The sequence below is a fragment of the Mastigoproctus giganteus genome, chromosome 10 (genome assembly GCF_048544385.1).
Source record: "Mastigoproctus giganteus isolate SK-2022 chromosome 10, ASM4854438v1, whole genome shotgun sequence".
Taxonomy (NCBI): Eukaryota; Metazoa; Arthropoda; class Arachnida; order Uropygi; family Thelyphonidae; genus Mastigoproctus; species Mastigoproctus giganteus.
Genome location: NC_143584.1, coordinates 224,574,899 through 224,646,987, shown reverse-complemented (window position 1 = coordinate 224,646,987; position 72,089 = coordinate 224,574,899). Strand labels below are relative to the sequence as shown.

The 72,089-nt window shown below is 40.2% G+C and overlaps 1 protein-coding gene across 1 annotated transcript; it reads right to left on the bottom strand.

Moving 5' to 3' along the window:
* Positions 1 to 21,090: 21,090 nt before the first annotated feature.
* On the bottom strand, positions 21,091 to 54,560 carry LOC150079987 (BTB/POZ domain-containing protein 6-A-like). The gene is made up of 3 exons (XM_090383305.1): positions 54,448 to 54,560; positions 42,632 to 42,858; positions 21,091 to 22,201 (listed from the first exon to the last, which is right to left on the bottom strand). The coding sequence occupies exons 2-3, from the start codon at positions 42,850 to 42,852 to the stop codon at positions 21,091 to 21,093; spliced, it is 1,332 nt and encodes a 443-aa protein (XP_090239431.1). The 5' UTR covers positions 42,853 to 42,858; positions 54,448 to 54,560.
* Between the last annotated feature and the right edge of the window lie 17,529 nt (positions 54,561 to 72,089).

Sequence of the window (72,089 nt, the reverse complement as noted above, 5' to 3'; positions counted from 1 at the left end):
CTGGGGAGCCGTTAAGCACAGGCTCCAATGTTGTTGGGCTGCCCTTTAGAGAATAAGTTATTTGTGCCGATTTTAGGGGGTTGATTTGGAGGTTGAAGGTATTGAGGTAGTCAGCCATGTCCTGCAGCTTGCTAGTGATTCGCTGAGTGATTTCGGCTGCGGAGTTGGATGGCGATATTCTAGTAAGGAGCTTGACATCGTCAGCATATGTGATCCAATTGCACTTATTGGTCACAAATGGCACCATGATTGCTGAGAAGAGAATGCCAGACAGGACCCCCCCCCCCTTGAGGTACACCGGCAGTTATGTGACGCGTGAAGGTCTTTGTTCCGATCTTTAGAACAAGGGTCCTCTTCGATAGGAGAGATTCTAGGAACCAGAGAACATCGCCGCGAAATTTGAAGTAGTTTTCTAATCTTTGTTTATTATTATTCTTTTTGATATTTATGTTAATTTGGGAAATTTAACCAGATTACTTGCATTGTTTACTTTGAAACCTCAAAGTATCATCTGTGTTTACCTCAATCTGTTGAGGTTAATCTTATGCGCTGTATTTAATTTTTGTACAGTTGTATAAGATTCTTTCTTTTTTAAAATACGGTACTCTGCAGAAATAGGCAGAGTCTTCTGGCCATTTCTGCAAAGTCCTGCATTTTAAAAGTAAAACGAGGCGGAGATGAAGTACCGTTCCACGTGCCGCCCTACACAAATACATTCAAAACAATCTCGAGTCATGAGGGTGGATAGATGGGCTTATTACCCCCTTAACCATGCGTATAAAGCGTATGTGAATAATGGTCCTAGGTCTATCTAAAAAGAAACTTAAAAACCTGGTCGTCATGGCTCCCTTTACGATGGCACCCGGATACGATAGTGTGTGGAGTTCTAACTTTTGGAATTTTTGAAGAGTATGACGTCACAAACATACTTCCTGAAGTTACTACTGCAGTAAACATGATTGCAACAATAGAAACATTTCTCATATGACTATGACAATACAAGTGATTATCATATGACTGCAACAATGCAAATATTAGTCTATCTGGGTGGGGGAATGATTCCCAGTTTCAGTCTGAATAATACTAGGATGTTATTTACAGAATCAGCCTAACGCAGGATTGGGGTTACATCTGATTTGATAATAGTTTCCAAGACATCTGCTCTTGGCAGCTTGTTGGTTACCATTCTGTAGACAACTACCCAAGGGTACTGTTTCGAGTGGTTCCCACCAAGTGGTGGGAACCACTCGAAACCACTTTTGCCCATCTCTGCTCCCACCTCTGTCCAAACCAAATGGTTCTGTTGTCACTTCAGCCAAGGATAAAGCTGACTTGCTAGCATCAAATTTTTCTTCCAACTCATGTATTAATGATCTTCGTAAAACATCTGCCACCATTCCCAACACCCTCCATTCAATGCCTCCTGTGGTCTTCCGTCAAAAGGATATCAGAAGGATTTTGATGAATCTTGATGCTAAGAAAGCTCCAGGTCCCGATGGTATTTCTCCACTTGTTCTCAAAACCTGTGCTCCTGAACTTACTCCTATTCTTTGCCGCCTTTTTTCACTTTCTTATTACAAAGGTGTTTTTCCTTCTGCTTGGAAATTTGCTCATATCCAGCCAGTTCCTAAAAAGGGTGACAAATCCCTCCCATCCAATTATCGTCCCATTGCAATTACTTCTACTCTTTCTAAAGTAATGGAGAAATCAATTAACCGCCAACTCTTAAACTACCTAGAAACCTTCCGTCTGATCAACGATCGCCAGTATGGATTCCGTCAGTGTCGATCCACTGGTGATATTCTGGCTTACGTTACCCATTTATGGACTAATTCAATGGAAAGTTTGGTGAAACTCAAGTAGTTGCTCTTGACATCTCAAAGGCTTTTGATTGTGTTTGGCATAAAGGTCTTCTAAACAAGCTTCCCATCTTATGGTTTGCCAACTGTTTTTAGTAATTGGTTATCCAGTTTTCTCTCTGATCGCTCACTGAGGGTGATGGTAGATGGCTCTCTATCTTCTAACTTCTCCACTAATGCCGGTGTCCCCCAAGGTTCAGTTCTTTCCCCCACTCTTTTCCTCTTGTATATTAATGACCTTTTCATTGACTGGAAATCCTATCCATAGTTTTGCCGATGATAGCACATTGCATTCCACTTTCCATTTTGAGAAACCTTGTCCAGCTCAATCAGCTTCAAGTTCTCGAAAATCTGCTGTCAGTTCCTTAAATGCCGATCTTCAGGTAATTCTCCAGTGGGGCAAAGAAAACTTAGTTGATTTTAACCCTTCTAAAACTCAGTCTTGTCTTATATCTCGCAAAAAGGATTCTTCTGCTGCTCCTATGCTTATCTTTAGTGACACTCCGATTTCTAGGCAAAATGATATCTCTCTTTTGGGGATTACCGTGATTTCTAATCTCTCTTGTCACAAGCACATTACAAATATTGCTTCCTCTGCATCAAAAAAACTTGGTTTTCTCTTTCGCTCTCGGCGTTACTTTTCTTCCAAACAGCTGTTCACTGTGTACAAATCGCAAATCAGCCCTGCCATGGAATATTGTTCCCAAGTCTGTGGTGGTGCCCCCAAAACCTCTCTCAGGCTTCTTGATTCCATTCAGAAGAGGGCAGTTAGGTTAATTAATGATTCATGTCTAACAGAGTCTCTCCACTCGCTTTCTCATAGACGCACTGTTTCTGCTGCATGCCTCTTCTACAGATACTTCCATGGGCACTGTTCTTCTGAATTGGCTTCTATAATTCCCGCTCTCTCTTTCAAAACAGTCCGATCACGTGCCGCCACCAGCCAACATCCATTTACTGTCCAACTTCAAACCCACAGAACCAACTTTTCATCTTCCTCATTTATTCATTCAACTGCCGTTTTCTGGACGGCAGTTGAATGAATAAATTACGACTATCCATTCGTAAATGGACTTTGCCGCACGGCTCGCAGTATAAAAAGCCAAACAGCTTCGTACCATACAGCAGTACTAATTAGCATCTGGTCATGCAAGTCCCAGTGATAAAGTAGAAGTTTTGGGAGGTAGAAAAGATATCACGCAATTTCAAAAGGTCATCATTGTGGGAGCTGCACCAGTTATATAAATCTTCACCAGTAATAGTGCCGTTGAATCAGTAACGTCCGATAATTCCGCGAGACATGATCATGGATACGCGATGTGTCTTATTGTGGGGGGGGGGTGAATTAATGAAATTAATTAATAAGGAATTAATGAAAAAATTATATATTTTGTATTTGTTTCCTTTATTATTTTGTTTTTATTGTTAGTTTGTTCCCTTTTAATGTTGTTGTCCACCTTATTTTAATTTCCCCACTTACACATCTGACTTTCAAGGGAACTTCTCAATTATTTATAATTCCTTTCGGACAGGCTGAGTGTTCAAGAATGACAAGCAACACACACATTAATATATAACATAACATTTTTATTTACACTTATATACACAATATAAAAATTATCAACTCTCAAGCACATATTATTATTACTCAAATTTGCCTATGTATTATCAGTTATATATGGCAATTAAATACATTGGTTTTACTCTAAACAAGGTTATCCACTTCAGTACAACTCAATCAATATCATTACATAAATTTATTTTAGTTTCTTCTTTCTCCACACATGAACAATAATTACTTAAGAGGATTAGGTACACCCTTTCTCCTATTTAAATCAAATTCTTACCTTATAAATTGATTTAGGAATTTCACTCTTAACTTCCGTTTTAATTAGTGCCCCATTTTGTCTTGGGGAATATAATTTCACAACTTTCTTTTATCAAGACAGATAGTACATTTGACACCAATTTCTGGAGTAATGCTGGTCCCAAGTGTTAGCTACATTCATAAGACTAATTCTTTCTCTGTATTTCTCTACCCTTACCTTCCAAAATATATGATACCTTTAAGTTAAACAACAACTAATAACAAATATCAATTTTCTTTCCATTACCTTCCTACTCATGTGTCTAATTATACATTACTCAAAACCCAAAACTATCATCTGACTTATCTCTATATTTATGTATATATTTATATCTTTGTATATCCTTCCCTTAACATCTTTCTAAATTTCTACTAATCTGATATTAGAGTTCCAACAGTCTTTTATTTGTGAGGGAGAATACTATATAACTAGTCACTTACTTAATTTTACTAATCGGATTTCTCCGTTTTGGGTCCTTCAGCTCCTTGTCTGGGAATGGCATCATCGATTACCAACTGCATTCATCTCAGAACTTCAAGTTTCTCGATGGGCTGTAGTCTACGTCTGGATAGGGCATGATTGTGTCTTTTAGGAATTTATGGGCTCGTCTTCGATACTGCTTCTTAACCTTCAGTTCCGCTATTCTGGCGGACTGGGAATTTCAACTTTATCTTCTCAGCTCACTTATCTGCGCCTTGCCTTTATCACTGCCTTCAGATGATGGACTAGGGTTGTTTCTTTCCTTGGCCTTTATCACTGCCTTCAGATGATGGACTAGGGTTATTTCTCTCCGTACACAACACTTATTTGCATGCTGGCCACTTTCACTACCTTCCGATTACGGACTAGGCTTATTTTCTCCTTACCAAGGCTCCTACTTTCAGCTTCACAAGGCTGCTTCTTTCGGTTTACCAAGGTTCCTCCTTACACTTATTTGCACACTGGCACTGGCTATTTTCATGCCTTCCGATGACGGACTACTCGACTGTTCTCTTCTATTATGAAACTCCACTAACTTTTCCTTAACTTACTGACTGCACTAAACTTATCTAACCCTTCACTACTCCATCTTACCTTGTCAGATCTTTCCTAACTGGCTGACAGGACAGGACAGGACTTATCTAACCCCACACAACTTATTACTCAATTTTTCCACTAACACTGTCAAAAAACTCACGTCTGTCTTTCGTAACTCATCTCCACAAACCGCCAACAAAAGCCCAACTCTGTGTTCTTTTTAACCCATTTTCACAAAACACTAACAAAAACTCCCTCAGTAACTTGTAACTCTTTCTTTCCCTAACACCGTCAAAAACTCAACTCTATGTTTTTACTAACCCATTTCCACAAACACCAACGAAATCTCAACTGTGTGTGTCTTTCTCTCCCCGTTCACTCACTTTTGTCATCTCAATTCAGCAATGCCCTTTTTCTGAGTTTACCCAATCTTCTCATTTTGTCAAACTTTCATCATTTCTTATTCGTCCTTTAAAATTTCTCAAGCTGTATATTCAGAGCTCATTTTAATAAATTTCCAAATTTTTCCCAGGCAATCCGCTGCTTTGAAGTTCGCCGTCACCTTCGCCACCCCTCGTTAAACTTAGCAGATTATCTTTACATTGCTCTAACAACCTTGCCATCGCCGACAGTCAGACGCCAATACTACCAGACCGATACTAGGTGTTACCGGACAAAGGGATGTCCCACAATGTTCAGTCTACAGCCCTTTTGTTCCTCAGAGCCATAGATATTCGCACCTGCTCGCCATTAGTCCCTGCCACCATTCCCGTTGTTATTGTTTGTTCTTTGCCACGGTGGGAACTGAAATGTACCCCTAATTGCTAATTGCTAATAGCTTACCGCTCCCTTCTCTAATTCAACCTTGTCTAATTTTTAATTCCTTGTGAGTGACCTAGAATAATATTAGTGACTGATAATGTTTACTGTCTTATTTTGCTATTTCTTAAGCTTTATTTTAAATAAATCTCACTTTTTTTTTCTAAAATAATAACATGTAAGATTTTACATCTTACATTATGTTGGACGATCCCTAGACGTCAATTCAACTCTGCAGTCACAGACCCGCTACGGACAGCAATTTCATATCGTGAGTGCTGATGTCAGCTGCCGGTCAGGCTCATGGTATAGCCGTACGGAAGACAGAGGTGGCACACCCACAACGTCCAGATACTTTCAGAATATATAGCTGCCTCACCCTCTAAAGTGCTAAACCAACCAAATAACCTCCGAACTTTTAGTAGTGCCATGTGGGAGAGTGACACTGATGTTACTCTTTCCGCCAATTCAATAGCTTCTAAAATCACAGACTGGTGTGCCCAGCAAGCCTGGACCACATCAGATCATAGAGCCATCACGTTCATACTAAACATGCCATTACAAACACCCCATCACTTCTTGTTGGATATCAAAAGATATACACTTAAAGAGGCAAACTAGCAGATTTTCGCAGAACAGGCAGCAACTGAGCTGCAAAACCAGGAAAATGAGTGGTCTACATCAGGCAACTGTAGCCCGGACGAGCAAGCACTGACTACGACAAACATTTTAACAAAAACAGCAAAAAATGCTGGAGGCACTTGATAGGAATCACTGGAAACAGTAACCCTTGGAGAGTTGTCTACAGAATGGTAACCAACAAGCTGCCAAGAGGAGATGTCTCGGAAACTATTGGCAAATCAGATGTAACACCAATCCTGCGTTGGGCTGATTTTGTAAATCACATCCTAGTATTATTCAGACAGAAACTGGGAATCATTCCCCCACCCAGATGGACTAATATTTGTATTGTTGCAGTCATATGATAATCATTTGTATTGTCATAGTCATATGAGAAATGTTTCTATTGTTGCAATCATGTTTACTGCAGTAGTAACTTCAGGAAGTATGACTGTGACGTCATACTCTTCCAAAATTTAGAACTCCACAAACTATCGTATCCGAGTGCCATCGTAAGGGGAGCCATGACGACCAGGTTTTTACGTTTCGTTTTAGATAGACCTAGGAACATTATACACATACGCTTTATATGCATGGTTAATGGGGTAATTAGCCCATCTGTCCACCCTCCTGGCTCGAGATTGTTTTGAATGTATTTGTGTAGGGCGGCACGTGGAACGGTACTTCATCTCTGCCTCGTTTCACTTTTAAAATGCAGGACTTTGCAGAAAAGGCCAGAAGACTCTGCCTATTTCTGCAGAGTCCCGTATTTTAAAAGAGAAAGAATCTTATACAACTGTACAAAAATTAAATACTGCTCATAACATTAAATTCAACAGATTGAGGTAAACACAGATGATACTTTGAGGTTTCCAAGTAAACAATGCAAGTAATCTCGTTAAATTTCCCAAATTAACATAAATATCAAAAAAAATAATAATAAACAAATATTAAATAAAAGGTCAAGGAAGGTAATTCAGGAAAAAAGCGTCGCGCGCGCTCAAAATACACTACTAGTAGTGCGAGTGTGGAAAGCGCTCTCTGTGGAAGCCGAGGATCACGTCACTTCGGTGATAGATCCAATTTATTATTATTACTAGCCACATAATGCAAGCAAGCCTGAGACGTATCCTGCACCAGCTAAAAAGAATTTCCGAGTTACCCTGAGAGAGAGAGAGAGAGAGAGTAGAATAATGATATCCACCTCAGGACCCTGGGTGTGCCAAGTCCGTACTTACCATATGTGAGCCCCTCAGGATACTTGGTAGGAAGTCGGAAAAACTGAGAGCCCATTGTTAAAATATTCACAACTCACCACTGGCCGTATGCAGGACTCAAGGTGCGGTTTGACCATTGCAATTCATTGTACAAAGGGAGAATGACCTCCTTATTCCTGCTAGCAAAGTGACTGAATATCATTGACAAGACCCCGTGAGCTGGTCTGAAAGCTTCATATCTGACTGCACAATTACCACCAGTTCTTTTTCATTTTGCACTACTCTGAGGGTAGTACCGCAGAGTTGGTACGTTATTCTCTGGTTACTTTTACCAATATGCAGTATTTTTGGATTTGTCTATCTTAAACCCCATTTGCCACCTCTCAGCACATCTGCCCAACTGTTCTAGATCCTGTTTCAGTAGCGTACTGTCAACAACCAACCCTGGTTGTTGACAGTACGCTAGTACATTAACAACCGTACATTAACATTAACAACAGTACATTACGTTAATGACAGTACATTAACAACCCTGCCAATCTTCGTAGTATCTCCTACAAACTTGGATATTAAGCCTAATACTAATTCGTCAATGTCATTGATAAATATATAAAACAACAATTGGCCAAACACCAACCCTGGGGGACTCCACTTAAATCCGCAAAGAGCAGCGTCCGTTGATTCCTTTATCCATCGCAATAACTTGCCTTTAATGCCATACTGCTCCAATTTGTACAGAATCTTCCGTGAGCAACTGGATGAAAAGCTTTCGTGAAATTCAAGTACCGAGTGGTTATAAAATAAGTTTCCCTATTCAGGCGACCCTAGTGCCGAAACAGTTAGAGTTAACGCCGTGAAAATCGGTGAGCAAGTCACTTAGGGTATGAGGAGGCGATTTGTAGAACAAAAATGTTAGTTCGAATTTCTACCACCAAGGGAGAATTTGGCACTGTAAACATGAGCTGGAATATTTAACTTACGATTAGATTTTAATACCAGAACTTAGAAATCCACAGATATTCGTCTGCGTGCTATCCTTCCCTTGAGATGAGATTCTCAAAACGGAGGACTGTCTGCGACACAGTTTCGAGAAGTATCTCATTTGGGGATGTTGGATACATTCTGTTTAATGCTCGCTTTCAAATCGACAAGTGTCTGCATGCCGCCACGGTAAACTCTGTCCTTCAGTTATCCTCATAGCCAGAAAGCGCAGGCATTCAGATCTGCTGATCGAGCTGGCCAGAACTGCGGAAAGTCTCTGGAAATTATGAAATCACTTCCGAATGTTCAACGGAGCATTTCCTTCACTTGTCAACAAACGTGGAGAGGGGCACCATCTTGCATGAACACTATGGTCTCCAAGCATTACCTTTCTTGCAGAGCAGGAATGTGATCTCTTAAAAGGGCGCAGTACTGTGCACTAGGTACCGTACACCTCCCAGCAGGGGGTGGAATGAGGTTTACGCTCTCCAAAGAAAAAGTTTCCAATTATAAACTTTGCTGTAAATCCGCACCATATTGTAACCTTGTAACGTGTAGACTTTGTAGTGGTCTTCCTTGCACAGCAGATGGACGAGATTATACTGCAGTTTTGTGCATTTACAGCCCTATGAAGAGTGAAATTTGCCTCATCAGACCACAAGATCATTCGAACCCATGTATCGGCAAGTTCCATACGAGGCAGAAATCGTAGAGTAAAGTCTATTCGTTGTTGCTGATCACGAGACTAGTTCTTGCACTATGTGAATGTTGTACGCCAACCAGCGTCAAATTATTCGAAGCACTTTACATGCAGTACACCAAGGAAGGTTCAAACCTCTTGAGACATACCTCTGGCAGGCACTACTGGCTGCTAGTGTTTCGCATTGGGACCATTGCAACCGCCATTTCATCCAGCACCTCTGTTCCGATATGTGGTCGTCCAGTCCCCTGCCTCGAATTACACCTAACTCCCCAGTCGGTTGCTTCAAATTTCTTTATTAGTTTTCGAAGTCCCACTGACAAGGTCAAAGGTCCTTTACGCAAGCCTTTAAGTTTCCGTTATTCACGTAGTTCTAATTAGCGTTACTCTTATTGTGGTGGAAGAGTTTTGCTAAAAGAGCACGTTCCTTTTTTGTAAGGGCCATAATAGTTATTGAAGTTGGCCTTTCTGCTTTTATCTAACAGGATGTCATTTGCGTAAGCCGCGTGTCTCGAAGTAAATGACAACTTTTACATATGTGCAGCGCCGTTTTCCCCTGGTGGTGAAAATTCGAACTTTTTTTCTTCTACAAATTGCTTCCCTATACCCTAAATGACATACCCACCGATTTTCACAGCGCTATTTCTAACCGTTTTAAAATCAGGATCTCCTGAATAGGGAAACTCATTTTATAACCATCGGGTATATCATATAAAAAAATATATATTTGGCATCCAGTTTCGTTGTGACCACAGTAGTGTCCAATCAAACACTGTCAGATAAGAATTCCCCTTAAAAAACCCATGTCCAGCCTGAACTATAACTGCAGATTTCTCTAGATTATCCTGCAATGATTCTTCAATCAGTGACACCATTATATTAACCGTAACCTAAGATAAACTAAGAAGTCTATAATAACTGTAATTGTTGTGATGGTTCCTTTGATTCTCCTTTGTGAATTGGGGTCACATTTTCACATCGCCTGTCCGTGGGAACTTTCCCTGAATCCAAATATGCTCTCACAATTACGACTAAGGCTTTTCAAACTTCCTTAGCTGCCTCCTTTAATATAACTGGGTAGATCTCATTTATCCCAGGTACCTTTCTTGTGTTCCTCCTCCACTTTGCTCTCAGTTATTTCAAAATTATTTATCTTCCTGTTAGAGTTTTATAAACTTCTGGCCTCCACTTACCCACAGAATTTTTTTAAGTATTTGCTGTTTTTCCATGCATCCTTTTCCAATGATCGCAATCTGCCTTTGACTGCCTAATCTTCTTTGTGACTTGATTACACACTAGCTTATATCTGCCATAGGCTTCTCTGTCGCCTCATAATTTATACGCACCCCATGCATATTTCTTCCCTGCCGCGAATTTCATCAGTTCATCTCACATCTATTTAGGCCCGAACCTTGAACAGCATTTCTTAGTTGCTATCAAAAGCTTACTAGCCGTCAAAATTAATTCCTTGAAGGCTTCTTTAGGACTTTACTTAGAGCTTCACTAATCGAAACATTCACTTAGAATTTGCTGTGGTAACATCATCAGTTGGTCCCACCGTATAGAATTTAAATTCTCTCTGAGGCCACCTCACCTTTACGAAAGCAAAAGCCCTTCCCTTTAGCCTTGATGGTAGTTACCTCTTTGAGTAAATCCCACTTCAGCACACTGTGATCACTGCCTCCTAGTGGTTCTTTTATCTGCACATTCTTAATGCATGAATAATCACTGCCGATAATCTGATCTACGGCATCCTCTCCTAACCAAAGTTCATCGACCTAAAAGATTCGCTTGGTGCAAAGAGCATGCAAGTTGGACGTTAGAAGACTCGAAGAAGGTGTGCAGGTTGGATGAATCACATTATTTACTCCACATGGCGGATGGTCGTGTACGGATTTGGCGTCAACAACATGAGGCTCTTCATCCATCATGCATGCTATCAAAAGTGCAGGCCAGTGGAGGCGGTTCTATGGCGTGGAGCATGTTTCACTGGGAGGAACTTGGACCCGTGGTGCATGTGGAACAACGTATCAATGGTCTCCGCTATCGTAAACTGCTTGCTGACTGTGTACACCCCGCTACGTTACACTTTTTCCAGAATGGCGATAGTAACTTACAAGATGACACTGCTCCGAGCCATCGGGCACTTGTTGTACAGGAATGGTTTGAAGAACACAGTTCTGACTTCCAGCATATCGACTGTCCTCCGAACTCCGCCGATATCAATCCCATAGAGCACTTGTGGGACACTATGGAAAGGCATATCAGGCGTCTGGATACACCAATCACCTCCATACCTGCATTGTTGACTGCATTACACACAGCTTGGTTAGCCATACCTCCCGAACGCTTCCGACATCTTGTTGAATCAATGTCCCGTCCGATAGCTGCTGTACTGAGGGCAAAAGGAGGACTTACGAAGTATTAGATAGGTGGTCATAATTCAGTGATCACTCAGTATATCTGTCGTAGGCTGCTGTGTCGCATGATATTTTATATACATCCTATACATTTTTCTTCTCTGTCACGAGCCTCATTACTTCATCCTACATCCAGTTGAGCTTGAACCGTGAACGGTATTTCTTAGTTGGTATGAAAAGCCTAGAAGCCTTCAAGATTAATTCCCTGAAGGTTCCCATTTTGAATTCACCGTTGGTAACATCATCAGTTGATCCCACTGTACAGATTTTAAAAACTGTCTCAGGCCACCTTTACGAAAAGAAAAACCTTTCCCTTTACCCCTGATGGTAAAGTAATTCCAACTTCAGCACACTGTGATCACTGCCACCTAGTGGTTCCTTTGTCTGCACATTCTTAATGCATGAATATTCACTGCTGATAATCTGATCAAGGGTATTAGTCCTTCTGGTTGCCCTTCAATCATGTTGCTGTAGGAAATAATCATCCAATAAATCCACAAAATTCATGTTAGCGTGCGACTGACCACAAGTTCCAGTCAATATCTGGAAAGTTAAAATCCCCCATTATAACACCTTCTGATTTAGTGGCCCACTCTATTTCTCTGCACAATTGCTCATCATATTCGTTAGGCCTAGAACACACTCCTGCTCTCACTTTCCGTTTCCTAGTGTTTATGTTACACCAAACTGACTCGACACTGCATTGTCCAGCTATGTCGACTGCCTTCACTTCCTTGGATTTTGTGTTTCTTAACTAATAGCATAACCCATTCTCCCCTCCTACCCTGTCTATCCGTTCTGTACACGTTGTACTCCCCAAAATTCTTCTCTGCTTATGTCTTTCTGACACCACGTCTCTCATGTCCAAACAATATCTGCGTTTGATATTTTGACCAACACCTCAAATTCATCACTTTTATTTATTATACTTCTAGCATTAATGTACATGCAAGACTATATGCACTTGTTCTTACTTATTACCCTAACACAGCCCGTGTATTTGCTTTTTCCGCAATGTCTCCCAGCGGTCTCTGGAATCCCCTGCATCTTGTTTTCCAGGCTGCTGCTCATTCCAATAGAAGCCGTGCAAGAATCGCTTTCGCCCCTGCCAGTGGCTACCGTTAATCTTTAATCTGTGAATCCACCCAAATTATCAGTTTTCCGACCCACCTAACACTGCCTCGATAGCATCAGCAAATATTCTTGCACTCTTTCTATTTAAGTGTATCCCAACCCTGTAGAAGCAGTCTCACCTGTTAAAAAGTACAGACCAGGCTGAAAAAATTTCTACTCCTTAAGCCTTGCACAATCTCTCCAGGGATGAATTGATCGACAAGACGTTCATCACAAACATTCTCCTATCGTGTCTGGGCAGAATTGCAGATACTTTCAAATTTAACCCTATTGTGCCCTTAAAAGTTATCTGCTCTGCAGCGTCATCAACCTTTGTCCCTGTTCCTGTTCCTCCTATCCCTTTTGCGTAATTTATTCCCTGTTTCCCTGACAATGTAATCACCGACAATAAAGCTCCGCACCTATCAGTACCGGTCGGTAAACTTCAAGATCAGAACATCATGTTGATGATAACGTGTCACAGTCCTGCTCAACTGGCATGAGTTTCATTACTGATCACACTTTGTCCATAAATTCTCTTGATATGTCTAGTGTAAATGCTGAGGAAGTTGCTCTACAAGACTATCTGAAGTTGAAAAGTTTGCTGAAAATGAAAATCTACTGGACCAAGGTGAAATGATTCAATGTGAAAAAGATGAAGTAAATAAAGCAAAATGTCTAGGGTTGTGGCGAGATTTTTTAGCTAATGATGTGGCTTATTGGATTGCTTGCGGACCCAGTTAACACCACAATTAACAAGACAATGGGTCACATGACAAATCTTGGCGAACTTTAAAAGTTGCAAACAAACAAGATACTGTTCACAAAAACATTTCTTCGGTGTGAAGACCAATGGAGAGCAATACAACAGAGATTGGTTATTGTATTTACCATGAACAGGTCAGTTTACTGCTTTGTTTGTACACTTTTTGCTCCTAAATGTTCCTCGTCTTCTGTTTAAATAGAAGGCTTCAGTGACCAGCGAAATGCTAGTGTAGTTGCTCCTCATGAAAGAACTTGCAAGTAGAGTTGGTAAAAAAAAAATAAAGAGTTCAATTACTTGGAACAGATATTGAGCGTGTAATAGCTGTTATTCTTACATTAGCAGAACGTTGCCTTGCTTTACGAGGAACAGATAAATTTTGGTTTGCTGCAGAATGGGAATTTTTTAGTGCGGCTTGTGCTCGTAAGTCAATTTGATCCATTTTTAGCAGAGCACATTTCGAAATCTGGAAAAGGAAATCTTTCTTATCTGTCCAAAACCACCTGTGAGGAGCTTATTGTGCTAATGGCTCAGAAGGTCCACGCGTTCATTGTTGAATCTTCTGGATATTTTACCATGTCAGTTGATTCAACACCAGATCTATCGTATATAGATCAATTAAGGGTTGTACTTCGATACTCAGAAGATGGGCAGCCTATTGAAAGCTATTTTAACCTTTTGGGAACCGAGAAACGATACCGGTGAGGAAATGCAAATCACGTATTGCAGTACTTACGTACAGTTTGCAAACCAAATTTTGATCGGATTAGACCGATCAGCCTCCCGAGAGAAAGCCCTGGTCCTCCTGCAATACCCCAGCGTATATGAACCTGTGACAGATCCGCCCATTAATGTCTTAGGGCCTCTGGAGTCATGCGTCAATAAACTTGTGTATGCATGGTTTAAAGCAAAGAAAATTTCTGCTCCGACTGGGCGGCTTCTTCGTACCACGAGCTGCCAACTACCACAGTTTTATGGGTTACCAAAAATCCATAAGCCATGTGTTCCTCTCTGGCCCATAGTGTCCTGCTGTAATGCACCTACATATGAACTATCCAAATATATTGCACGACTGCGTGCTGTTAGTGACAGTGTGCGTGGTATTTTAGGAAATACCACGCGCACTGTCACTAACAGCGGCGAATTCATTCGACTTGTAAGATGTAAAATCTTACATGTTTAATATTTTAGAAAAAAAAAGTAAGATTTATTTAAAATAAAGATTAGGAAATGGCAATATGGGGCAGCGGAACAGTACTGGTCACAAATACTAATTAGATAATGGGTCACAGGCAAAGGGATTAAATGTAGACAAGGTAACAAGTAAAGGTTAGCGTGGGAGACTACGGGCCGAACGTAGCAAATGGCTACTGGCGAGGAGGTGCGAACAATTTAGGCTAGGACAGAACAATACGAGAAGGACACGATGGGTCGGACATTCCTTTTGATCGACGACCCCCGGAGTCCAGCCAGGTGGTAAATAGGGGTCAAATGCTCAAGTGAGATTTTAAAATTGGCCTCCAGCTGTCGGCGATCGCAGGTTTAGAAGATGGTGTAAAACAAATTCGTTAAAAGCATAAACAAAGTAGCGGCGCGCTTGAAAGGAACAGACAATCTGGGAAGCTTATAATTTATTAAAATAAGAGGTTGATTTGTACATAGTAAAATTAGCTTGAGAAAAGTCGAAGGACGAATAGGGCAGAAAGAAAGTTGATAAAAATGAGAAGATTGGTTATAGGAGAAAAAAGGGGACAGACCTGACATACTAGGGCGGTACGTGTTTGAGATGACAAAAAAGGAGTGAACAGGGGGAAAGAAGAGACAGAGAACCCCGAGTTGAGTTATGTGGGTGGTTATGAAGATGGGTTAGCGGTATAGTAAATTGAGTTTCTAGTTAATGTTGGAGAAAACGTGAGTTAAAGCCAGGACACAGTAGAGTTATGCGAGTGTTATGGAAATGAGTCGGGATGAGCAAGGTCGAGATTCTTGTCCGTGTTTGATAGTCTGGTGAGATAGTTTGGACACAACACACTGAGCTGAGTTTTGTGGCGTTTTTAAGGAAATTGAAATAGTCAGCGGACACAGCAGTTAAGATTTTCGTCGGCGTAAGCAAAAGTAAGTTAGTAACAGTTAATAGTTGAGGGTTTCGACGTTGTAGAAAATATGTGTTAGCAACAGATGAGTTTTTTTGGGGTGTTAGAGTAAGAAGATTATGCCTGTCCGTCATTGGAAGGCAAGAGCAGTAGCTGTTTTTACGAGTCTAACCGTCATGGGTAGTGACCGTATGCTAACAAGCGCTGTCAAATAATTCTTATTTTAATAAGAAGTTTGTGAAAGGTGGAGTAAGGAAGGGTAGCGCCCTGTGAAGTTTTCTTCTTGAAAAGATTTTTATTAGGTGGAGTGAAAGTGGCCCCTGTGAGCTCTCTTCTTGCAGACAAGATAGCCGTATAAGGCGGAAAAAGGCCTCAGGATGAAGATAGCAGTCCCCATATCGACGGAATATGATAGTATGCAACGTGCGAGCCCAGTTCAAGTGGAACAGTGAGTCCAGCTAAATACCAGAACTATGATCCTCACAAGAAAATCCTCTAGGAGTTCTAGAATGAATGCCCTGATATACGATGATGACATTTCCAACTAAGAGTGGGAGGATCCAAAACAGCGAATGCCCGCCTAAGAAGAAATTAAGTAAGTGACTAACATAGTATTCTCGTTACCTTAAAGGACTTTAGGACCCTAGTAACAGATTAGGGGAGATTTGAGATACTGAGAGATATACACATGTAAAAAAAATATATACGTAATGTAGAGAGAGATAAGTTAGGTAATAATAATAGAAATTTGACAGGTATAACTTTGTAATTAGTGAAAGGAGCTAAACAAGAAGAAAAGGGTGTTAATGATAGTAGAGGCTTTCATTAATAATAAAACATATGTTATAAGCAAAGGAGAGAAAAGGAATATTGTCATAAGTTGTTTCCTGGAAAATGTAGGTATGATTAGCATTTTGGAAGGGGAGGGTAAAGTCCTAAACCATTGTATAAGGTAAGAATTATGGAGCATGTAAGGAAATTTATGGATCATGTGCAAGGAAGAAACTATAACAGTTGCTGTACTAATATTGTTTGTGTTGTAAAGGAAGGGATAACGTTAATAGAGTATAACCAATGTACGTGATTGTATCTATAACTAATACTAAGTAGACAAAGTTGAATATTAATAGTACATGCCTCAGTTTGTTCATTTTTTATGTTGTATATATATGTAAATAAACTATGTTATATTATATATTTGTGTGTGTAGTTTGTCATCCTGGAACACCCAGCTTTTCCGAAGGGGATTATAATTAATCGAGAAGTTCCCTTGAATTTGGAATTCTTCTGTGAAGCAAGGTCAGATACGTAAGTGGGGGAATCAAGAATAAAGTGAAAAACACATAATAGGGGAAAAAACATACAAATAATAAAAATAAAGTATATAAAATAAATAAAAATATATATAAATAATCATTATTGATTTCCACCCCCCACAGACTTATTAAAGAGCTCTCAATTTCTGACAAAGCTGTTATGGCATCATTTAATGTAGTGTCGCTATTTACATCAATCCCTGTCCAACAGGCCGTACACTGCACCAAGAGGCTCCTTGAGAATGCTTCTAACCTTCCAAACAGAACATCACTGTTCTACTGACTACATCTGTACCACTCTCAACCTGTGCCTGTCAAGCAGCATTTTTGCCTTTAACGATTCCGTATACCAGCAGGTACATTGGAAGAACAGATATTCCTGAACCCACCAGTACCTATTACAACATGGTCAGATATGTTGATGACATCTTCACCGTCATCCCTCGTGGCTCTGAAACAACATTGCTAGAATATCTCAATTCCCTGTCTGTGTTCATCCAATTCACTCTAGAGTTAGAAGTAGACGGATCTCTCCCATTCCTGGACGTCCTAGTAAAACGCGTGGGCCCACATCTGGAACCCTCAGTATAACGTAAGCCTATGTGGTGCGGACAGTTCACCAACTACAGATCCGGCCATGCCCCCAGTCATCTCAACAGCACTGCACACACTATTCTCCAGAGCTTGGAGCCATTCCAGCACAGATGAAGCTAGGCACAACGGATCAATTGTGCCTACCCAACACACATATTAGACAAGTGCTTATTACAAGCACAGGAGCTCGCAGTCCACCCGAGACCACCATCAACTCAGGACAATGTACCTACCGCCTACATTCCCTACTATCCAGGCATGTCGGGCTGGATCTCAAAACTCCTCCGAGAATACCGCATAAAATGGCGTGCAGTTGCTTGGTAGAACCTTACGTTCTATAGTTTCCAGTGTAAAGACCTCTGTCACCCCTCTCTTAGGCAGTAGTGTAATATACCGCATAGCCTGCAAAGACTGTGACAGCTGCTACATAGGAGAGACTTCGAGATGTCTTCACGACCGCCTTGCAGAACACGACAAAACGATTCGCCTTGCTGAGACCGAGTAGCAAGGCGAATCGCGGAGCACTTCTGGTCCACCCACCACGACCTCAATCCCAAGCGGGACTATGAAATACTTGACCATTCCCGACACTTTTGCCACTGCCTCTGGTTAGAGTCACTCAATATATTGGGCAATTCGAGAGCCCTGAACTGCTGCAAAGGCACGAGACTACACCCCATCTTACAGACAACCGTTTTATGTCTAAACAAGCGTTGGAGAAAAACTGCGGACGTCCGTGCAGCAACAACGAACACCAGTTTAATGATTGAATGACCTTCCTCGTGCCCTCGCACGCACAAATGTGTCCGTTAGAAAAATTTTATCTCTAAAGTTTCCATTTTGTGTTGAAGAAGAGACACGATTTGCCACGAAGAGACACGAAAGCTGCAGTATCTCTTTGTCATTAAAGACATTCACTATCTATTTATATTAACGATATTATTTTACTGGATAAACACTTAATCATCATTTATATGAAATTTCTCAAAATGTAGGGGTCAGTCGTACGACATGTCTGGTCGTTATAAGAGGATGCAGCAAAAGATTTCAGAAGAAAATAAGTTTGACATATATGTGCCCTGGGCAGCCCATTCTCTAAATCTGGTAGGCCGAGGGACTGCTCATTGCTGTCAAGTGGCAGTTATGTTTTTTTCTTTACAGTGCATTTGCTCTTTTTATTTTCAGCCTCAACTAGCCGGTGGAAAATTCTTAAAGCTTGTCTTGGAAATGAACCAGTCTACGCGGTAGCACAGTGGTATCGTCACCGTCCTCCCCACCGGGTGCAAAGGGCCCGGGTTCGAATCCGTCGATGACGCGAGGAACTTTAATGGGCTTTTTTCACTCCGTGACTGAGTTAGTCAGTCTCAGGCGCAGATAGCGAGGATATTCCCCAAAAACTGGTGTTTTGGTTCCAGCAAAACAAACAATGGACCAGAGAACACACGGAATTAACGGACATAAAACACACAGCACGGCAGATGAATTTAGTTAATCGGGTGGCCTAAAAATAAGTTTTTCTTTTGTTTTTTGGAAGTGAACCTGTGTTAAAATCCCCCTCTTAATAAAAGATGGGAGGCATATGCAATGGCAACAGCGGCAATTTTAAAGTGTTTATTTAAAGTGCTTTAGAGTGTTTAGCTGAAGACCAGTCACAAAAGGGAGACACTAAAAGAGAAGCAGACAACATTGCAAATAAGATGCGAGAGGTAGAATTGGTTTTCGTGTTGATCATGTGGGATGAGATTTTGCAAACTTTCATAAAGCAAGTCAGATTCGATGGTCAGCCGTCGACCGTGCGGCCACGCATTTTCATGCTCCGTGTTTAGTGCTAAAAATATAGTGTTAATAACTGTGTACCAAGACGAATCCAATACCACAAGATTCCGTTTAGTATTTACCACCCATTGATGGAGTGTCGTAGAACTCTCCATGACAGGTAAATTTTTATTGTCATTTTTTCTTCTCATATATTGCAATCATAACTACGGTATTTCGAAGTTGGCCCAACTGTGTAAGTAGAAACCTCACCAGGTGAAGGTTGCCACGCAATAGGCCTCATTAATTCCCTTGATCATTAAGTGCGTTAAATTCCCTAATGGCCTCCTCCCTAGCGCCAGCAGCCTGAAGTCTGTAATTAAATCTGCTGAAAGTCACCGTAGCAAACCGTCTTGAAAGTAACTCCTCTGAGCTTAACTAAAAAGTCAGTTGAAAGCAGCATATTCAAAGTTCACTACAGTAAAATTTGTCGGAGTTCAAATATTCTAAGCGCTACCCAGAAAAATGCCATGTGCGCCGGAAAACCACGTGTAGCCAATGTCAAAAGCTTGCGCCTCTCACTGTGCAGTGTGTCAGCTGCGCACTTAGCCTAGGGGCTTGCTGCGTAAATAAACTCTCAAAATTGTCAGCTTCTAAGAGAATATCGTACCTGTGCCAAGCGTGCAAAACACCTGTATATACGAGGGTACCACCAAATAGAAGGGCGAAAGGAAAGGAAACGCAACCTAACAACTCCACTAACATAGATAAAGCGAAGCCTCTTTCGGTAACCAATGCTGGCAACAGTCTTCTCAGTCCTGCAGTCTTATACAGCTCACCGAACTCCGTAGCTGTCAATGAAATTGAATCCGCATGTGAGGTGCCACCAGTGTCGAAGATTCTATGTATGGCGATGTACTATTAGCTCGTAAAACAGACGACTTGATGCCGGCGAAAACACCCGGACATAAATGAGAATGACAAAATAGCCGGCGAACACAGCCAACCTGCCGTGCCTACACTAATATCTGGAATGAATTTTGATATCGGGATAGAGCCTCCCGTGAATGGGAATTACGATGCTAATGTCAAAGGCAATGTTACCGCCTCCATTAAGCCAGTTACGTTCCGAGCGCAACTCTACAGAAATCAATTCAGACGGCGGCATACTAGTGATAGTATTGTGTATGTCAGCCAACATTATAATGAAACCCTGACTGATACTGCTTCTAACAGTAGAAATACTACTGTAAGTGTAAATTTAAATGAATACAACCAAATAAATAACAGCGTGTGAGTCTAGTGAAACATCAAACTCGGCTGCGGAACCTTGCCTAGGAACCAAAGAAAGAGCTGAGTACCAACAAGAAGCAGATAATACTACATTCCTCCGACTACACGACCACAAACTAGAACTCATCACGAACGAAAATATCGTCTCTCGTATTTTTGTAACATTAATGGTTACAAATTTCGGAGCTGAGCGTTCATGTTCTCAACTGAAGCACAATAAATATTTCGAGGGAACGGCTACGCACGAGCCAGATTGAACACCGTGTCTCTGCTAAATTTTGTTACAGAAGCAGATTTGTTACGCCCAATTAGTTTTTAGGACTTGATCAAAGACTTGGCAATTAAAAAATCTAGAAGACAACGTTTTAAAAAGTAAATAAACATTAACCTATAGGTAAACCTTTGCGTATATCTTGTACTGCGATTTAGTGTTTTCGTTAAATAAATAAAATTAAAATAACCAAAAGTTTTTATTTAATATAGTTGTGGGGTCTTGCCTGGAAGAAAACTGAAAAAGGGTTATAAATTTTCAAACTCTTATTGAATCTTAACGTCTTGTGGGTTAAACAAAGAAGAAGAAGTCGAAGTCGGGGTAGTACAGTTATTCGACTGTGCTTACAGCATTACTTGGCCTTAATCCGACACTGGATTGACCTGAATTCTATTTCTGATTATCAATGTCATAATAAATGTTAACAAGGACAGCTTCCACTTTCCATTTGTTTTCTAATTCCACACTGAATTTGCAACCACACACTTCGTACTCCTTCTTCATAGCAGCAGCAGCCGGGTTCACATATGTCTCCACCTTTAATCCGACATAATTTTGTAATTTCCCTTCCTCGCATGCAGTCGTACTTCCTTTAATCTCGCCAGTTATTTGAAATTTCTTTCCTTTGCAACACAATACAGTCCAATTTAGCCCTTCTGTGGGAAATCTCACTACTTCTGAATGTTCAGAAAGTGATTTCAAGGAAACGTCAATTAAATCGAACGTACGGCCTTTAGTAATCACATACATCCGCATCCTTGAAACTTCTAATGAACCTTCTATAACTTCTAGCGCAACAGAAACAGAGCCGCCTGGTGTTGAATGAGAGTTGCAGGAATTCACGCTGTCAATTAAGAACCGTTCCTCGTGCATAATAAAATAGCAAGTAATTATACTCCGAGTCTTTCTCCTTGGAGAACTCTTTCGATCTACGATAAAAGGGACATTCGTAATTTCCCTTTTAGGATTTGCATTATGGCAGAACAGCGAGACGAGTTCTTCAGGTTTCAATAATTTTGTTTCCTCAACGTCAACGAGTTCTTGGGCAAACATTAAACGAAACCTGATGTGAAAAAATACATCTTCCAGAAGATTTCGTAAATTTTCTGGCGTTGGCTCAACACCCTCCTTTCTCAGGTAATTTTTACCCCACTCGTGAACAGCCTTAAACAAGGAATATTCTGAGTCAATTCTCAAGTTTTGCATTTCTACTATTCGCTTTACTGTGCTTTTCTGGCAATTGAAGAAATCGGGAGACTTCAAAATGGCTTCTGACTCCTCAGCAAACAGCCAAATACACTTCGACCGTAGTACATCTAAGTTCATGAGTTCTGCAAATTCGTAAAGTTGGCACACGCGCCCGTAGTCAACTGTCAAGTGGTCCACCAGATATTCTTCACTCTTCAGTTTAAGCATAGAAATTTGATATTTGTCTGCACAGTAGCACACATCCTTGGCTGCGTCCACAGAGGGAATTGAAATGAAATCCGTGTACAGGAACCTGCAAGAAAAAACAGTGACACTTCACTCTCACTCGTGATAAAATACGCAAAATCTCTATGAAAAAAGACCAGTCTTTAAAACACAACATTCAAATGAAATATATTTATTAATAAAATGATAAAAGTTTTAATATACAGTGGTGTATTAAAAAGAATAATATTTGTAGTGAAACGTATAAGATATTGTTTGATTACAGTCATTCTGTCTGTCTCAAAGCAAAGTCTGCGTGGGTAGCACAGTGGTATCGTCACCGTCCTCTACACACGGGGTGGAAAACGCCCGGGTTCGAATCCCGTCGATGACGTGAGGAACTTTATTGAGCTTTTTTTCACTGCGTGGCTGAGTCAGTCGGTCTCAGGCGTAGATAGCAAGGTTTCTTCCCTCAGAAAGTGGGGTTTTTTCGTCCAGCAAAACAGGAAAATGGACCAGAGAACACGTGCAATTTACAGACACGAATACGGGTTAATGTAATCATTTACTGGTAACCCTAATATAGTAATTTGAGGTTTTTTTTTTTTTTTTTTGTGTCAAAGCAAAGGTATTGCGTCAGATAACGCTTCTATTGCCCTGCAATTACTGCCCGATGAGGACAGTATTTGCAGTATATTGCAAATACCGCGTTGGAAGGGAATACACGCTCATTATTAGTATCCTATTTTGCGGAGGTGTAAGCATGGCTCCACATGTTCAGTTAACACGAAGGAAAAAAAGTGTAGCTGTTGCTCTATCCCAGGAAGGGCTTTCTACGTGTGCTATCGCTGATAAAATAGACGGTTACCAGTCAACAGTATCCCGGGTGCTCAAATTAAAGACTCATGTGAAGAGAAGACTTGGATCCGGCCTTAACAGAGTTACTGCGCCTTCTCTAGATCGATATTTGAAACGGCTGTGCCTTTCTAATCTGCATGCTAGTGCTCCTCCTGATCTAAAACTGAACTTTCAGATGGCCTCTAGTGTTGAAACGAACAATCCAATGACGGTTTCGGAATGTGGTCTGCATGCATATCAGCTCAAGAAGAAGAAGCCTTGGTTGACCCAACAAATGAGCACTTGCTTGGGCTAAAACGCATGTTTCACGGACAACAGAGCAATGGGACACCACCATCTTTTCTGAAGAATCGAAATTCAACCTTTTAAAGTAAATTTTGAAATTATAAATTAGTTGGTAATTGGCTGATAATGTGAAAGCGGTATCTCTTCAGGATGCCACTCCGTTTCACAATTTCAGCAAATTGTGCTGAAATACTTCGATAGCCTTTAAGGTTTCAACACTTCCTGGACATGTCTTTTAATGTTGAGGCCAAAAAATTATAAAAACGGAAAGGTTTTTTTAAATGAACAGGAAATGTGGCATCTACGTTATGTTACTTACTCACAATCTGTCACTTAAAAATATGTTACCTTAAAATCTGACAAACGGTCACCAACAGATTATCAAATTTTAAGGGGGGTAAAGAGAATATTATTATTCGTGTGGGGACTAATGACATTAAACGTACACGATCTGAAGATTTGTTGGAAAAATACAGGACCATGCTGAGGAAATGCCGCGAGCTGGGCCACAATGTCTATGTGTCTGCAATTCTGCCCAGCCCCGAGAGGAGGGATTATATGTTAAAAGCCTTGTGGATTAACTGAAGACTTGAAGGACTCTGCAAGGCCTTTGGGGGGGATATTTCTATCAGCACGGTCCACACTTGTAGGTAGAAGGAATTTGTTTTGTAGAGACGGGATACACTTGAACAAAGGTGGTGCAAAGGTTTTTGCCAGTATTATTGAGGATACCTTAAAGGTTCAGGGAAATTGCTAGTTATGGGGAGGGGGGGGATGTGGGCAATACTGACACGCGTTTATCTGATAATATTGGTCAAAGTAAGTCTTGCAAATACCTCAAGAGTTCTTATCTGCTACCCCAACTGGGCGTATTATCTAGATGTTCTGGAGACAGAAACGTTTCACGTGAGCGGGTAGCTAATGCCAGGGAAGAGAGCCTAAAAAACTTCAAGGGTTGTGTTAGGGTAGTTAAATATACAAGAACAGTAAGTCTTAATTGTTTATACAGTAAAGTTAGAAGCGTCGTTAATAAAATGAGCGAATTCGAACTGCTGGTTAAAACAAGTAACGCGGACATAATAGGGCTTACGAGGATGGCTTATATAATGTACTTAGGAAGGATAGGATAGATAGGGTGGTGGGCTATTGCTTCCCCACCACCCTAAGCAGCCTAAGTGCGACGATAGCTTTCCCGGATACAGACGTTTCACGTGCTAGTACAGAATCGGAATGATGTGAGATAGTTGGAATCAAAGGTATAATGCGAGTAGGAGTAATCAACAGACCAGGTGATTGGGAAGATTATGATAAAAGCCTCTACATGCAAATGGAATGGGCAAGTAAGCGTCAATGTCTTATTATGGGTGATTTCAATTTGCCTCTAATTGATTGGAGTAAATGGGAAGGAAACTCGACATGGGGAACAAAATTTTTAAATCAAATAGATGACTGTTATTTGTATCAACTTGTCAGGGAAGGTACTGGAGAAAAGAATATCCTAGACCTCATCATCACCCATGAATCAGATGATGATGAGAGAAGTCGCAGCAGTAAAAGGCAAAGGAATGGGTTTTAATTTCAGAAAAGGAAATTACGATGCCTTAAGGTACTACATGGCCTCTATTAACTGGGTAGATATCGCGCAGAGAATGAATACATTTCAACTGTGGTACACTTTTAAAACATTAATCACAGATGCCTTGAATGCGTATATACCATTAAAAAAATACTCCACGAGGAGGGTTCCAAGTTGGATGAATAGTGAAGTTGCCACATTACTTGAGCAGAAAAAGGTGGCATGGAAAGGTTACAGAGCAATGAAAAGTACTGAAGCCTATAACAGCTACAAGGTGATGTGTAATAGAGCCACAGAAAAGGTTCGACAGTCAATGGCAGTTTATGAGAAATCGCTGGCAAAGAGAGCAAAGAGAGAGAGGGGGGGGGATTAAGGAATTCTTCACATATATAAATGCAGAGAAGAGAAGAACAAACCAGATTGAACCCTTTTGTAATAGACGTGGGATAGTATTAGATACCCCAGCCGAAGTTCCAGATGAACTCAACAGTTATTTTGCATCGATATTTAGAAATGAAAAATCTTTTGTGGCAATGGGAAATTGTGGGATCGAAGTTGAAAAATGTGTAATTAATGATATTGAAATTTCGCAAGATTATTTAATGAAAATACTTTAGATCCTACAGGGCAGTAAGGCTCCTGGAGTTGATGGAATATACCCCATAATCTTAAGGGAGGCGGCAAGTGAATGCATTGAACCATTGTGGCTATCGTTTACTGAATTCTGCGAGCATCACTAGACTCTGGGGAGATTCCCTTTGATTGGAAAAGTGCCAGTGTATCTCCTATACATAAGGGTGGCTCTAATGGTGAAGTGAGAAATTATCGACCTGTCAGTCTGACTTCAGTGGTAGGGAAAATCATGGAGGCAATGATCAAAGGTAGAATTCAGGATCATTTGGATAGAATTGAAATTCTCAAGGATACTCAGCATGGTTTTGTAAACGGAAAATCATATTTAACAAATCTGGTTCGCTATTTCGAAAGGGTCACTCACTAACTGGATTTGGGGAATAATTTCGACATTGTTTATTCAGATTTCAGCAAAGCTTTTGACTCAGTCCCACATGAGCGGTTGCTTTATAAGCTGGAAGAGGTTGGAATCACTGGGAAAATCCTTAGATGGATAGAAGGATGGCTTCAGGGCAGGAGGCAGAGGGTTGTGATAAATGGCTATTCCTCAGATTAGGTCGATGTAAGAAGTGGGGTTCCTGAAGAATCAGTATTAGGACCACTGTTGTTTTTAATTTTCATAAACGACATCGATGAAGGGATAGAGGGCGTGATGTCTATATTTGCAAATGATGTTAAAATTGGTAGAGTGGCTAATGATCACTGTCAAGCTGAGCTTGTTCAGAGAGACCTAGATAGACTTCAGGAATTTTCAGAAAAATGGCAGCTATGCTTTAATCCAACAAAATGTAAGGTATTGCACCTGGGAAACAGTTATCCGAAAATAACTTATTCACTTTGTGGAGTTCAACAAAACCCAGTACTGGAGGAAAGGGACTTGGGTGTTACGATACGGTCAGACATGAAATTCTCTGAGCATTGTAAACAGGTTGCAAGGAAGACCCATGGTGTCCTATCGATGATCTATCGAACTTTTGCAAGTAGAGATAGGGACGTGATAATCCCATTATATAAGGCTTATGTTAGACCACACTTGTAATACTGTGTTCAAGTATGGAGACCGCACCTAAAGAAAGAAAGACATCGAGCTTCTTGAAAGGGTGCAAAGACGGGTAACTCGCCTGGTGAGATCGGTAAAATGGCGTCCTTATGAATAAAGACTTCGAATATGTGGAAACTAGACACCTTAGAGGAGATTTGATTGAAGTGTTTAAGGCTCTGAGAGGCATCAGTAAAATGAATGAGGACGAAATTTTCAAGATTATAAATTATGCTAGAACTAGGGGACATAAATTTTAGTTATTATTATTATTAATATCAATTTATTTCCGAATAAATGTCCCTTTACAGCTATGCAGCTAGAGGACATGAGTTACATACAGAGATAAAACATAAAAGACAGATAAATGCATTGTATACAGCGCCCAGATACGATATACGGCCTTAAACAGCCACTGGTGGAGATACAACAAATAAAAGAGCATACGGATATATCGGAGCCTGGATAGTGCGACATCACAAAGAGTCCACCTAGAGCATGACGAGGGAATACATGTCTGCAAGAATGGAAGATCTATAGGTTCTGTCCTTGCAGAGCTTCTCAACGTCTATGGCTAATCTATTCAATATTTGGAAGGAGTTATGTGGAAACATGTTGTCCAGGAAGGACATCCAACGCAGCTTCGATCTGTATGGGGATGTGTTGGACTGGCATCTTCTCCTGTGTGACGGTCTGGCAATGATATCCCATATATCGGGAAGTTCAGTTTTCCGGATAGAAGCTGACAGAGGGTCAGAATGTTCCTAGAGATGATGTGATACCTCCAAGGAAGCATAATAAAATTGGTGTCCAGAACAGATTTTGAGATTGTAGGTGTTAGCCCAGCGATCCTATTTAGCCATTTCAAAATCCAGTATTCCAGGGAATGGAACCTGGAGTGGTATAATGATGGTGCTGCGGACCAATATAGACGAGGCATATAAGGGAATTGGGATAATGCAACGAATAATGTATTTGATGATAAGGTCTGGGTTATGGAAGTTGGAGATCTCTTGTTTTACTGCCCATAAAGCCGAATATGTTTTCGTTCGAGTGGCATTAAAGTGAGGCAAGAAGGTGAGGTCTTCGTCCCAAGTGACACCCAAATCCTTATGTTGGATGACTTTTTTAACTGGAGAGTTCGCTATAATGTGGTTCACATCGTTGGTATTTTTCTTCTTGGTGATAGACAGTTGCGAAGTTTTCTCTTTATTAATGGAGAGCACAATCGCATGAAGGTAGTTTTCCAGTTCATGTAGCTGTCAGTTGGAGCTCACAGTAATAGACTGGAGAGACTGGGGGCATTTTGTGATGATGAAAAACTTAATATCATCTGCGTAAGTGGTAAAATTAGTACGGTTTGCTAGGAAGGGTTCTAAAGATGTGATGAAGAGGGCGGCAGAGAGAACGCCCCCTTGGAGGACCGTCTGAAGCAGAGAATGCGGTGATTCTGATTCTGATTTCCGATCCATATGATCTTGGCATGAAGGAGTTTCCTAAGGAGAACTAGGATGATGCCAGAGATTTTGAAGTAGTTGCACAGTATGGTACATAATGAATGGGTGGAAAAATTGTCAAAGGCTGCCTTAATGTCGAGGAACACATTATCCAGTTGCTCTTTATTGCTTAAGGTACTTTCAATTCTGAACAGTGTGTCCAACAGGTTGGTGATCGTGGATCGCCCAGGTAGTACACTACAGAGGTATGGAGGTTTGTGACTGAACATGTGATGGGTGAGAACAGGAAGTATGGCTTTTTCCAAGATTTTGAGCAAAGTGCATCCTACGGAAATTAATCTGTAGTCATTAGGCGATTTTGGGTTAGACTTTTTTGGAACGGGAGAAATATAATGTGTTTCAGGTAGCAGGGTAAACTACTGTTAGGAGGACGGAGTTGAATGCATCAAGCAAGAGGTCTATGATATATACACTGCATAGTTTAATCAGGAAAACAGGGAATCCATCCGGGCCAATGGTAGACTTGTTGTTAAGACTGTTGATGACCTCAGTAAGGCGTTCCTTTGTGATGGCTATTTTATCCAGTGATGTCTGGTTAGCTGGTGGATTAACCCGAAAAAAGGGGTTTGGGGCATGTAGGGGCTTAGTTTCGAGCGAGATATTCCACACGAGGAAGATGTCCGTGATCATGAGGCACTGTTGGTTGGTTCGTTTTGGTGTAGATTCTTTTCCCAAGTTTCATTCTGTGTGCAATTCAGTCGTTCTGCGCCTTCCTCCGAATGCATAGGAAGCGTGCCCAATGTGTTTTATAGAGCTGTTAGTCGGCTAGATTTCCATGTCCTTTGCCATTTCCTGTATAGTTTCTGTTTCATGATGAAGGCGAGTTTTGCGTTGCTGGTAAACCAGTTCTTGGTCCTGGGAGACAGGCGGACAGACAGATTTGAAGGCCCCTTCACCGGCGATGTCTTTTAACAAGTTAGCTAAATTGGTAAGCTTTCGATCAGGATGGATAGCATCAATTGTTTTCCCAGTCTGTTGCTTTTAGTCTTTATAGGATGATTTGAGGTTGCATATATTTTAATGAGAAGATCTTGAGTTGGGATTCTTTATGATCATGTTGTTGGGGAGAGCATAGGCTTTCACAATCAAAGGCAATTGGGAGGTGATCTGATGCAAACTTAAAAATCGACGTTGTGAGAGTGAGATGTGAGAGTGTGATAGGTTATGGAATAAGAGGTCGAGGTTTTGATGTCGTCTTGTAGGTTGCGATTGAGTTAGTCTAAGGCCTAGAGATGAGAAGGGGCGTACAACGTCCTTCATAGCAGCTTCATGTCTTGGGAAGGGCATGTTGAAATCTCCTAAAACAAAGGTGAGCATTTGAGGCGGGTTATAATCCAGGTAGTTAGCTCGTGCCTTGTGTTGGGATTATGGTCAGGAGGTAAATATACAGCTACAACTTGAGTCCTCACTTCTTTGACTTTAAAAATTGCAGAAATGGATTCAAATGCAGAGAAGTCGCTGAGTTGTGCACACACAAGATGAAGAATGTCTTTGTAAATGATGGAGACACCACCGCCACGTCTGTGGTCCCTGCCGTTGCAAATATTTCCGTATTGGTGGGGAGTGGCCATGTGGGTAGTAGTAGTAGTGGCACGTGATGCAAGAAAGCAAGTGTAGGCTTATGCAGCATCAGCCAAAAAAAAAAAAAAAAACACACCATTCCCTCCAAACGCCTGTCCAATTCCTGCTTAAATTTATTTAAGCTATCAACTTCCACAACGACAGATGGAAGTTTGTTCCAGCAATTAACCACCCGCTGGCTAAAGGCAAATTTCCGCAAATCTATTCGACATCTGTCCTTTCTTAATTTGAATTTACGCCACCCTTAGGTTCGTAATCTGAACAAGTGGAAGGATCCCATCACAATTCAGCGTGCTCAACCCATTCAAGGCCTTATAAACATCAATCAGATCACCGCGCAGGTGCCTAGTCTCCAGCCACTGCAATTTGCAGAACTTCAGCCTCTCTTGGTAAGAGGATCCCTTCATTCCCCTCACCAATCTTGTTGCCCTTCTCTGTACACGCTCAAGCAAATCTACATCCTTCCTAAAATGAGGCCTCCAGACCTGTACGCAGTGCTCAAGGCGTGGCCTAACCATTGCCTTATACAGAGGAACAATCACCTCCTTTTCCCTGCTAGCAAAATTCCTATATATCATTGACAAAACCCCATGACCTGCCCTGGCAGCCTGTCTGCATTGCTCAGACTGCACAATTACTCCGAGGTCTTTTTATATATATCTGACTGCACAATTACTCCGAGGTCTTTATATATATATATCTGACTGCACAATTACTCCGAGGTCTTTTTCATTTTCTACCACCTTAAGTGTAGTACCACACAGTTGGTACTTTTCTCTGGGGTTACTTCTACCCATATGCAGTACTTTGCATTTGTCAAGGTTAAACTTCATTTGCCACTTCTTAGCCCATCTGCCCAAATTACCTAGATCCTGTTGCAGTAGCACAATAACATGACTGTCATTAACAACCATGCCAACTTTTGTATCATCTGCAAACTTCGATATTAAGCCCGATATACCTTCATCAATATCATTGATAAATATACAAAACAACAGTGGACCCAACTCCGAACCCTGTGGGACTCCACTAATAACATTAGTCCACGAAGAGCAGCACCCATTGATTACCACCCTCTGTCTTCTCCCACTTAACCATCCTTTTATCCATTGTAGCAACTTACCCTTAATAACATTCTGCTCCAATTTGTACAGTAGTCTTGTATGCGCAACAGCGTTAAGAGCTTTCCTAAAATCCAAGTATATGATATCAAAATTATTTTTTGCATCCAGTTCCTTTGTGACCACATCATAATAACCAATCAAATTTGTCAGACAAGACTTTCCCTTAACAAACCCATGCTGTGTCTGAATTATTGCTGCAGTCTTGTCTAGATGATCCTGCAATGCATCTTTAACCAGTGACTCCATTATTTTACCCGGAACAGAAGTTAAACTAACTGGTCTGTAATTACTCGTGTCACCCTTCGAACCTCCTTTGTGAATTGGGGATACATTTGCACATCTCCAGTCCGTGGGAACCTCCCCTGAATCCAAGGATGCTCTCATAATTATGGCTAAGGGTTTGCTTAGTTGCTTTGCCGCCTCCTTTAATATAACTGGATAGATCCCATCCACCCCAGGTGCCTTTCTTATGTTTAACTTCAACAATTTCTCCTCCACTTTGCTCTCAGTTATTACAAAATCATTAAGTATCCTGCTACAATTTGATAACCTTCTGCCATTTTCAAACCTTAATAACTCATGTGTGAATGTAGATGCAAAATACTCATTCAGTTTGTTTGCTATCTGAGCAGGATCATCAACAGTCGAACCATCCATGTCAAATGGACCAATCAGATTCATCCCCTTCCTTTTAGAGTTTATATAAGTAAAGAAATCCTTGCTGTTTTTCTTAGCATCTTTTGCCAAAGATTTCTCGTAATCCGCCTTCGCCTGCCGAACCTCCTTTGTGACTTGATTACAGACTAGCTTATATCTGCCATAGGCTTCTGCGTCGCCTGATAATTTATATGCATTTTTCTTCTCTGTCACGAGTCTCATTAGTTCATTTGATAACCATTTAGGCCTAAACCTTGAACAATATTTCTTAATAGGTATGAAACTTTTAGTAGCATCCACGATTAATTCCTTGAATGCTTCCCACTTAGAATTTATTGTTGGTAACATCGTCAGTTGCTGTACAGAATTTAAAAACTGTCTGAGACCACTGTACTCCCCTTTACGGAAGCAAAAACCCTTTCCTTTACCCTTGATGGTAATTAAATCTTTACGAAAGCAATAACCCTTCCCTTTACCCCTAATGGTAGTTACCTCTTTGAGTAAATCCCACTTCAGCACACTGTGATCACTGCCACCTAGTGGTTCCTTTATCTGCAAATTCTTAATACACGAATGATCACTGCTGATAACCAGATCAAGAGTATTACTTTCTCTGGTTGCCTCTCGAACATGCTGCTGCAGAAAACAATCATCCAATAAATCCACAAAAGTCTGACTAGTGTGTGAGTGACCCACCCACAAGTTCCAGTCAATATCTGGGAAGTTAAAATCCCGCATTATAAGACATTCTGATTTACTGCCCCACTCTATTTCTCTGTAGAATTGTTCATTGTACTCATTCAAGTCATTAGGCCTATAACACACTCCAACTCTTATTTTTGCTTTCGCAGTGTTTATCTCACACCAAACTGACTCAACCGTGCACTGTCCATCTATATCAACTGGATGCACTTCTTTTGATTTTATGTTTTTCTTAATTAACAGCATAACCCCTCCTCCCTTCCTGTCCTGTCTATCCTTTCTGTACACATTGTACTCCCCAAATTCCAGTTCTGCATTCCTTATATCTTTGTGACACCACGTCTCTGCTATCCCAACAATATCCGCCTTTGATGTCTTCAACAACACTTCAAATTCATCAAATTTATTTACTATACTTCTAGCATTGGTATTCATGCAAGCATACATGCTCCTATGCCTATTCCTTGTTACCCCTAACACATCCCATATACCCACCTGTTCCATGATGACTGCCATCCACCTTCACCTTCACCTCTGCCTGCATTTACTGTTAAACTATTAGTCTTTGTATCCCCCCAAGCTAGCAGTTTTCCGAACCACCTAACACTGCCTCGATAGCATCAGCAAATATTCTTGCACCCTTTCTATTTAAGTGTAACTCATCCCTGTAGAAGCAGTCTCTCCTGTTAACAAGTTGTCTTTCATGTTTAAGCCAAGTTTCCTGGATACAGATGAAATCGTAGTCGTCGAGCAGGGGAGATTGCAGAAGGGCCAATTTGTTAACAATACTGCACACATTTTGCGATAAGACCCGGAATGTGGGGCATGGATGGAGGTTTTTTGGAATAGATGATTGCTATTGTAGAGGACGAGTTAGCAGGGATTGCTGGGGGGGGGCGGCCTTTTTTCTTCAGAGAAAGGTGTGATAAGTATGCCTGGGGGCCAGAAGTCGGGATCCAGAACTTTTTCGTAGGCAGAGGGTTAACACCATACTACACAATTTTCTTAATCCCCACTGAGCGAAAATTTCATTTTATTATATATATACAAAGGGTACTAGGAAAGTTTTGCAATATGACGCAACAATGAATCACAGGAAGCTGTTTGTTGCTGCATGTTGAGACATGTTCATACGTGCATAGTAGCCGCCGCGCCAAGTCGATGGGCTCAGTTATTCATTAGTAGTGAGAGTGTAAAGTGCTTGCGATGGCATCGTGGTCACGAAATGAGATAAGGACAGTTTTGCGGTATAATTTCGTGCGTGGTTTAACCATAGACCAGTGCTTAGAAGAAATGACTCTTGCACTAGATGATGATTGTCCACATCGTACAATGATATTCAGGTGGTATAGAGAATTTCAAAGGGGAAATTTCACTCTGGAGGATTCTGAGAGGCCGGGAAGGCCACGAACGTCAGTTACGGAGGAAAACGTTACTGCTGTGAGGAAAATGCTTGACGAAAACAGGCGAGTGACCTACCAACAGATAGAGGATACTTTGGGCCTAAATGCACCAGCAATTCGTTCGATTCTGCAAGATCATTTGCACGTGAAGAAACTTTGTTCTCTCTGGGTGCCGCATCAACTGACTGAAGAGCAGATGACACGACGTGTGACTTGGTGCCGGGAGATGTTAAAAAAGTTTGATAAGGGACAATCTCGGTATGTGAACAACATCGTGACAGGTGACGAGACTTGGCTGTACTATTACGATCTGCCGACCAAGGCTCAAAACAAAGTTTGGGTCTTTGATGATGACGACACACCCGTAATTGTCAGAAAATCCCGATCTGTAAAGAAGAAAATGATAGCTGTATTTTTCAAATCGAGTGGAATTGTGGAACGTGTCGTTTTGGACACGTAGAAGACAGTCACAGCTAAGTGGTATACTGAACAATGTCTGCCTAAAGTCATTGGATCTATGAAGAACCTGCGGCCAAAGTCAAGAATGGACACCTGGTACCTCCATCACGATAATGCTGCACCTCACCGCGCCAAAGCTTGCACCGAATATTTGACCACGACAGGACTGAAACTTCTCGAGCACCCTCCCTACAGTCCAGACCTTGCTCCCTGCGACTTTGCACTGTTCCCGCATGTGAAAATGAAGCTAAAAGGGAGGCGGTTTTCCAGTGATGAGGGCCTTCTACGGGCTTGGGACAACGAGTGTGCTTTACTCCCTAGTGAAACTTGGCAGAACTGGTTTAAAGATTGGTTTCGGAGGATGGAGAGGTGTATTGAATGTAGAAGAAATTACTTTGAAAAAATTAAATAAACAAAGCTGTATTGCAAAACTTTCCTAGTACCCTTTGTATATATATATATATATATATATTTTTTTTTTTTTTTTTTTTTTTTAAGGTCCTAGCCACTGAAATCTCACTCATACAATATCCATACACTTTTAAATCTCTGGCCTTTAGAGTGAACTGTTACACCCACAATGAAAGCAACACGGCGATGGGGGGAACCCCTGGTGCCGTTAGACACGAACACACTATACACTAACACCATACTAGAAATGAGGCGTAGCCTGTTTGCCTAGTTTTAAACTGTTTTACTTCGATGGGGGCATTGTGTTCCACAAGAAACATTCTCTTTATGGATTCGGGGCTTGTTGAGGGTCCAAACCGGGAGACAAAAATCTTGGTCTTGGGCAAGGCGACAGAGATGTCATCTTTCTCTGCGAGCATCAGTTTACTGCGGTGAGACTTTGATAATTGGTTGTTTGCTAGTGTTGTTGGAATTCTTTGGTTGCCTTCTAGTGGGGGGAAAATGGGGTGGGCTCTTGCTTCTCAATACACAACTCTGGTCAATGAACCCCGGTTCAGTAGCTTGGTCATGACTGTTGTAGTGTGGTACAATATCATCATTTCTTTCCTGAAACTGAGTCAACTTATTAGTGTGGTTGAATACATGGATGGCTCTGGTTACTTTCTGTGGTCGTTTGTCGCTTGGTTTTCTTTTCTTCTTCTCATCTCGATTCTCAAGAATGATTCAGGAACTTGCAGAAATCTGATATGATTATTATTATTATTTTAGGGTTTCCCGTAATTAAATACATTAACCCGTATTTGTGTCTGTAAATTGAGTATATTCTATGGTCGATTTGTCTGTTTTGGTGGACGAAAAAACCCCAGTCACTGGAGAGAAAAACCTTGCAATCTACGCCTAACACCGACTAACTCAGCCACGGAGAGAAAAAAGCCCACTAAAGTTCCTCGCGTCATCGACGGGATTCGAACCCAGGCCTTTTCCACCCGGTGTGGGGAGGACGGTGACGATACCACTGTGCTACCGCGCGGACAATCTGATATGATTAGAAGAGTTTCAAGGGCGCTTTCGTTTTCTTTAGCCACCCTATAGGGATTCTTATTGTGCATCTTTCCGTTTTGTTTAAGCAGTTCGCCAGACTCCACGGGTGTTGTTTGCATGGCTGCAACTCGTTTTGTGACTATGCTGCGATCATTAGTGCAGAGACACCGTTCATTACTTATTTTCTGTAGGGAATAAGTAATAAACGGTGAGTTTATCTTTTAATGTCTCAGATCTATTTCTACTGTTGCTTGCATATTCTAATTGCTTGTGAAGTTATTACATTTCTATGTATTTGGTTGGTATATTGCAGTTCCAAATGCTAAGGTGTATTATTTCAAAGTTATAATCTTCCTTCTTATTGTATATTCCTATTTCTACTTGGTTATTCTCCTTAATATTTATTGTCAGGTCTAAAAACGTTGTCTACCTTCGTTTTTGTTAATGTCAGATCCATGGGATAGATATCCTTTTTGACCTCATCTAAGTTGCTGTCAAAAGAAATCATGTCATCGATGTTTCTGTATGTCTTTATTTGGTTTTTATTCGTTTTATTCATTTTCATTAGTGATGTAGAAAAACGTTAGATGCCAGTACTGAAATTTTGGATCCCATATTACATGTTTATATACGTCTCTGCCATCGCATATGTAGTTGTTGAATAGGCAGAACTTTGTATTTTTTTTTTTTTTTTTTTTTATGTGAACCCCAAACACGAGAGGTATTAGAACCTATAGAACTTAGTACGGTGCTTGGGTTGGAAGTTGAGAAGACGAAAGAAGATATTTGTTGATATTGGACTTGAACTTCTGTAGATTGTAATTTTCAGGAAATACATATGAAGGAAGGTTGTTCCAGAAAACGGCAGTTGAATGAATAAATGAGGAAGATGAAAAGTTGGTTCTGTGGTTTGAAGTTGGGCAGTAAATGGATGTTGGCTGGTGGCGGCACGTGTTCGGACTGTTTTGAAAGAGAGAGCGGGAATTATAGAAGCCAATTCAGAAGAACAGTGCCCATGGAAGTATCTGTAGAAAAGGCATACGGCAGACAAAGTACATCTATGAGAAAGCGAGTGGAGAGACTCTGTTAGAGATGAATCATTAATTAACCTAATTGCCCTCTTCTAAACGGAATCAAGAAGCCTGAGAGAGGTTTTGGGGGCACCACCCCAGATGTGAGAACAATATTCCATGGCAGGGCGGATTTGCGATTTATACAGAGTGAGCAGCTGTTTGGAAGAAAAGTAACGCCGAGAGCGAAAGAGAAAACCAAGTGTTTTAGATGCAGAGGAAGCAATATTTGTAATGTGCTTGTGCCAAGAGAGATTAGAAGTCAGGGTAATCCCCAAAAGAGATGTAATTTTGCCTAGAAATAGGAGTGTCACTAAAGATAAGCATAGGAGCAGAAGAATCCTTTTTGCGAGATATAAGACAAGACTGAGTTTTAGAAGGATTGAAATCAACTAAGTTGTCTTTGCCCCACTGGAGAATTATCTGAAGATCGGCATTTACGGAATTGGTAGCAGATATTTGAGAAGTCGAAGCTGATTGAACAGGGCAAGGTTTCTCAAAATGGAAAGTGGAATGCAATGTGCTATCATCGGCAAAACTATGGATAGGATTTCCAGTCAATGGAAGCAGGTCATTAATATACAAGAGGAAAAGAGTGGGCGAAAGAATTCAATCTTCGGGGACACCGGCACTAGTGGAGAAGTTAGAAGACAGAGAGCCATCTACAATCACCCTCAGTGAGCGATCAGAGAGAAAACTGGATAACCAATTACTAAAGACAGTTGGCCAATTACTAAAGACAGATAACCAATTACTAAAGCCTTTGAGATGTCAAGATCAACTACTTGTGTTTCATCGAACCTTTCCATTGAATTAGTCCATAAATGGGTAACATAAGCCAGAATATCACCAGTGGATCGACACTGACGGAATCAATACTGGCGATCATTGATCAGACGGAAGGTTTCTAGGTAGTTTAAGAGTTGGCGGTTAATTGATTTCTCCATTACTTTAGAAAGAGTAGAAGTGATTGCAGTGGGACGATAATTGGATGGGAAGGATTTGTCACCCTCTTTAGGAACTGGCTGGATATAAGCAAATTTCCAAGCTCAAGGAAAAACACCTTTGGAATAAGAAAGTGAAAAAAGGCGACAAAGAATAGGAATAAGTTCAGGAGCACAGGTTTGAGAACAAGTGGAGAAATACCACCAGAACCTCTAGTTTTCTAGAGCATCAAGATTCGTCAAAATCCTTCTGACATGCTCTTAACGGAAAACTATAGGAGGCATTGAATGGAGTGTGTTGGGAATGGTAGGAGGTGTTTAACCAAGATCATTAATACATGAGTTGGAAGAAAAATGGGATGCTAGGAGGTCAGCTTTATCCTTGACTGAAGTGACAACAGAACCATCTGGTTTGGACAGAGATGGGAGCAGAGATGGCCAAAAGCTTTGGCAAGAGACCAGAATGCTCGGTTACCATTAGGGCAAGAAGCACGGTTTCTACTCTTAGCCTGTTCAAACTCTAATTTAGATTGATTAATAACTGCTTTACAATTGTTGCGAGCTTTGGTGTAGGCAGAAAATGAAACTGAAGAATTAGAAACAAGCCAATTACGATATGCAACATTCTTCTCTTGAACAGCCTTAGCACATTTATTGGAAAACCAAGGTTTAGATAAAGGACGAGATTATAAAGTCGAGTGTGGGATAAAGGATTCCATTCCTGCAAGAATAATTTCACTGACATGATCTCAGCAAACGTTGACATCAGAAGTTTTGAAACAGTAATCCGACCAAGGAAAAGAAGAAAAGAAGTCTCGCAGGTCATCCCAGTTTTCATTCTTGTAATGCCAAACAACACGAGGTTGGGAATAGCCATGAGATAAAGTTTCCATTGGAGAAGAGACAATCACCAAGTTGTGATCTGAAGTACCTGAAGGACCTCTCACTTCGACCGTGTACTTAGAAGGGTTGTTTGTGAGAAAAAGATCAAGCGTATTAGCTGTATGATTAGGATTGTCTGGGGTTCTTGTAGGTAAATGAACAATCTGTGCTAGGTCATTAGTAATTGCAAAAGCCTCAGCATCTCGACCAGCTGGATTGTTGTGATTAGAAAACGGAAGCCAGCTGGAGTTTGGGAACGTTAAAATCACCAAGGAAAATTACCTCACTGTTAGGAAAGTTTTACTGGAGAAAATCAAGTTGCAAAGAGAGGAAGTCAAAGAGCTCCAAGTGATTAGTATAGTTGTTAGAACGGTAGAGACAACAGATGAATTTGACACAATGGGGTAGAGAGATTTTAAGCTAGAAAAGATCAAAGAGAGGAGATTTCAAATTGGCAAGTCTCTGACAGGGAATATCAGAACGGACATATGCACAAGTACCACCTTTGAGGCGAAAGGAATGATACAGCGAATAATTTGGGCATTTGAGATGAGCAGTAGTTGAATCAACCGATAACTGAGATTCTGTCAGAAAACGTACATGGGGTTTGGCAGACTGCAAGTGGAAATGGACATCGTTGAGATTAGAATTGAGACCACGTATATTTGAAAAATGAATTAGGAAGTGCTTGGGAGGTTTAGATCTTTTCGCAGATAAGCTTGCTCTATTAGTTTCACAATTCATGGTGTATTCAATAGTAAGAAAAAGTGAGAGGGACATGCTGTGTGAAGTAATGAAATTTTTGGATATGGCGTACACATGGTAAGAATATACGCAGATCCTTGACATAACGTGGCTTCGACAATGCTTGCCACATACACACTACTTGGACTCCCTCCAGTCACTGTCTGACAGAGTAGAGGTAGCAAGATTATACACTAGCTGATCCGGATGCCTCCTAGAGAGTTACCAATAGGTTCGGTTTGGTGTACTAACTAGCGGCTGGCCTGTGAACACAGTTTTAAAGCTGTACCCTCTAAATGTAAGGGAGATTGGATCTTGCCATGATGTCCATCACAACCTCAAAAGTTATCAATCATACTACATGATGGAAGAGATAGGGAAGGGTTGACCGGAACTTAGCTCTACAGACTAAACATGGGTTCCATCATTTCGAGCCTCCAATAAGCAAAGTTGTGGTATTGCACCGGATGATGAGAGTCATCTACCACTTAGTACTGCTGGTACCATAGAGGGGCGGCATTCCTCCATGCGGTGTCGGCGACACACCTCGACCCCTGCTGACGTTGGTTCACACCAGGGTGGTCACCCACTATGTTCTTGTGCATGGAGGTTATACTCAGGATTATTAACAGTCCCACCATCGTGAAGGTGCAAGCAGAGATTTAGCTGCCACAGACCGTCCGGTCTTCGCCGTAATTGGGTCCACTTGATTTGAGTGTCACCCGAATGTCAGTTCCATCAGCGTTTTAGACTCCCAGGGAGCAAGTACAGCTTGTCTGGCATATCTGAGAGAATGTCTGAGACAACCTCTAGGACCAAATATACACTGCCCACTGGCTTTCATTTATTTCTAATTTTTCTTTGTAATCCTTAAAGTGTGTGTCCAATATTATTTTGAGCTTGGCTAATGATGAGACAGTGAATGATGTGACATGATTTGGCAAAATCATGTGCTTCTATTTTGGCGATATTATGATGTTCTTTCATATATTTTAACACTTCGATATTACTATTTATTACCCACGTTTCTTTTATGTCCATATACATTTGTTTTATAATGTTTTCCAACTTATTGGCGATTACTCTGGTTTAGCAATTTCTTCCGCTAGTAATGTATTAGAAATTAACTGGTGTTTTATGAAATTTAGGTATCATATATCATATATAAGAACGGTATATTGGTATTGACGATTCTTACTTTTAATTTTTCGTGTTGTGCCAGTATCTTGTTAATTGTGCTTCTTATATTGTTGGTGACCCTCTTGTATCTGTTGCTTTTTGTAATTTCATCATTCAGTGTATCCACATCAATTTTTTTACAGATGATGCCTGATTTTACAGATAAATATAGATAAAGCCACTGGTGATATTCTGGGTTTGTTTCCCATCTATGAACAAAAAATTTGGCGAAACTCAAGCAGTTGCTGTTTGAGTTTCTTTATTCCAAGCAGATCAAAGGCCTTTGATCTGTTTTTTTTTTTTTTTTTTCATAAGATGGAAGCTTATTTAGAATAAGCTTCCATTTTATGGTTTTACAACTGTTTTTTTTTTTTTTTTTTTTTTTGTAATTGGGTCTCCAATTTTCTTTCTCACCGCTCGCTGCGGATGATGGTAGATGGCTCACTCTATTCTAACTTTTTCACCAATGCGGTTGTTCCCGAGGTTCAGTTCTTTTCCCCACTCCTTTCCTCTTCTATATTAATGGCCTTCTTGCATTGACCGGAAACCGTATCGATAGTTTATTAATTATAGCACATGGCATTCCACCTTCCATGTTGAGAAATCTTGCCCTGCTCAAATGGATTCAACCTCACATAAAATAACCACTACCAATTCCCTAAATACCGATCTCAAGGTATTCTCCAGTGGGGCAAAGACAACTTAGTTGATTTCAATCCTTCTAGTAAAGGATAGCGAAAGCTTAAAAAGCGCTACTCACCTTGAAATTAATCTGCGATGGCTTTCTTAGGCAGCGTGGTTAATGTTTAGGTTGAATTGTTAAATTGAAAAAAATAAAAGGGAAGGAAGTAGGTAAAAGTTGACTGAGTTAAAATAGGCGCAAGGAAACAGAAGTGTACACATCCGATCCTTGGTTGTCACGAGAGTATAATTTTTTATTCTTAAATACCATGCGCGTGCTCTCCCCACACATTACCAACTGAAGACGTTTTTTAACTAACGAAAGTCCTCGTAAAGACTATTGGCTTCACCGGATTCACATACATAGTTTTTAATTATTCTTTTTATTCTTTTACTTCGATGACAACCAAGGATCGGATGTGTACACTTCTGGTTCCTTGCGCCTATTTTAACTCAGTCAACTTTTACCTACTTCCTTCCCTTTTATTTTTTTCAATTTAACAATTCAACCTAAACATTAACCACGCTGCCTAAGAAAGCCATCGCAGATTAATTTCAAGGTGAGTACCGCTTTTTAAGCTTTCGCTATCCTTTACTAGTCTATTAACACGGTACTTGAAGATTTCTAAAAATTTCGTATTTTCAATCCTTCTAAAACTCAGTCTTGTCTTATATCTCGCAAAAAGGATTCTTCTGCTGCTATGCTTATCTTTAGTGACACTCCAATTTCTAGGCAAAATGATATATCTCTTTTGGGATTACCCTGACTTCTAATCTCTCTTGGCACAAGCACATTACAAATATTGCTTCCTCTGCATCTAAAAAACTTGGTTTTCTCTTTGGCTCTGGGCGTTACTTTTCTTCCAAACAGCTGCTCACTCTGTACAAATCGCAAATCCGCCCTACCATGGAGAATTGTAATTTCTTCTTCTTCATTCATTCAATTTTTGTTTTCTGGAACAACCTTCCTTCATACGTATATCCTGGAAATTACAGTCTACAGAAGTTCAAGTCCAATGACGACAATTATCTTCTTTCATCTTCCCATCGTCCAACCCATGCACAGCAATAAGTACTATAGGTTCTAACCCCTCTTGTGTTTGGTGTTTTCATAAAAAGAAAAAAAAAACTGTAATTCTGATATGTAAACAAAACATTTTAAGAAAAGCATTCCAATTTTGAACGGTATCTTCATAAGCATTCTCTACTTATGAAATAACCGGCATATTTTCTGTTACCCTTCCTACCATAATTGCCGATAAGCTGATGAACTTTTAGGGTGGACTCTAATTGTGAAAAAGTAATTTTGACCAACTGCGTATAGCCAGTTGATTAATTGCATCCATATGTAATCCCAAGTAGCACCGTTTCCCAACCAATATCGACTGAAGACTTCGGGACATGAAATGATTGAGGTGTCGAAAGTGTTCCACAGAGATGGTTCGTGTGTCTGGTTTCTTGGTTCCATTTTTTTTTTTTTTTTTTTTTTTGTAATTGAAAGCCAGGTAAAAAAAAATTCCCTGAATGTGCTTCTCTCCTAAGGTATCGAACCCATGCTTTTAACTTTAAAAAAACAAAAAACGAATACAATTAAAAAGAAAATAACATTCAAAAATTCAGCTGGTGATAATTCGATTAATTTCTAAGAAAACATTGAACTGTTTATAATATTTCAAAAAAAAGAGAACGGATTACATTACTCGATAAGAAACAAAGACGTATGATGACTCACGTGAGCATAATGTTGAATGCCTCGGGAGTCACGTCAGGGATCAAAATGTTTCCTTCTTCCTTCAAAGGGCCGTACAACATGCATTCAAACACAGGACTTCCAATGGCAAGTATGAATTTGTGGGCCTCCACTCGTTCTTTTTCCTCTCCAACAACGAAAGTTACATCACAAAATTTTGAATCCTTCAACGAGGAATGAAGTCTCTCTCTCACTGGCACCATGATTACCTAAACAAATTTGGGAAAAAATATTTAGGAACAAACATTAGTAAATTTGATGCTTCCTCTGAGCAGGGTGTTAATCATATTATTCACGATTAAAGAGATTATGATGTAGAGCGGAACAGTGTGCGTTAAACAGTATCTCGATCCTTCTTTGTCATGATATAAAGCTGTGCGAAAAGGGCCAGTCGTGTGTTTGTGTCTGTCAAATTTGTAAAGTTTTGCTATTATTGGAGTGAAACTGTAATGCTTGATGGCCACTTCGCCATCAAGGAACAGCGAAGGCCAGAAAACACTTCTACCCGGTTAACCCTCCTTGCCAAGAAAAAGGTGGAGTAAGTGCGTATTGAACTATACTAAATGAAGGTAAAGCAGAATCCTGCAACTACAGCAGGTAGTGCTATACGTGTAAATGCTAGTAATCTTTTGCCGTTGTGCTGGCCATTTGAGCTAAAAAAATAATCTCAAAATAAAAAAAATAAAAAAAAAGATACGAGAAGTGAAGAGTCTCTTGGTACGATGATTCCCGTTTCCAGTTATTTCGAGCGGACGAGAGGGTGCGTATCTAAGCTATGCACCCGTTATGTCAACAAGGAACTCGTCAGGCAGGTCGACGTGGGGCGTGTTCAACTGGCACACGTTGGGACTTCTGGAACGTCTAGACGAATCTGTAAATGGTCCAGATTAAGTATATATCCTTGCAGATGATCTGCACTCCCTTCGTGGTCATCGAGAACCCACAAAGCAATGGGATCTTCCAGTAGGACAATGCGCCCCCACAAAGAGCTGCGGTATCTAGAAAACGGTTTGAAGACCATTCCGCAGATTTTACCACCATAGAATGGTCTCCCAGTTCAAAGGACTTGATCCCTGTGTAGCATCTTTAGAATGCTGCAGAAAGGTCTATTCTAGCTTGGTATCGTCCACCCAGGATTGCTATGGAATTATGGACAGCGGTGCAGCAAGCATGGATGGAAATATCCGTGGAACGCTTTCGTGAACTAGTGGATTCAATGCCTCGTCGTGTGACTGCCCTTATCCGGGCGAAAGGTTGGTCTACCCATTACTCGGTTGGTATCCCATGAGACGTGTCCACTGAGCATACAATGCTCCTAGCATTAATATACATGAAAGTATACATGCATATGTTCTTACTCTTAGTTAAACTAACACAGCTCATGTATTTATTTGTTCCATGAAGACCCAAAAAAGGATCTGAAATCCAGAACGAACATCTTCCTTTACAGGCTGCCGCATATACCAATAGTAGCAATGCAAGAATCACTTTCACCTCTGCCTACAGCTCTAGTTACTCTAGTTAAACTATATCTGTGTATTGCCCCTAAGCTAGCAGTTTTCCGACCCGACTATGGTTGCCCCGGAAGCATCTGCTAGATTTCTTGCGCCCCTTCTATTCAAGTGTATCCTATTCCTGTAAAAACAATGTCTCCTGTTAACAAGCAAAGACCATGCTGTGAAATATTCTACCCCATAAGCGTTCCATATGCACTCCCGCATCGAATCGATTAAAATCTGGTACAACTGATCTAAAATTCCTCCTAAAGAGGGCACTCATTAAAAACACGTTCAGATGCTTCAGGTAATTACATATACAGAAAAGATCCTCGTCCTCCAAACCTAAGTCACGTAACTTATAATTAAGCGAGCTATGCCATGTGATTATAAAAGAGGCTTCCATGCAGAGAAAGAACCATTTATTTTCAATATTAAAACATACATCAGGAATAGAAAGTCTAGCACCAGTCACACTGGGCCTCCAACGTTCTTGCCATATTCCTGTCAACTTCAATAAAATAATTTTTCCTCTCTCTTCCAATCAATCAAAATATCATTTGTAATTCCCATGATTATAACTTGTCTGCACTTCCTTAAAAAGTAACTAAAAGCTCTATATACAATATACAAATCCAATGGGAGTGGACCAGCAAGCACCTGAAGGGGATTAGTCGATACTGTCTTACTCACTCTCAGAGTTAATAATAACATAATACGCTGTAATGAATTCAGCTTATTTCTAAACTTGATATTACTTACACGCTTAAACCAGACAGAGGCAGTGTAAGCTACAATAGGTAAAAAAAATAGCCTTATAGTAAAGACTGAGGATCGTTTTACCGAACCCCCAGTCTTTCCTGGAAATCTGGACTATAGAGGCTGTGTATTTCTTTACTTTACCACTTAAGTATTTCAAGTGGGGTGTAAAAAATAAATTGTCATCCAACAAAATCTCTAAGTATTTGCCCTCAGACACCAAAGGTATCTGTATACTATTGATAATTAATTGGGCTGGTCTCCTGTAGTCGCGTTTACCTTTCAATAACATCATTGCATTCTTATTAAAAGAAATTCGGAGTTTATTATTCAGAGTCCAATTAATCAGGCTACCGACCCTCCCTTCGAGTTTATCTTCAATTGAAGTTTATCTTCAAATACTCATCTGGATTTCCCCTGCATACACAGTACCACGTCGTCCGCATATGCGACCTTCTCACCAGATTCCAAAAATCGGCCCCAACACCGAACCTTGTAGGCACCCTCGATTAATTCCTATCTCAAATTTCAACTGTTGAAAACTGTTGCTGATTGTCCTAAAAAAAATCAGTACAATTCAAAGCTCTGAAAGATTTAAAAACACTGGGGTACTAAACCGTATCGAAAGCCCCTTCAAAATCTATGAAGAGGGCCAGGATGAACTTAAAATTAGAACAAGTAACAAAATCCACAAGATCATGAATTGCATCATCTGTGTATCATTTCTTTTTAAATCCGTATTGACAGGGAAAATCCAATTGGTCCTTAAGGTTGTCACAGACATTCTCTCACATATGTCAGACAAGCTGTACTTACTACCTGGAAGTCTAAAACGCTGACGGAAATGATATTCGGGTGACACTCAAGTAAAGTGGACAAAATTTTGGCGAAGTCCGGATGGTCTGTGACAGCCAAATCCTCGGCTTGCACCTTCACAATGATGGGACTATTAGTAATCCTGGGTATAACCTCCATGCACAAGTACATGGTGCGTGACCACCCAGGTGTGAACCAACGTAAGCAGGGGTGGAGGTGTGGCGCCCACACCACATGGAGGAACGCCGCCCCTCTATGTTACCAGGCAGTACTAGGTGGCAGATGACTCATCAACCGGTGAAATACCACCACTTTGCTTATTGTGGGCTTGAAGTGGTGGAGCCCATGTTTAGTCTCTAGAGCTAAGTTCCGGTCAACCCTTCCCTATCTCTTCCATCATGCAGTATGATTGATGACTTTTGAGGTTATGATGAATGTCGTGGCGAGATCCAATATTCCTTATATTTCGAGGGTACAGCTCTAAAACGGTGTTCGCAGGCCAGCCGCTACTTAGTACACCGGACTGAACCTATTGGTAAATTTCTAGGAAGCTTCCGGATCAGCTAGTGTATAATCGTGCTACCTCTACTCTGCCAGATAGTGACTGGAGGGAGTCCGAGTAGTGTGTATGTGGGTAGCATTGTCGAGGCCACGTTATGTCAAGGATATGGGTATATTCTTACCACGTGTACGCCATATCCAAAAATTTCATTACTTCATACAGGATGTCCCACTCACTTTTTCTTACTATTGAATACACCATGAATTGACAAACTAATAGAGCATGCTTATATGTGAAAAGATCTAAACCTCCCAAGCACTTCCTAATTCATTTTACAAATATACGTGGTCTCAATTCTAATCTTAACGATGTCCATTTCCACTTGCAGTCTGCCAAACCCCATGTACTTTTTTTGACAGAATCACAGTTATCGGTTGATTCAACTACTGCTCAGATCAGATGCCCAAATTATTCGCTGTATGATTCCTTTCGCCTCAAAGGTGGTACTTGTGCATATATCCGTTCTGATATTCCCTGTAAGAGACTAGGCAATTTGGAATCTCCGCTCTTTGATCTTCTCTGGCTTAAAATCTCTCTACCTCATTGTGTCAAATTCATCTGTTGTTTGTACCGTTCTACCAACTCCACTAATCACTTGGAGCTCTTTGACTTCCTCTCTTTGCAAATTGACTTTCTCCAGTCCAACTTTCCTAACAGTGAGGTAATTTTCCTTGGGGATTTTAATGTTCACAACTCCAGCTCGCTTCCCTTTTCTAGCCACATCGATCCAGCAGTTCGAGATGCTGAGGCTTTTGCAATTACTAATGACCTAGCACAGATTGTTCATTTACCTACAAGAATACCGGACAATCCTAATCATACAGCCAATACGCTTGATCTTTTTCTCACAAACAACCCTTCTAAGTACACGGTCCAACTGAGAGGTCCTTTAGGCACTTCAGATCATAACTTGGTGATTGTCTCTTCTCCAGTGGAACCTTTATCTCATGGCTATTCCCAACCTCGTGTTGTTTGGCAGTACAAGAATGCAAAATGGGATGACCTGCGAGACTTCTTTTCTTCCTTTCCTGGGTCGGATTATTGTTTCAAAACTTCTGATGTCAACGTTTGCTCAGATCGTGTCAGTGAAATTATTCTTGCAGAAATGGAATCCTTTATCCCACACTCCACTTTAAAATCTCGTCCTTTATCTAAACCTTGGTTTTCCAATAAATGTGCTAAGGCTGTACAAGAGAAGAATGTTGCATATCGTAATTGGCTTGTTTCTAATTCTTCAGTTTCATTTTGTGCCTACACCAAAGCTCGCAACAATTGTAAAGCAGTGATTAATCAGTCCAAACTAGAGTTTGAACAGGCTAAGAGTAGAAAACTTGCTTCTTGCCCTAATGGTAGCCGAGCATTCTGGTCTCTTGCCAAAGCTATTGGCCGTAACTTTTGCCCATCTCTGCTCCCACCTCTGTCCAAACCAGATGGTTCTGTTGTCACTTCAGCCAAGGATAAAGCTGACCTGCTAGCATCCCATTTTTCTTCCAGCTCAGGTATTAATGATCTTGGTAAAACACCACCCACCATTCCCAACACGCTCCATTCAATGCCTCCTGTTGTCTTCCGTCAAAAGGATATCAGAAGGATTTTGATGAATCGATGCTAAGAAAGCTCCAGGTCCTGATGGTGTTTCTCCACTTGTTCTCAAAACCTGTGCTCCTGAACTTACTCCTCTTCTCTGCCGCCTTTTTTCGCTTTCTTATTCCAAAGGTGTTTTTCCTTCTGCTTGGAAATTTTCTCATATCCAGCCAGTTCCTAAAAAGGGTGACAAATCCCTTCCATCCAATTATCGTCCCATTGCAGTTACTTTTACTCTTTCTAAAGTAATGGAGAAATCAATTAACCGCCAACTCTTAAACTACCTAGAAACCTTCCGTCTGATCAACGATCGCCAGTATGGATTCCGTCAGTGTCGATCCACTGGTGATATTCTGGCGTATGTTACCCATTTATGGACTAATTCAATGGAAAGGTTCGGTGAAACACAAGTAGCTGCTCTTGACATCTCAAAGGCTTTTGATTGTGTTTGGCATAAAGGTCTTCTAAACAAGCTTCCATCTTATGGTTTGTCAACTGTTTTTAGTAATTGGTTATCAAGTTTCTCTCTGATCGCTCACAGAGGGTGATGGTAGATGGCTCTCTGTCTTCTAACTTCTCCACTAAAGCCGGTGTCCCCCAAGGTTCAGTTCTTTCCCACACTCTTTTCCTCTTGTATATTAATGACCTTCTTCCATTGACTGGAAATCCTATCCATAGTTTTGCCGATGATAGCACATTGCATTACACTTTCCATTTTGAGAAACCTTGTTCTGCTCAATCAGCTTCAACTTTTTTGAAAATCTGCTACCAATTCCTTAAATGCCGATCTTCATGTAATTCTCCAGTGGGGCAAAGACAACTTAGTTGATTTCAACCCTTCTAAAACTCAGTCTTTTCTTATATCTCGCAAAATGGATTCTTCTACTTCTCTGCTTATCTTTGGTGACACTCCGATTTCTATGCAAAATGATATATCTCTTTTGGGGATTACCCTGACTTGTAATCTCTCTTGGCACAAGCACATTACAAATATTGCTTCCTCTGCATGTAAAAAACTTGGTTTTCTCTTTCGCTCACGGTGTTACTTTTCTTCCAAACAGCTGCTCACTCTGTATAAATCGCAAATCCGCCCTGCCATGGAATATTGTTCCCACAACTGGGGTGGTGCCCCTAATACCTCCCTCAGGCTTCTTCATTCCATTCAGAAGAGGGCAGTTAGGTTAATTAATGATTCATCTCTAACAGAGTCTCTCCACTCGCTGTCTTATAGACGTACCGTTTCTGCTGCATGCCTTTTCTACAGATACTTCCATGGGCACTGTTGTTTCGAATTGGCTTCTATAATTCCCCCTCTCTCTTTCAAAACAGTCCAAATACATCCAGCCAACATCCATTTACTGTCCAACTTCAAACCACAGAACCAACTTTTCATCTTACTCATTTATTCATTCAAGTGCCGTTTTCTGGAACAACCTTCCTTCATTCGTATTTCCTGAAAATTACAGTCTGCAGAAGTTAAAGTCTAATGTCAACAAATATCTTCTTTCATCTTCTGAACCTCCAACCCAAGCACGGTACTAAGTACTATAGGTTCTAATACCTCTCGTGTTTGGGGTTCACATAAAAAAAAAAAAAAAAAAAAAATTTCCTCGTACGAAATAAAGTTTAAAGTCTTATAAGCAATAACCTTTCAAAAATCTTCCCCAGGTTTGCAAGGCCTATAACCTCTCGAAATAGTTAATGGTTTCCCTGGTTTACGAAGCAGCTTCAAAAGGGCTGTCTTCCAAGACCTTGGGAATACACCCTGAAGGAAACATTTATTAAACATATTTAATATTATCTCAGGAAACAGCTCAACAAATTTAACAGGACCAGGTGTTTTGTTTACATTTAACTTAGAACACACCATCCTAAGTTCAGTAATACTGAATAATTCAATATCATGACAGCCACTATAATTTATATTCTCTTCTCTAACCTTATTTTGCACTTCTGTATCCTCACTGACACTGTCAACCAAAAACAATCTGTCAGTTATTGTCGTGATATTGGAAAGCCAATCAACAGATTCCTTATTGTCAGAAACAACTGTACAAATTAAATTATTAATATTGTATTTGTTTCTTGTAAGTTTAAAAAGAAGTCCCCAGGGTTCATTATTCCAAAACGTGTAAACGAAACCCTTCCGAGCTTCATATTTATGATTATAAATAGCTTTATGGTACTGCTTTTTCTTAATTTTGCAACTCCTTATAAACCAATGCCTCAGTAAGACACCACCCCCCTGTGTCTTTGATACCTTTTCCTCAATTCAAATACTTCTTTCCTTAGGGATGTCAACTCAACAGACCACCAAGAAACTTTATCTGTTAACGCTCTCTTTTTCTTAGTAGCAAAAGGTAAAGCATAAAGTTCTGTCTGTACATAAAAACATATTCAACTGAATTTAATCTAGATAACACTTTTTTAACAATATCTGAAAAACTGTTTGACAAGCTAAACCCAAATTTTCTCCAACTGATCCTTTTATAATAAAATCTAACATTGTCTTGCACTATAGGTTCATTTAAAGTTCCATTTACTAAACTTAAGCTAAACACAATTGATCTGCGATCTCCATTGGTGTGCTCTGTATATACATCCCAGCAGCAGCAGATCCTTCTATTCAACTGTTCAGTTGGTGTTATTAAATCAATGTTAGAACTTCCATGGGTGTTATCGAAAGTATATGGCTTATTAGGTAGACTTATAACATTTAAATTACGGCACAACAAAAACTCCTCTAACTGTACACCTCTGCTGTCAACAAAATTACTATGTCACAATCTAGATTTGGCGTTCGAATCCATAGCTATAATCAAATTACTGCCAGCAACGAAAACCATCAGTTTTTCTAAATACTGAATAGAAGGATCAAAGCCCACTGGAGGAGTGCAATAAAGAGACACAAGATAAAATGAACTAGAATTAGCCTACATAAACTAGAATTAACTGTTACATTTAATTTATTATTAAAAATAACTGTAACTGTCTTTGCCTTAATATCCTGGGTATGTATTACTTTAGTAGATGCAGGAAAACCTGTAATCCTAAAGAATCTGTAAAAGTTCTTAGATACGATTCTTGAAGACACAAAATATCATACCCTTTCTCTATCATAACAACCTTAGCCTCATCCATTACACTTCTTTATCTCTGACCCTTTATCTGTATTAACCTCCCATTAGTTAACCCTGCTAAATGATTAATAGCAGAATATTATTCATTACAGATGCGCGTACTGGCAATATCTAAAGATCTAAGATCAATTACAGTCTCTTATAGAATGTTCAGTTTTTACCCCTCCTTTTATAATTAATGCATTTAGGAGGTTGATTTTTGAGCTGGCAATCTTTAAAAATATATCCTCCTTGTGCACAATGTCCACAACTTACAGATTCGTGTGTACAATTTGTGTGAACAGATGAATGCCCATAACCAAGACATTTAAAACACTTACTTACGACAATAAAGTTTCTGAACTTATGAGAATTATAGCCAATAAAACTTCTATCAGATTCAAATAAAGACTTATGCATCTGTGAAGTTAAGCCTATACCCCAATTAGTTACCCGTGATTTTAACCCAGTATTAAATCAAAAGAACCGTTATTTTTTAACTTCCTGCTCAGTAGGATCAGTCTTAAATTTTTACAGTACAAATCTTCCAAAATTTCTTCCTTGGTAACTTCCTTGGGTGCATCATAAATCAGAACTGTCGGATGACTAACTTCACATTATCGTACTTTAACCCTTTCCCTAGTAAATTCTCAGAACCAGCTAATTTATTCAAATCCTCCACTGTCTCAGTTTCAATTAACACATCCCTGTTGCGAATCAATCTGAAGTTACTAACTTTAATAAACCTAAAATCCCGTTTTACATCATTTACCACCACTTCTTTACCTTCCTGGCTTGTACTGTACTTGGTTTCATTCTCCGCTCTCAATATCAAGGTGTTGTCTGTCTCCGGTTTTAATAACAGTAGCCCTGTTATTTTCACCTTCGATATAATCTACCCCACATATCGATTATTTGTCATCTCCTGTGTTCTTACCGACTTAACTTTATCAGCATACGACATTTGATGTTCTCCCAACCCAGGCATAATGGGCTGTCCTCTAACAAGATCATCAAATAAATTAACTCTCATCTGTAGTTCATATATTCTTGCCTTCAAACGCTCGTTATCAATTAGTAAAACTGTGGTAACAATCTCCATATCAATTCACTTAACTAGAATGAAATTAGATGCCGATTTAGTTACCTTGGCATCATTAGTGGTATAATCCACCACTATTTTCTCCAATTTTGAAATAACTCATAAATGCTGTTATTATCACCATACCTACATCTCTGTTCATGGATATTAGCAACAATAATATCACTCTCTAGCAAATTTGTTCCTGTACTTTTCCTACTATCATCGCCAAAAAATCTGTCTACGTAAAAGTTCTGAAGATTCATTTGAACCTCTGAAACATCTGAGGATTGTGGCTCTGAAAATAACTGTCCTGAATACCTTCTCTAGTTTCTTCAATTTGAATTCCCTGGTCAGCTACCTCAACTTGTTTGTCTGCTGATGCCTGCACACAGACTTCCCCAGTACTAATAGCATTACTAGAACTTGCAATCGTACTGGTGGTAGCACCTATTCTACTTGATTTTCCTTTTTATTATCCATACCTCAAATATCCAGATGAAATCTGAAGAAACCAGTTCATTCAAATGCACTCCAGAGACAGAAGCTTCACAGATTCTATCACTACCAATTCAAGTAACTCTCACCTTCTTTCAAATTCGAATGCAGGCTCAGCTTAAAGCTGCAGCTGCAACGAATAACGATACGATATTCAACCAATAAGGCGGCCATTACACTGCACTATAGCGCTGTTAACATCCTGTAATTCCAACACAATTCAAATAATGAAAATATTAGTATTAACGTCAACTAACTGAAACAATTAATTCAGAATGGTTTTAGAATGCATACAATTAACTAAAAACCAAAAAATGGTAATAACACACACGTCTTGACTCTACCTAGCCTCGTCAGCGATTTGACTTCTTTATCCAGAATTTAAAACAAATACACCAACCGTTTAACTATAGTGGTTTAATACTGAATGTACCAAAACAATTGACCGGGAGCATAGGTTCTGGGACCGTAAGTGGCTGGAGAGTTTGTGGATAGGCTCGTCTGAGAACAATAGTATGAATAGGGACAGGGGTGTTCGATTTCACCCCCTGCTGGAAGCCGTGGTCCTGCCAAAAGACGAGCATTTTATATTTCCACGCTCCCGAGCCGCTTCCGGTTCTGGTTCACATGGAAGAAATATTGAGCATGCGCCTGGTCATCCACGTGTGCTGTGAGCCTGTTACTTAAGGATGTATTGCTTAAACATCATTGGTGTTGAGAAAGGAGGCGGAAGCCCCCGAAAGTTTCAGTCGTTTTATCGCTTTTAATTTAATTTTATTTTATTTTATTGTATATTTTAAAATTTTTATCGCAAATTTTATTTTGTAGATCAGTTTGTTGCATATTATTTTACAGTGTAGTATTGTTTGGTACATTCAGTATTAAAAGCACTATAGTTAAACGGTTGGTGTATTTGTTTTAAATTCTGGATATGTACTCTCCCAACCTTAGAGGCCTTTTTGAAGATATTGTCTTCTTTAGTCAAAGCGATAAACACAAGCCGTTTGGGTTCTGCTATGGTTATCAAGAATATGGTAGTTGATCAGTCTAATTTGAATCCAATAAAATATTCACCACTCCAGTAGCAAAAGAATCAGAATCCACATTTGCGGTTTTTAATCAGTTCAAGACGTAAGCAACAGACGGCGCCACTTTACCCTGAAATAATGGCTGCTTGTCACGTGACCGAGGAAATTTGGAAATCCGAGTTTGGAAATCGGAGTCTAAGTTATACATTATAAAATAATGTATAACTTAGACCTACAAACGCAATTTGAGCGAGGAGTAGAAGTTGCATTTCTACACCACTTCCTTAATTTTAAATCGATCGCTAGAATCAAGAAAAAGTTGTGAACTTTCAAATTTAGGAGATAACCCCATTTCCAGCATGGCTTCCTATGGAAACCGAAACTATTAGCTTAATGGTACTTATTTTGAATAGCTTAAGACAAAACTTTTATAAAAGTTCACGAAATGGATTCTTTACGACGTGATATGATTTCCGCTTATCAATTTCAGTTTAAACGTTTGTTACGAATGTCCAAAGTTTGAAGGTCGTGAGCCTCGTAAAAGGCGAAGAGAACGGAAGTTACTCACTTTTAACAAGAATTAAGTTCTTACTTACAAATTCTTCATGGCGGTATTTAACCCATGTAATTCACGTCCTATTTTAATATTTCAGATTAGGGAAACTCAAAGAGACATTTCTTAACTGCTACACTGCCACGACTCTGGGTCGGCCGAGACTTTGGGACGAGTTAGGCTTAAGTAGCAAACGCAGCACGATGCATGCGTGGGCTTGTTTACGGCCCGAGTAGCAATTAGACGGATTTTAATCCCTAATTTGTTCAGCAGAATTTAAGAAAATTGGCGTCTACACTCACTATTCGGTATGAGCCCTCCTTTATGTGTTCTCCTTCCACTTTTAGTCCACAAAATTAAAAAACAAACAGTAGTACCAGGGCGGGAAAAGAAGCGATCTCAACAGGGCAAAGCGCCGACTCTTTCTCAAATGAGGAAAACTTTTCTTTGAATAAGGTCACCTCTCTCTCTCTCTCGCTGATATCATTGGTCGATGTTTACGTAAACGCCAACCACTTGCCTCATATCAAATATGTGTATTTTTGTATGAATTTTGCCTATTTTTTTTTTGAAGGGAAAGGAGAGTCTGGAGACAATTCACCATAAACACAATTTTTAAAAATATATCCGCCTTTCGATTGCTTTATTACTTCCGATAATGATGATTTCAAGTTTGCATTTTCTATTTCACTAAATAAAAATTGCAGCTCGTGACTTTTGTATATTTATTTTATTTGTTTCGCATCTTGATTTTTAATGGCTTCGAAAATTGTACCAAATTAATTACAGTTTTATGAAATTTTAAATAAATGAATTATCTTTATTGCTGCTATGTACAGTAATTTCAAAACGTAGCAGTGCCTGAATTTTAGGAACTCAAATAAAATAAAAATAAATTTCACCTTCCAGTTTGAAAACTCGTGTTCTGCATTAACAGTAACAACTTTATAAACATCTCCAACAATTCTTGAAATGCTGATTTCCTGCTAATGTTTCAAGAGAGCGACGAAAACTTACTTCAGTTCTTATGTTCGTCTTGTTTTAACAAAGTCCAGTCTGAATCTATGGAAAGAAAGCATCTCAACTTCGGCAGAATTCAGATTTCTAAATAAAGTCGTTGGGGATTACGCTGATTTCCAACCTTCTCAAGGTTGAACACGGACATGAAAAATATTGCTTCGTACAGATATGTTAAATTTTTTCTGCACGACGTTCTATAGACATTTTAAGGAGTGCAATATTCTGTTTTCTTTTAAGATTTTTTATTTGTTTTCACAGAATATTCTATTTCGATGGATATCATTTTCCGTGCCAAGAAAGGTTAGAAATCAGGTGGATTTCCAGCAATCTTGTCCAGAAATTTGATAACATCCATTCGTTAACTAACTCTAACGCAACAGAATTAATTTTTAATATCATTTATTCCTTCTACCTACCTACGTGTGCCCTAATGGGTAGCACTGTTGATAGGGTCGTCGTCCTCCCGATATCGGATGGATAAGACCCGAGTTCGAGTCTCGTCGATGATGAGAGAAATTTTCATCGGCCTTTTTCACAACGTGGCTGAGTCGGACGAGGGTAACACGGTTTTTCTCCCGGAAACTATGTTTTCCGTCCCGCAAAGAGAAAATCGGCCACAGTAATTTGCACACGCAATTTACAGGCAGTTTATACGATGTAATATGGCCTTACTGCTGATGCTCCTAAAACTCTACAACAGCAATTTTCTTATGTGTTTTGAAACAACCGACTTTCATTTCCTGGAAATTGCAAGATAAAGTCAACCAGCATGTTCTTAACCGGATATCAGTCAAACTGATAGAAACGGCGTGTACAGGCGTGTTTGTGTATTCTCTTGTAGTATTCAAGTGAATAGTATGAAAAGAAATTACGTTCTGCTGGTTGAATAGGTAAATATAAATGTTTCGATTCAACTAAGTGGAAAAATATGTATCCTTGTTCTAGATATGACGTGAAGACGAGCGTAATTTCCAGTGAACAAAGTGTAAAACAGACAATCTTGGAATGTAGCCGAATAATCGCAATATGAACCTATCGGGTGATAAGAAAGTATCTGTGACGTCAGGCGATAGTCCCAGAGGAATGAGTCATCATCATCAGCCATTTTCAATCCACTGCAGGATGAAAGCCTCTCCAACAACTTTCCAGTTTCTTCTGTTTTGTGCAGAGGCCATCCATTTACTACCTACAAACTCATGAATTTCATCTATGCACCTTCGTCATTGTCTTGCAGGTTTTCGCTTAGCTCCTCTTGGGTACCATTCTGTTATTTTCTTAGTCCATCTGTCATCATGTCTTCGAGCTATGTGTCCTGCCCAAGACCATTTCAGTTCTTTAGTTTTGATAAGAATGTCCTTTATTGAGTTTGCTACCTAATCCATGTGTTTCTCTTCTTATCTAACAGTGTGATTCCCATTATAATTCGTTCCATTCATCGCTGTGTAGTTCTCAGCTTCTCTTCCATTCTTTTGGTGAGTGCCCAAGTTTCACTTCCATAAGTCATGGTGGGGAGTATACATTGGTTCATTATTTTACGTTTCAGACAAACTGGGATATTGCTCTTCAGCACGTGACTATATTTCATGAACGCTATCTATCCAAAATTGATTCTTCTCTTCACTTTCAACCATTTATCATTATTACCGCTGATGACTTGTCCCAGAAAAGTATATGACTCCACCTTTTCAATTACTGCTCCTTCAATCATTAGTTCCCTTTCCGTGGCATACTTGTTCATCATTACTTTTGTTTTAGCCATATTCATCTTTAGTCTAAAATCCTTACTAACTCTGCATAACTGATTAAGATTTTCCTCTAATTCTTTGGGATCGTGGCTTATGATCACAATGTCATCTGCAAATGGTAAATGGTTTAGTACTCTCCATTCACATTGATTCATTTTTGCAACCAGTCTAATCTTCTGAAAGCTTCCTCAAGGGCAGCAGTAAACAGCTTCGGAGATATTGTGTCTCCCTGTCGAACTTCTTTCTCAATTTTAAATTTATTACTGTCTTTGTCTAGTCTAATAAAGGAGGGAGCACTCTCATATATTTTCTTCAAAATCACAATATATATGGAGTATCTATGCCTTGTCTTTCCAGTGCCCGAAACATTGCCTTATGCTGTATGCAGTCAAATGACTTTTCATAATCCACAAATGCCAGGCATAATGGTGTTTTATGTTCATTTCCTAATTCTTCCTAATTCCTAAGCACTTCCTAATTCATTTCACAAATATACGTGGGCTCAATTCTAATCTCAACGATGTCCATTTCCACTTGCAGTCTGCCAAACCACATGTACCTTTTCTGACAGAACCTCAGTTATCGGTTGATTCAACTACTGCTCATCTCAGATGCCCAAATTATTCGCTGTATGATTCCTTTCGCATCAAAGGTGGTACTTGTGCATATGTCCGTTCTGATATTCCCTGTCAGAGACTTGGAAATTTGGAATCTCCTCTCTTTGATCTTCTCTGGCTTAAAATCTCTCTACCTCATTGTGTCAAATTCATCTGTTGTCTCAACCGTTCTCCCAACTCCACTAATCACTTGGAGTTCTTTGACTTCCTCTCTTTGCAACTTGACTTTCTCCAGTCCAACTTTCCTAACAGTGAGGTAATTTTTCTTGGTGATTTTAATGTTCACAACTCCAGCTGGTTTCCGTTTTCTAGTCACACCGACATAGCAGGTCGAAATGCTGAGGCTTTTGCAATTACTAATGACCAAGCACAGATTGTTCATTTACCTACAAGAATATTGGACAATCTAATCATACAGCCAATACGCTTGATCTTTTTCTCATAAACAACCCTTCTAAGTACACGGTCGAAGTGAGAGGTCCTTTAGGCACTTCAGCTCACAACTTGGTGATTGTCTCTTCTCCAATGGAAACTTTATCTCATGGCTATTCCCAACCTCGTGTTGTTTGGCATTTCAAGAATGCAAAATGGGATGACCTGCGAGAATTCTTTTCTTCCTTTCCTTGGTCGGATTACTGTTTCAAAACTTCTGATGTCAACGTTTGCTCAGATCGTGTCAGTGAAATTATTCTTGCAGGAATGGAATCCTTTATCCCACACTGCACTTTAAAATCTCGTCCTTTATCTAAACCTTGGTTTTCCAATAAATGTGCTAAGGCTGTTCAAGAGAAGAATGTTGCATATCGTAATTGGCTTGTTTCTAATTCTTCAGTTTCATTTTGTGCCTACACCAAAGCTCGCAACAATTGTAAAGCAGTTATTAACCAGTCCAAACTAGAATTTGAACAGGCTAAGAGTAGAAAACTTGCTTGTTGCCCTAATGGTAGCCGAGCTTCTGGTCTCTTGCCAAAGCTATTGGCCATAACTTTTGCCCATCTCTGCTCCCACCTCTGTCCAAACCAGATGGTTCTGTTGTCACTTCAGCCAAGGATAAAGCTGACCTACTAGCATCCCATTTTTCTTCCAACTCACATATTAATGATCTTGGTAAAACACCTCCCACCAGACCCAACTCGCTCCATTCAATGCCTCCTGTGGTCTTCCGTCAAAAGGATGTCAGAAGGATTTTGATGAATCTTGATGCTACGAAAGCTCCAGGTCCTGATGGTATTTCTCCACTTGTTCTCAAAACCTGTGCTCCTGAACTTACTCCTATTCTTTGCCGCCTTTTTGCGCTTTCTTATTCCAAAGGAGTTTTTCCTTCTGCTTGGAAATTTGCTCATATTCAGCCAGTTCCTAAAAAGGGTGACAAATCCCTCCCATCCAATTATCGTCCCATTGCAATTACTTCTACTCATTCTAAAGTAATGGAGAAATCAATTAACCGCCAACTCTTAAACTACCTAGAAACCTTCTGTCTGGTCAACGATCGCCGGTATGGATTCCGTCAGTGTCGATCCACTGGTGATATTCTGGCTTATGTTACTCATTTATGGACTAATTCAATGGAAAGGTTCGGTGAAACACAAGTAGTTGCTCTTTACATCTCAAAGGCTTTCGATCGCGTTTGGCATAAAGGTCTTCTAAACAAGCTTCCATCTTATGGTTTGCCAACTGTTTTTAGTAATTGGTTATCCAGTTTCTCTCTGATCGCTCACTGAGGGTGATGGTAGATGGCTCTCTGTCTTCTAACTTCTCCACTAATACCGGTGTCCCCCAAGGTTCAGTTCTTTCCCCCACTCTTTTCCCCTTGTATATTAATGACCTTCTTCCATTGACTGCAAATCCCATCCATAGTTTTGCCGATGATAGCACATTGCATTCAACTTTCCATTTTGAGAAACCTTGTCCTGCTGAATCAGCTTCAACTTCTCGAAAATCGGATACCAATACCTTAAATGCCGATTTTCAGGTAATTTTCCACTGGGGCAAAGACAACTTAGTTGATTTCAACCCTTCTAAAACTCAGTCTTCCCTTATATCTCGCAAAAAGGATTCTTGTGCTCCTATGCTTATATTTAGTGACACTCCGATTTCTAGGCAAAATGATATATCTCTTTTGGGGATTACCCTGACTTCTAATCTCTCTTGGCACAAGCACATTACAAATATTACTTCCTCTGCATCTAAAAAACTTGGTTTTCTCTTTCGCTCTCGGCGTTACTTTTCTCCCAATCAGCTGCTCACTCTGTATAAATCGCAAATTCGCCCTGCCATGGAATATTGTTCTCACATCTGGGGTGGTGCCCCCAAAACCTCTCTCAGGCTTCTTGATTCCATTCAGAAGAGGGCAGTTAGGTTAATTAATGATTCTTCTCTAACAGAGTCTCTCCACTCTCTTTCTCATAGACGTACTGTTCTGCTGCATGCCTCTTCTACAGATACTTCCATGGGCACTGTTCTTCTGAATTGGCTTCTATGATTCCCGCTCTCTCTTTCAAAACAGTCCGAACACGTGCCGCCACCAGCCAACATCCATTTACTGTCCAACTTCAAAACCACAGAACCAACTTTTCATCTTCCTCATTTATTCATTCAACTACCGTTTTCTGGAACAACCTTTCTTCATTCGTATTTACTGAAAATTACAATCTACAGAAGTTCAAGTCCAATGTCAACAAATATCTCCTTTCGTCTTCTCAACCTCCAACTCAAGCACGGTACTAAGTACTATAAGTTCTAATTCCTCTCGTGTTTGGGGTTTACATAAATAAATAAGCAGAAGCTACACTTAGCATCGAGCATCATCTATAGTAATGTTGTGTTTTAAATGAGAGTTTAAGAGGTTTTTTTTTTATGCAGCGAGTTGTTGATAGCTGGATAAAGATGCCTTCGCAGGCAGTTTAGGCTGACAATTTGAAGAAATTTAAAGGTCATATGGATACTTATCTGTGTGAGGATGGAAGTATATAATTTGTTTTTTTTATTACTTAATCGATTTTTCTATTATTTATTTTATTTTTTATTTATTTTATTTTTTTGCTAGTACAACAAATGTCTGTGGCTTCCTTTCACTATACAATATGACAAATACTTTTACAAGCCCTAACTTAATGTTTGGTATCTTTATCCATTTTTTTAGTAGTTTTCGAAATTGGTCTTTTTTTCTCTTCTTTGGTTCTGGTATAATGAACGCACACTCAGCACAATGTCCACAAGATAGTTTTCTTGTTCGCAGTAGTTGGAATTGCCAAACAGCCAAACCAAATAAACGAACTAGAGGAATGTCTGAAGTTAGAAATTTCTTTCAAGGAAAGGCGATCTCCTTACAAATTTCCTGCAGAGAGATGTTAAATTCTTTGAAAATTTGTTTCTACGTTTAATCTTGTTATTTCCGCGCTATGAGTTGCTTCGCTTTTATTAAATTACGTTTGCCATTGAAATTTAGAGGGAAAACTTTGATTTAGATTGAAGATTGTTTCTAAACCTTCGAATCAGAAGAAAGATGAAAAGCGACGAAATATCGTCAGTTTAAAATCAAGAGCCAACAGTGACCCCGATTGGTGATAGAATTTAATAATGGGATAGAATTATGAAAAAAACAGTTCGGTCAGAAGGTAGACGGAATCAAGTTGAATTTTCAATTCGGTAGAAACATGGTTGCTCTTTAAATTATCGATAAAATGGTGCTTTATCATTCTAATTTGCATCCAATGAGTCCAATAAAATATTTACCAATCCAGTAAGTAACGGGAATCCTCTTTGAGATTTAATCAGTTCAAGAAATAAGCAACAGGTGGAGCCACATCTCCACTGAAATAAGTGGCGACTTGTCACGTGACTGAGGAAATTTTTGAATTCGTACTAAGTGAGCTATAAAATAGTGATTAACTCACGATCCACGTGTCACAAACAAATACAATTTGGGCCAAGGGCCCAAACTCTAATTCTACACGCCATCCATAATTTTGAATCGACCGCTACAATCATGAAAAAAATTTTGTGCATTTTCCAACTTAGGACAAAACCGCGTGTGTTTCCTATGGAAACCGAAACTATCAACGTATGTTAATTATATTCGGTAACCTAACACAATTTTTATTTAAGATAGGTCACTAAAAGGATTCTTTATAATATAATACGATTTTCACTCTTCAGTTTCTGCTTAAAAGTTTGTTACGAATGTCCAAAGTTTGAAGGTCAGGAGCCTCGTAAGAGGCGAAGAGACTGGAAGTTGCTGACTTTTTCCAAAAATTAAGTTCTTACTCACAAATGTTTCATGGCACTATTTGAGCCAGGTAGACGACATTCACGCCTCGATTTTAATGTTTCGGATTGGGGAAAGTCGATGAAATATTTCTTAATTGTCAAACGGATCCGACTCAAGGTCGGATGAAACTTTGGGGTCGCGTTAGGCTTAGCAGCAGACTAAGCACGATGTGTATCTCGCGCTTAACGTCTGATGGCCCGGATTATAATCTCTAATTTCTCCATTAAAGTTCAATAAAATCTTAAGAAAATTGGCGACTACACTCACCCAGTCAATATGACTCCTCCTTTATCTATTAACTTTCCACTTTTATCGGAAAAAAATTTTAAAAATCCAGTTGTACCAGCGCGAGATAAGAAGCGATGTCAACAGGGCAAAGCGACGCCTTTTCTCTAGGCCACTCCTCCTCTCCGACATCATTGGTCGCTGGTTACGTAAACTCCAACCACATGTCTCGTGCCTTCCTCAAATATGTGCATTTTTGTTAGCATTTGACAAATTCTTTGAAGGGATAAAAGTGAAGACAATTCAGCGAATTAATCTCGATTGGATCACCTTGAACTGCGGTTCAAGTGATCCCAAAGAAAAATTCTCAAGGATTATGCACCAAACTTAAAAATTTGCAGTCATTCATCCACACATTTCATTTCTCTAAAATGGCATACTTTTTTAATTTATATAACAGCATTGGATTGCTTTTTAATTCCATAATGACGTGATTTGAAGTTCGCATTTTTCCAATTTACTAAATAAAAATTGCAATAATAAATTAGAGCTGGTTTCTTTTGTATTTACATACATATATATTTTTTTTTTTTAGCACCTTGATTTTTTTTTTTTTTCATAGCTTTGAAAATTATACCAAATTCATGGCATTTTTAGTAAATTTTAATTATCTTCATAGCTGCGAAGTGTGGTACAAGTACGGAGAACAATAATACTCAATCATTAATGAGACATGGCCAGGAGTTTTACACTTTAAGGCAGAAAATGAGAGATGTGATTAAAATTGGGAAAATAAAGAGTTAAAAGGATTTGGAAAAGGAAAAGCAAAATGCATTTTAATAAATATTAATTATCTATTTAATTTAAGCATTTTAATATATTCCTTTTAATCTTTATGACCCTGTATTCTGTAACTAGGGTATACACTGGTGTGTACCCTAGATCGGAGTCGAATAATTGGGAAGGCCGAAGTGCGAGGAGTGTGACTGCAGAGTTCGGTATCACCCATAGCATCGTGTCAAATGCGTGGTCGGCCTTCAGAAGAACAGGTACAGCTGTTCGAAGGACCAGTGCTGGTCATCGACGAAAAACAACGCCCAAGGATGAACGCTATATACTCCTACAGGCCAAGAAGGACCGACACCAGACAGCGGGATCCATTGCAAACCATCTGCACAGAACCCCGGTTTACTGTGGCCAGGTGACTTCACAAAGGTGAACTGTTGCCCGATGGCCATTAAGGCTGTGTCGCTTTCACACCTTCCCATCTGAGACGCCATTTACAGTGGTGCATCGAACAAAAGGACTGGACAACAGCGCAATGGGGTAAGGTACTATTTACGGATAGAGTAGATTCAGTCTCAGCAGCGATTCTGGACGTCAGCTAATCTGGAGAGAGAGAGAGAGAGAGAGAGAGAGAGAGAGAGAGAGAGATTGGCACACGGTATCACCGCGCAAACATCACTGAAAGGGGTCGATATGGCGGTCGAGGTGTTCTCGTCTGGGGGGGCCTTATCTTGGATGGACGTAGACAACTCCAGATACTAGAAGGTGGTTCTGTAACCGGTGCACGCTACTGTACTGAGGTAATCCTTCCCCATGTGAGTCTGTTCCGAGGTGGCATTGGCCCCGAGTTCGTGTTTACAGATGATAACGCCACACCCCATCGCACTGCAGCTGTTGATATACTTTTGGAAAGTGAGGACATTATTCGTATGGATTGGGCTGCCCGTTCCGTCGTTCGAAATCCCATCGATCACATATGGGACGCTCTGGGGAGATGTCTAGTGGCACGTCCATACCCACCAGAAAATGTTCACCAGCTGAAGATGGCGCTGACAGAGGAATGGACGATGTTCCCACAAGAACTAATTAACAACATTGTTTTAAGTATGAACGATGCAAAGCCTGCACTGACATTAGGGGTGGCCATATCTCCTACTGAGGACCACGTCTTCCCTTTGTTCCATCTTTGGAAGTGATGCATCTATATCATGGCAGCCAGTGCTATGTTGCCATTTTTGAATAAAGTCCCTCTGTACCGTTTTGTTTCCGTTGTTGTTTCCTTCATTATTTCTGTACCTCACGAGGTTCTTTAATATGCTTTTCACATATCTAGGCCACTCCTATGAGAAGCTACAGGTGAAAACTTGACTGGTCCTTAAGTTTTGCAGACCACTGTACTAGAACCCCAATAAATGTCCGACATTTTTCTGTCTCTTGAGTTCATCGTTATTCTATGGTACACCACCGTATCAAATGTTTTCCCGCTTCATCGCACGCTGCACCAGTTTCTCCACGTTTTCAACGTGTTCTGTTAATTTTGTTGAGCAGTGCATTTTGGTGTCAGTCGCCCATATCAACAACAAGTCCTCTGCCTTTACTGATAAAAATTGCCGAGTACCCGTTAATACTGTTGTTTTTAATTTATAATAATAATAATAAACTTTGTTTTCTCTGTTTTTAATCGTGAACTAAAGGATATTTATAATAATTATGATTCGCTATTTTAATTTGTTTTTGTTTCATATTTCATTGGAAATATTCAATGAATATTGTTTTTATTTTGCCACTACTGCCAAGGACGAATTAACAGTGCACTCTATCGTATCGTAGATTTCTCTATGAGGTATACCTTCAATAGTGTCGAGTGGCTTGGTTCCAGAGTAGACAGAGGGTTAGTTTGTTGGTTTTTGTTTGCAAGTCAGTTTATAATACTGCACAACCAAATATATCAGCTCAGTTTATGGCTGCAGATTTGACAAGGATAATACCATTAACTATATCGTGGAGCATCGTGGATTCGAATAACGGCCAAGTACTCCTGTAATCGTCTTTTTCCGCTTCACCACTCAATTACGTAAGTCGCATTGAATTTCTTTTAATTCCCCCTTAACTTAGGGATGTCAGATGCTCCTTTGTGGATATTGATAAGACTCTGGTGGACCATTTTGTGTTATTTTTTTATTTCCGTTTTGCATTCAAAACGGATTTTAAAGAATAATTTATTTCAGTTTTCAAATACCGTCTTTTATGAAATTTTTACTACATTTTGGCAAAAATTAATTAGGGACACCAACACTCTGATTACTAAATTACGACTATCCATTCGTAAATGGACTTTGCCGCACGGCTCGCAGTATAAAAAGCCAAACAGCTTCGTACACTACAGCAGTACTAATTAGCATCTGGTCATGCATGTCCCAGTGATAAAAGTAGCAGTTTTGGGACGTAGAAAAGATATCACGCAATTTCAAAAGGTCATCATTGTGGGAGCTGCACCAGTTATATAAATCTCCCCCAGTAATAGTGCCGTTGAATCAGTAACGTCCGATAATTCCGCGAGACACGATCATGGACACGCGATGTGTCTCATGTTGGGCGATCCCTAGACGTCAATTCAACTCTGAAGTCACAGACCCGCTACGGACAGCAATTTCATATAGTGAGGGCTGATGTCAGCTGCCGGTCAGCCTTATGGCATAGCCGCACGGAAGACAGAGGTGGCTCACCCACAACGGCCAGATACTTTCAGACTATATAGCTGTCACACCCTTTAAAGTGCTAAACCAACCAAATAACCTCCGAACTTTGAGTAGTACCATGTGGGAGAGTGACATTGATGTCACTCTTGTCACCAATTCAATAGCTTCTAAAATCACAGACTGGTGTGTCTAGACAGTCTAGACCATATCAGTTCACAGAGCCATCACGTTCAAACTAAACATGTAATTTCAAACACCCCATCACTTCTTGTTGGATATCAAAAGATATAAACTTAAAAGAGGCAAACTGGCAGATTTTCGCAGAACATACAGCAGCTGAGCTGCAAAACCAGGAAAATGAGTGGTCTACATCAGACAACTGTAGCTCGGACGAGCAAGCACTGACTACGACAACATTTTAACAAAAACAGCAAACAATGCTGGAGGCACTTGGTGGGAACCACTGGAAACAGTAACCCTTGGGGAGTTGTCTACAGAATGGTAAACAACAAGCTGCCAAGAGGAGATGTTTTGGAAACTATTGGCAAATCAGATGTAACCCCAACCTCTGAATAATACTAGGATGTTATTTACAGAATCAACCCTGCACTGGGCTGATTCTGTAAATAACATCCTAGTATTATTCAGACTGAAACTGGGAATCATTCCCCCACCCAGATGGACTAATATTTGTATTGTTGCATGCATATGATAATCACTTGTATTGTCATAGTCATATGAGAAATGTTTCTATTGTTGCAATCATGTTTACTGCATGGGTAAAGTACCTGCCCGGCAACCCAAAGGTCGCGGGTTCGATTCCCGCCTCGGGCTGGATCAAAGTACTGCAAAAACCATGGGAGGTGCAATATGGCCACAGAAGCCGATGCGCCAACAACTACCAAATCAATCAATCAATGTTTACTGCAGTAGTAACTTCAGGAAGTGTGATTGTGACGTCATACTCTTCAAAAATTCCAAAAGTTAGAACTCCACACACTATCGTATCCGGGTGCCATCTTAAGGGGAGCCATAACGACCAGGTTTTTAAGTTTCTTTTTAGATAGACCTAGGAACATTATACACATACGCTTTATACGCATGGTTAAGGGGGTAATAAGCCCATCTGTCCACCCTCCTGACTCGAGATTGTTTTGAATGTATTTGTCTAGGGCGACACGTGGAACGGTAGTTTATCTCCGCCTCGTTTCACTTTTAAAATACAGGACTCTGCAGAAATGGCCAGAAGACTCTGCCTATTTCTGCAGAGTCCCGTATTTTAAAAAAGAAAGAATCTTATACAACTCTACAAAAATTAAATACAGCGCATAAGATTAACCTCAACAGATTGAGGTAAACACAGATGATATTTTGAGGTTTCAAAGTAAACAATGCAAGCAATCTAGTTAAATTTCGCAAATTAACATAAATATCAAAAAAAATAATAATAAACAAAGATTAAATAAAAGGTCAAGGAAGGTAATTCAGGAAAAAAGCGTCACGCGCGCTCAAAATACACTACTAGTAGTGCGAGTGTGGAAAGTGCTCTCTGTGGAAGCCGAGGATCACGTCACTTCCGTGACAGATCAAATTTCTTATTATTGTTATTACTAGCCACATAATGCAAGCAAGCCTGAGACTTATCCTGCACCAACTAAAAAGAATTTCCGAGTTACCCTGAGAGAGAGAGAGAGAGAGTAGAATAATGATATCCAGCTCAGGACCATGGGTCTGCCAAGTCCGTACTTAGCAGATATGAGCCCCTCAGGATACTTGGTAGGAAGTCGGAAAAACTGAGAGCCCATTGTTAAAATATTCACAACTCCCCACTGGCCGTATGCAGGACTCAAGGTGCGGTTTGACCATTGCATTGCATTGTACAAAGGAAGAATGACCTCCTTATTCCTGCTAGCAAAGTGACTGAATATCATTGACAAGACCCCGTGAGCTGCTCTGAAAGCTTCATATCTGACTGCACAATTAGCATGAGCATTAGGATTACCATTAGTAGAGGCATAGGATGCAAGAAAGCAAGCTTATTCAGCATCAGCCAAAAAAAAAAACACACACCACTCCCATTTCACCCCTCCGTTCGTTCGAAATACCTGTCCAGTTGAGCTTTAAATTTGTTTAGGCTATCAACTTCAACAACAAGTGATGGAAGTCGGTTCCACCAACCAACCACCCGCTGGCCAAAGGCAAATTTCCGCACATCTATCCGACATCCGTCCTTCCTCAATTTGAATTTATGTCCTCTGAGGTGATTATTCTGAGCAAGATGAAGAATCCCATTGGCATTGAGCATGCTCAAACCATTCAAAGCCTTATACACCTCTATCAGATCACCTCGCCCGTGCCTAGTCTCCAGACTCTGTAATTTGCAAAACTTAAGCCTTTCTTCGTAAGAGCAACCCTTTGTTCCATTCACTAATCTTGTTGCCCTTCTCTGTACCCGTTCCAGCAGCTCTACATCCTTCCTGAAATGAGGCCTCCAGACCTGTATACAGTACTCAAGATGTGGCTTAACCATTGCCTTATACAAGGGAATAATCACCTCCTTATCCCGGCTAGAAAAATTCCTGTATATCATTGACAAGACACCATGAGCTACTCTTGCAGCTCGTCTGCACTGCTCAGAGAACTTCATATCTGCCTGCACAATTACCCCCAGGTCCTTTTCATTCTCCACCACTGTCAGTGTAGTACCGCAGAGTTGATACGTTGCTCTGGGGTTACTGTTTCCCATATGTAGTACTTTACATTTGTCAATGTTAAACTTCATTTGCCACCTCTCAGCCCATCTGTTCAACCTTTCCAGATCCTGTTGCAGCAGCATAGCGTCAGTAGTGTCCTTAACAACCCTGCCAACCTTTGTATCATCTGCAAACTTGGACATTAAACTTGATATCCCATCATCAATATCATTCATAAACACCGAAAACAACAACGGACCCAACACTGAACCCTGAGGAACTCCACTAATAACATTAGTCCACGTTGAGCAGTGTCCATTGATTACCACTCTCTGTCTTCTGCCACTCAACCATCCCCTTATCCATAGCAGCAATTTGCCTCCAATGCCACACTGCTCCAATTTGTGCAGCAGTCTTCCATGTGCAACAGTATCAAAAGCCTTTCTAAGATCCAAGTATATAATATCAAAGTTATTCCCTGCATCCAGTTCCTTTGTGACTGCATCATAGTATCCAATCAAATTGGTCAGGCAAGACCTGCCCTTAACAAAACCATGCTGCGTCTGAGCTATAACTGAATTCTTGTCTAGATGATCCTGCAGTGCTTCTTTAACCAGTGCCTCCATTAATTTACCTGGAACAGAAGTTAAACTAACAGGTCTATAATTACTTTTGTCAGCCTTTGATCCTCCTTTTTGAATTGGGGTTACATTTGCATATCTCCAGTCTATGGGTACCTCCCCTGAGTCCAAAGAAGCTCTCATAATTATGGCTAGGGGTTTGTTTACTTCCTTTGCTGCCTCCTTTAATATAACTGGATAGATCCCATCCACCCCAGGTGCCTTTTTTATGTTTATCCTCAACAATCTCTCCTCCACTTTCCTCTCAGTTATTACAAAATCATCCAGCTCACTGCCAATGTTTACTTTACCTACATCATTCTCCTTCCTGAATAACTCCTCATGCGTGAATGTAGATGCAAAATACTCGTTTAGATTGTTAGCCATCTGAGCAGGATCCTCAACTGTTGAACCATCAATATCCAGTGGACCAATCTGATTCATCCCTTTCCTTCTTGAGTTTAAATAGGTAAAGAACTCTTTTCTGTTTTTCTTTGCATCCTTTGCCAAGGATTTTTCGTAGTCTGCCTTTGCCTGCCTAATCTCCTTTATGACTTGGTTACAGACCAACTTATATCTATCATAGGCTTCCATGTCACCCATTAATTTGTATGTAACCCATGCATTTTTCTTCTCTGCCACATGTCTCATTAGTTCATCTGACAACCATTTAGGCCTAAACCTTGAACAATATTTCTTAGTTGGTATGTAAAGCCTGGTAGCCTCCAAGATTAGTTCCTTGAATGCTTCCCATTTTGAGTTTGCTGTTGGTAACATCATCAGTTGGTCCCACTGTATAGAATTTAAATACTGTCTCAGACCATCATAGTCGCCTTTACGAAAACAAAAACCCTACCCTTTACCTCTGATGGTAGTTACCTCCTTGAGTAAATCCCACTTCAGCACACTGTGATCACTGCCACCTAGTGGTTCATTTATCTGCAGATTCTTAATGCATGAAGAATCACTACTGATAATCAGATCAAGAGTATTGCTCCCTCTTGTTGCCTCACGAACATGCTGATGTAGAAAACAATCATCCAATAAATCCACAAAAGCCTTGCTAGTGTGCGAGTGACCAACCCACAAATTCCAGTCAATATCTGGGAAATTAAAATCCCCCATTATAAGACTCTCTGATTTACTGGCCCACTTTATTTCCCTGTACAATATCTTATTATACTCATCAGAGTCATTAGGCCTATAGCACACTCCTACTCTCAATTTTGATTTCCCTATGCTTATGTCACACCAAACTGACTCGACACTGCCCTGTCCATCGGTGTCGACTGGCTTCACTTCCTTGGACTTTATGTGTTTCTTAACTAATAGCATAACCCCTCCTCCCCTCCTGTCCTGTCTATCCTTTCTATACACATTGTATTCCCCAAATTCCAGTTCCGCATTACTTATATCTGTGTGACACCACGTCTCTGATATCCCAACAATATCTGCCTTTGATGTTTTGAGCAATACCTCAAATTCATCAAATTTATTTACCAAACTCCTAGCATTGGTGTACACGCAGGTATACATGCACCTGTTTCTATTCTTAGCTACCCTAACACAACCCATGTGTTTACTTGTACCGCAATGATCACCGGTTCAATTATCACCAGTTCTTTTTCATTTTCTTAAACGCCATTTGCCACCTCTCAGCACATCTGCCCAACTGTTCTAGATCCTGTTTCAGTAGCGTACTCTCATTAACAACCCCTGCCAATCTTCGTAGTATCTTCTACAAACTTGGACATTAAGCCTAATACAACTTCGTCAATGTCATTGATAAAAATATAAAACAACAATTGGCCCAACACCAACCCTTGGGGATTCCGCTAAATCCACGAAGAGCAGCGTCCGTTGATTCCTTTATCCATCGCAATAACTTGCCTTTAATGCCATACTGCTCCAATTTGTACAGAATCTTCGGTGAGCAACTGGATGAAAAGCTTTCGTGAAATTCAAGTACCGAGTGGTTATAAAATAAGTTTCCCTATTCAGGCGACCCTAGTGCCGAAACAGTTAGAGTTAGAATCATTTAGGTTATGAGGAGGCGATTTGTAGAACAAAAGGATGAGGGATTTTGTTGAATAATGACAGAATGGGATCAACAATAAATGTACTCAGGCATTTCAACATAAACTGAGGAATCCCGTCTGCACCGGGGAATGCGAGAAATCTGTCCTTGAGGAATGCGACCCTGAACTCGGAATTGACCTAATGACAAGATGGATAGCCCCTGTCTCTCTCTATGCTGCAACAAAGAATCTGACCATTACAGAGCATTCAAGGGCCTGGTGGAGTTGAAAAGTCTCTGAAAGCTTCCACGTCAAACAGAACATGCACAAGCGGTGGAAAAACTCCGGCTCACCCTCGGACAGAACTGCATTCTCCCGAGCCAAGGCTCTTTTTATTAGGAACAAGAGGGAGGATATAAAACTTCACCTAGAGGCTACCATAAATAAAGGGAAGCCCTTCCATAGAAGCAAATCAGAGGACGCAATTCACTCACTCAATCTGAGCAGTTGGCTCGACCACATAACTAGGTTTGCGGCTCAGCCAGAATCCACCACACCAATGGAATTACCAATCAATCCGATTTCAACCGACCTCTTAAATTCAGTTCAACTCACCAAATATCAACTGATTGATGCAATAAACAGTTTAGCACCTACGGCCGCATCCGGTGCAGACGGGATTCCTCAGTTTATGTTGAAATGCCTCAGTACATTTATTGTTGATCCCATTCTGTCGTTATTCAACAAAATCCTTCATCGAAAAATTCTTCCCTCCTATGTGGCATGTCTATCTAGTAAGACAGCTGGCCAAAATACGCTCTGCTTCTCAGCCCAGTCACTTCCGTCCTATTTCTTCTGCATCAAGCCTATTAAAAGCTATTTGAGAAATCTCTTCTGAAAACGTTAACCACCCAAATAATGCCACATCAGCCACCGCAGATCCACTATACCACCCGGTCAAGATCTACCGCTACAAATCTAGTCAGTACCACTACCAAGATCCTCGAGGCATTTGAGCAAGGTTCTGAAATCACCGTTACTTATATCGACGTCCAGGCAGCATTTGATTCCGTATCCGTTTACGCGTTGATAAGGCTATTACGTGAGTATTACTTCATTGGTGGAGACGTGCTCTGGTTTATTCAGACTATGCTTGAGAACAGGACTATTATTGTTCGCGATGCCAATCGGCGCTACACCAGAACTATTACAGCTGGTGTCCCACAAGGTGGGGTCCTCTCTGGTATTTTG

Coding starts and splice junctions, on each gene's coding strand:
- LOC150079987 (XM_090383305.1), bottom strand. CDS start 42,852: ATGGTGCCAGTGAGAGAGAGACTTCATTCCTCGTTGAAGGATTCAAAA. Junction 22,202..42,631: donor GCATTCAACATTATGCTCAC/GTGAGTCATCAT, acceptor TTTTTCTTGCAG/GTTCCTGTACACGGATTTCA.